This window comes from Crassostrea angulata, chromosome 8, assembly GCF_025612915.1.
Source record: "Crassostrea angulata isolate pt1a10 chromosome 8, ASM2561291v2, whole genome shotgun sequence".
In the NCBI taxonomy this organism is placed as follows: Eukaryota; Metazoa; Mollusca; class Bivalvia; order Ostreida; family Ostreidae; genus Magallana; species Magallana angulata.
This window is the reverse complement of record NC_069118.1, coordinates 18,491,347-18,563,435: the sequence shown is the minus strand read 5'-3', so window position 1 is coordinate 18,563,435 and position 72,089 is coordinate 18,491,347. Positions and strand designations below refer to the sequence as shown.

Here is a 72,089-nt window from a genome sequence, read left to right as displayed (position 1 = left end):
CCTACAAGTATCATTTATGTTACCAAAATACATACATGAAAACGTAAACTCTATGACATGTACCAATATTTGTTCAGCGTAAAGTAGGTCGTTAAAACGATTTGGTCCAAAACATTTCATACTAAAGTCTAACAGGTTCATCAATAAGGTTTAATTACACAAAAGTGTAATGATACATATTAAGCAAAATGAGTTTACAAGATAACGTTAAAAACAGGATTAGAACTGTTGTGTTAAGGGCACTATTAAAGTAAGTTAGTTTGAAGAGCTCTCAAAATTCGCTTGGTTGAGATTGGGGATCGGGGGATGGGATAAGGGGGGGGGGGGGGCAAAGAAGGCCTACACTTTTTTAAATCAAGACATAGTGAGTGGAATATTTCGTCACGTAATGCTGATGTTATTATTTGACCAATAGAATTAAATACGGGAATTCTAGCGACTCTCATTGTTAATGAGAATGCAAAAGATGCACTGTCCACTTTTTAAAGGACGCGGCATGAGTAATACTTTCAAATATCTTTAAATAAATTAAACTAATATGCATACGAGATGAAATAACTTCTAAACATATGATGTAAATGGAAAATGATACATGTATATAAAAGCTCGTTTACACATTGTGAAACAACGAAAACCATCTACCTAATCATTCAGCGTAAATTCAAATGGATTTACTTTTCTTATCACAGTAACATAGGCGTTATTCGTCTTTTGGAAAGGCGATAAAAAGCCCCTATTTGTGTTTCAACGCATTTTTTACCGTTTTAATGTTTATTTTCCAATTACATGTACATAGATAATATTTTTAGACTTTTGTGATTTATATCAAAAAGGAGTGAAGGAATACTGTTTCACTGTTTAGAGTGTCCAGCTGGTTATTATGGCGACAACTGCTCGAATGTTTGTCCTTCTTCACACTATGGCCATATGTGTGGCAACAAATGCGAATGCTTACCCTGCCATTATATCTACGGTTGTGTTTCAACTACCCTTATACATGTGGCAGGTACGTGTAAATATGAATGAATGTTTTCCTCCAAAAATGTAGAAACAAAAGTTAAGAAATACTAGTATGGTAAGATTAAAACCAAACCTCTAACAACGTACGATATTGGTCAAAGATTATGTTTCCGTTTTTAATGCTTACAATGCTTTAGTAAGGCATTTTGAATTTTAACCAACATTTGGATGTCATTTGCCCTGTTATAAGCGAGATAGAGAGCTATCATTTAAACAAAACTTTTATTTGCGTTTAGAATGTTGAAGTAAAGATTTCATTTTTAGACCTAAAATAAATATGATTAATCAAGGAACTATTAACAGAGTGTATTTATGCTTAAATTAGAAGAATTAGAAGAGAGCAAAATCAGCTTAAAAAGGAGTTTTTAGCGGTTTATTGAACCAATATAAATAAAACCAGGAAACAATCCTTGTTTACATCAAAAGGATCTCTGTAGCTTGCTTATAACTCTAAGACTGATATTAGATTTTTAATTGATCTCTAAAATATATATATATATATATATATATATATATATATATATATATATATATATATATATATATATATATATATATATATATATATATATATATATATATATATAGATATATAGATATATATATATATATATATATAAATATATATATATATATATACCTAGCGCTTACGTTTTGCGATTAGTTTTTTTTTTAATATATATTACCGGACACTATGGCTTTTTATATATATAAATATATATATATATATATATATATATATATATATATATATATATATATATATATATATATATATATATATATATATATATATATATTACAGTAACATCAACCTTTTCTAATGAAAGCAAGGATGAAACAAAAGACACAAATAAAATAACAGGTACATATTAACGTAAACAACAAATATACGTATTTGGGCAAAGTATTGTTGGGCTTTATAATTATAGAAACAGAACTATTTTTCTGACCAACGAAAGTAAATATTAATGTTTTTGTGACAAATCTTCTTATTTTTTACTGTACAGAAACTGCCACCTATGAACATGAAAACGAAGATAAAGCGGAAAGCTCAAAGCAAACACCAAAAAATGTGAAAATATCTTATACGATCTTAGTTATTTCCGTTGGATCTTTTTTATGTGTCATGTTGATATTAGTAATTATTCGAGAAATGTATCTTTGCTGCCCTCAACCTGTTGGAAGACGGACAACTCGTGATGACGTTTATGCAGATATTGCTGAAATGCAAAATCAAAGAACCTTAACAGAATGAAATAATCTGTCATAAACTTCCAGATATAATTATATGCCAATAATTTGTTAAACACGTTATTTCTTGTTTTATATTATTTCAAAAACCATAATTAGTATAAGTGTATTCATTTATATATGAATAAATAATTTTGTATCTATTTCTCTATAGAGTTTTTGAATTATTCGCTGTATCGTCATAATGATCTACCTATATTAAAACCAAAGGGTGTCAAGCAGTCGAAAAACTGCAACTATATCAAGGGGGAAAACCCCGAATTATTTATGTTATGGTTTATACATGGCGGGTTAAAGGAGATGCTGGCTGATAAATCTTTTTAAATCTTTGCAGGGGGGTAGGAGTAAGTTCTTAATAATTCTGTATGTAAATTTAAGAAATATCTTTGTTGGGTGAAAGAGAAGGAGGAAGAAGGCAGTTCATCCATGTCTACCCATCCCCTCCCAATGATGTTGCGTGCCTGTACTTTTGATATTAAAGGGGATGTATTTTTACAATTTACACAATTTTGCGTGAATAATGAGCATTGATGCTCCTGTTAGGTCCATGTTTTGTCTCTTTTTTTGTCATAAACTTATCTCTTAAAATCTATAAGTTGACTTTAGCTAGATTTCCTGTAGTACTGTTATATTGATTATACTGTGTGATTTAGAAACAATTTTTTAATTGTTGAAATGTTGACTATAATGTTTTGATCAAATTGAAAACAGTGATGTCGTATAAGCTTCATTGATGATACATGTAAAACCTTACTATAAATATTATGTTTTATTCACTTAGTGCATATAGTCTACCATTGTGTCACATCAAGTAGTTCACTTGGCGCAATAATTTGAATTTGCATTAATAAATAGCCCACAGATTAGAGAAAAGTTTAGTAATTTACTTATTATACAAAGCCTGTAGATGTTTCCTCTTTTTAATTGGTACCAGTTGCTTTGTTTAAGTATTACAGTTAATAATTTTAATTTTATGTAGTTCCACCTAAAAAAATGATACTATTTCATGACGTATTAAGTAGATAACTCATCAATTTAAGATAGAAGTTAAAAACATACTTTTATAATTGATGAAATTGTAAAATTATATTTTTTTTAATCTTTAATAATTATTCCTCCCAAGAATCGTCAGGAGAAAAGGGCATTTTGAGTTGTCATTGATAAGCTTCTAAAGCTTTATAAGAAATTACTTTGTTTTGTTAGATAGCGTTATTTAATTTGTAGCATTGCCAGTTATCTCAGATCTTATAGATATGTTTGATGCTACACACCAAGTTGATAAATGTTATGAAGAGTTAAATCATCGCAAGTGAAGTGAATTGCCTTAAGAATCAAAACTAGTATTCCCCAACCTACTAAAAAAATTCAGATAGATTTCCTGACAACCTAAATTACTAACAACTGAGCTTATAGCCATTTAAATTACTGATGATAAAATTCCTGACGAAGTAATTTTTGACAACCTTTAATCAGCATTATGTTTCAGTTTATTTACAAATGTATTCATAAATTTCTTCAAAACCTATAGTACAGTAGCTCTTCATGTTAGAAGAATTATTTCCCTTTATTTACCCCTTATTTTTGCTATTGTGATATAAAGCTTTACAGTAGGCTATCTCTTAACACTTACGATAGGTCTAATGATATGATATTAATAAATTGATAAAACAAATATTTTATTTTTTATTATATATTTCTAGAGTATTAACAAACCGGAATGAAGACAATGAGGGCAGTATATTACAATTACAATAAATTAAAAGTATTTCAAATATTAAAAGAAGTGACACCTATATATATATATATATATATATATATATATATATATATATATATATATATATATATATATATATATATATATATATATATATATATATACAGGTGAATCTCGATAACTCGAACTTCGGGGGACCATGATTAAACTTCGAGAGATCAAGAGTTCGAGAGATCGAAAGTTTAAAAAAAATCCGGAAATTTTTGTTCCGGTCATATTGGTTCTAAAATTAGTAGCCGGAAATTTATAAAAGGAAAGTCTGATATGTAGTATTTTCTGCTACATTACTTCAATTTAAACAATACAGAACTTACTTGTGTAGTTATTAAGTGTATTTTATTCACGTTAAAAAATTTTTAAGCATATTATGTTTTCTTAATCATTACGTTAGAATATTTTAAATAAAGAGCATTTACCGTAACATTAACAAGTTTTTGAAATTAATAGATCACTTACAAATTACTTATCTACCCTTTGAAGGAAGCAATGGGTAGTGTCACTTACGTAATCAACCAATTAACACTACCACACTAGCCCCCAGGAGTTCACTCAACCGTCCAGGTAAGGTCCACGCGGAGCTATAATTATACGCTTGATCGGCTGCGTGTGTACACAGCAATCACTTCGAGTTATCAGGAGTGAAAAACAATGAAATATGTATAACGGGACCAAGGTTTTACTTCGAGAGATAAAGAACTTCGAGAGATCGGAGTTCAAGAGATCAAGAGTAAATTTGCTTAGTTATATAGAGAAAAAATTGGGACCGTGAGTTCATTTCGAGAAATCAAGAACTTCGAGAGATCGAAGTTCGAGCCCTCGAGTGTCACCTGTATGTATTATTTCATGCAATAAAATACTGTATGGCTCGGGGTGTTTTTTGTTTCGGCGAATTTTGAAATTCACCAAATTTAAAATCACCGAATTTAACTTTTTTCTATTTAAATTTTATTGCGAAACATTTAGTTTTTGGAGATTATTTTTATCTATATTTATATATGAATATATATAAGGCATTCAGAAGTTGGGGTTATATTCGTTTTTGACTATTTACTATTGGAATAGCGAATAAAATTCTGTGGTCGGTTTGCTATTCAAATTAATGTCACCATGCTATTAAACGTTAATTCAAAAATTCATATAAACTTCCTTTTTAATTCAAAGAAACAGTTTAATAGTAAAAATGATTACTTGTTGACCTGACCTGAACAATGGCATGATTAGCTAGCCTGGCAAGAATGTAAGACAGTCATATTCTGTTGCATTGGTGATATCTTTCAAGCGGCTGGCTAACACCGTGTATCACATTTTTAGGTCTTCATATTTGGTGGGGATAGGGACCCGGAAAAGCCCAGTCCACCCTCAAAAGGAATTGGGTTTACACGACCATTAACAGGCTAAGCTAGCCTGGCAAAAATAGGAAATTTCGTATAATACAATTATAATGGAATGCCAACAAACTGCAAGAGAAAAGATGTAATGAGGTCTTTTCGTGGATTGGCCATTGTAATTCTATTGCTTGGGATTCTATACCTAAGTAATTACACAAAAGGGTTGTTTTAGTTGCGTTTTCTTTGCATTATGTGATGTTTTATTTCAATTTTATGTCTATGTAAGTCTATATAATTTATTTAACTTGCTAATTTAATTAGGTAATAACAATATCATTGGAAAAGGGTGTCAGGACCTTTACAGCCAGCACATTACGGTGTTTGATCATTTATTTACGAAGTTGGAAACCATTGCAAAGGTAATGGACTATTTTTAAATTACCTGGTATAAGAACAGAAAATACACTTTTTAATCGTTTTGTAGATAAATAACCATTACTTTTAAAGCAGACAATCTCAATGAAACATTGACTTTTCAACTATTCAAATAACTATTCACATTAAATCAAATTATGGTTAGAGCTATTTGAAAAAAATGTGTTCTCTTTTTAAAATCCTTGAGAGACAATCTGAAATTTCAAGTGTATGACAAAACTGATAAGATCACTAAAAGTAGCTGTTTATTGTTTATTATATTAATGATATACATTTTTACATTTTGTTTTATTTTGATGAAATGGTTATTTTCTTAAATTGTTTACCTTTTATATGTTTAATGGTTTTCTGTAATTGAAGAGATAATTTAGAGGAAGTCAAACATATGTTAAAATAAAATATACATTACTCATTTCAATGTTATCATAATCTTATAGCATATACCCCTGTTTGAACCTATATCAATACATAAACAATGTAATTCAAATGTATTTTGTTTCTTAAAATAATATGTTCTTCCTTCATATAAACATATTTTTATACATTGTAAAAAAAACGTTTTCTTGAAGAAGTATGCTATGTAGGTTATTATTTTATGAGCTATTTACGGGGCAGATGTCATTTTGTCATTACTTTTCAATGCCCACTTTTAGATTTTACAGGCGACTGAGACATCAAGAAAAAGCACTGGCTCAACAAATTAGGGGCAAGTCTAATAGGGTTTATAATTTTCCCCTCATAGTTAAAATGCTTAATAAAAAAAAAGAGTGTATTCCTTAAAAAAAAAAAAAGACTCCGCGCGAATTTCCACAGAATTCGTTTTTTATTATTTAAGTCAAGTCTTTGGTTGACCTTCTAAAAATTGGATGGACGACTTCCTCGTTGCTCGCAATGAAATCGTACCACGATTTTATTAGTTTACTTATTAAGTGAAAACGTATGTGCCGATTATGGGAAAGAAATTCGGAAAGTGACACTTTGTACAGTGGATTATTGTATGTTTTATCTTAATAAGCTTAAAAACCATTTGATAAAATATTTAAATAGACTTTTTAAAAAAAAAATGCAAATACTATAACTATCTAAGAACGACATTGACGAAGTCCTTAAATGATGTCATAAATATCATTGTGAACCCAACATTGTGAAAATGTATCCATTTTACATTTACAAAATTTTCTCAATGCCTTAACATACTTATGTTGATATAACATAAACAAATTAACTATCATAAATCAAAAATTGCAGGAGAAAACATGTGCTTGATTTTTTGGGGGTCGATTTACCATTGTTATTCTATTGATGAGGATTCTATACCTAAGTACATGCAATTACAACAAAAGGTTTCATTTGCAGTATGTTATGTTTTATGTATGTTCATATAAGTTAAACGAAATTTTCTGATTAAACTAGATACTGTAAATTCATAATTAAACGGGAGGAAATAATATCCGACTAAAATCGCGAGAAGCACATCTCGCGGATTTCATAATCTCGCTTTAATTTTTCAGACAGATGTAAACTATTTGGATTATGATAAAAAATTCGGCGCTCGCGAATTTATATTCTCACGATTTGATGCAAAACCTTTGAATCGCGGAATTAAATACTCGCGTAAAATAAGGAATCTACTGTAATAACAATATTGTTTGAAATGAATTTCAGGACCCTTCAGACAGCATTTCACAGTGTTTGATCATTTTTTTTTTAATTGAAAGAATCGATTGCAAAAGTATGGCATTATATTAAAATTTAAAAATTTAATATAAAGATAGAAACGAACCCACAAAAATTTTATTGTTTTAAATATACTAATCAATCGAAAACAAACAGATTCAATGAAACATGCTTAACTATTTCCAAAAAAACCCCAGTTTATACTAGAAAATTTTGTTCACCTTTCAATCATAATAAATGATAATGTAAAAGACAAAAGGCAGGCAAACAGAAACAAATCAACCACTTCTGAAAGATTTATGGTTTTTTCAATAGGATCTGTATTTTGCTTTTTGATATCTGACAGACAATGGTTTCTTCCGATTTTCATGATCATGACAATGAGTACAGGGTGGGTGCGACCGGTTTTCAGAGGATGCATATTCCTCCAAGGCACCTAATCTTAAGATATGCACGCATCCTCAGTAAGTGTAGATTCAAGTTTGTTCAAATCATGATTCCTGGGGGTACGGTGATGCCACCACCGAGGGTATATCAAGAAAAACCTTAAAAAAATCTTCTTCTCAAAAACCAATTGGCAATAAAAGCTGAAACTTGTGTGGAAGCATCCTCAGGTTGTGTAGATTTAAGGTTGTTCCAATCATGATTCTTGGAGATTGGTTGGCTACCATGGGGTCAAATTTTTACACAGGAATGTACAGAAAAAGTGAAGCAGAAGAGCTGTGACCATGTACTTCATTAGAAGCATCCTCAGGTGGTTTAATATATATAGAAAAAAATCAAATAAAGATGAGATTATAACGAAGGGGGTGGTCAAATAGTTTAACAAAGAAAAAAAAAATTTGATCATTCTCATGCAAAAATATATTGTATATAGTTTAATCAAGCATATAACTATTTGTTGATTTTCAGTTGTTTAGACTATGGTCATAGATAACTCTTGGGTCACACAAGGGGTTCAAAGTTTGATGAAGATTTATATTTATATGAACATTTGTGAAGATTTTTTTTGAGAAGAACATATAAGCATTCTAAAAGCGCGATATGTGTCTGATTCATTTTGCTAACTTTGTAGAGCTTGAAAAAATGTTTTATCAACAAATTCAAGTCTACTAAGGCCTATTCAAAGTTTTTATATTCTCGTTTGTGTTTGCGATTACACCACACAGCAATGGCTATACCGACGATACCACAGACAGCAGTTGTCACACCAACAGTCAAACCTGCAATTGTGATCTTTGACATTCCCGACTGATCATTTAGTTTGACGTTGGATGTAAACTTCTTCAATAAATTTTTCATTTCTGTTGGTGCCGAGTTCAGAGTTGTCCATGTTGACTCTTCTGGTGATTTACCTTCAATTTTAGGATCAACAAGTTGAACCCAATTTTCAGAGTTATGAGAAATAATGAAATGAGCCGCCTCTTTAATACTTTCTGCTGGGACGACGGAAAATGGCGGGATCTGAACGGTTGGGAATTTTGATTCCGAAAATTGATCAGTCCGCACACAATACTGAATTTCACAATCTACGTCGATAGTAGCCAAATGATTGCTAAATCCTTTAGGACATGTTTTATTGACTGTTCCATTTACGAAGGGATTTCCATTTCTGCAACTGTAGAACCCACCAAAAGGCACTGCAAACGTTTTGCCATGTTCGTAGTCATCACTTATGCAAACCCTAACGTTCGATGTTATCATCACTGGATTGAAATACTGTGGACATGATTTTGTTTGTGTGACAAAGTTAGTTGTTCTGTCCGAATACAGTCCGCCAAATAGGAATCCAATATCTTCACGTACTAGAGAGTCTGGTTTTGCTCGACACCAGAACGACTTATATGTTGCTGAGGCGTAGTAGGATTGATCGTGACAGCAGTGAAAGAATGCCCAGCATCTGCGACATTGGTGCTGATGCTGAGATTTGTGTGTTATGCCTTCGTGGAGGGGAACTTTTTCAAATCCCTCTGGACACGCAAATGCCTGGGTTTGAGGATTGTTGGTTGCAAGACTGTCACACATGTTTTCATTGTCAATAAGAGTTCCATGGAAGTTGCACTCTTGATAAACTCCTCCGAAGCTTAGATTAGTAAATGGTTCGTGACATGAGCCGTCGTCCAGATTTGAAATTTTGCTAAAGTTAGGTGCATTAGGGTTTGTACATCCTGGATATGTATTATGTTTGAAGTAGGATAAAATTGCTTTTCGAACACTCTGAACAAGTTCTTCAACCAAGCTCTCAGATAGCTCAGGGAATGTTGTCGTTGAGATCACGTAGTCGAGAGGAAACCCATTCCTGTCAACAGCAACCAAATCATTCCCGATGGTAGTTGTCCATTCGCTCAGCGTGAAATTTTCCGGATTCATGGGTGGTCCACCATAAGTCCTTATATCGGAATTTTTGACATTCTTCATGTACTTTTCAAGTTCCACTTTTGTGTTTGAAAACTTATTCTTTATACTCTCACTTACTATACCTGGAAGGGAAATGCTTGCTGAAAACCCAATATTTTCTCGGTTTGTTGTAGTATCTTCAAGGAAAGAGGAATCTACTTGATCCACTTTGACAATGGAAGCCCCAGCGTCAACACTAGTTAGAACATGCGTACCAAAATCGCGGACTAGTAGTTCGCTCTCGTATTTCGTAGAAAATTTCCGGTTTTGGTGTATACGACCGGCGATTTTGAGCAGACGGTTGCGGAAAGACTGATCAAGCTGTATATCTGGAAGAACTTTGGCTGTGTATCTAACAAATTTAACCTGTACTTTGGTAGTAAACGACTTATCTTCCAACTGGTGTTTCCTAATGTGTTCATGTTCAGAAGAAAAACTTGCAGCAATTTTTACTCCCATTTTGTGTCCCGATGCACCAATGTTAATTGAATTCGCCGTGTCTGATTCATATTGAGACCAGTGGTCATACAACTTGGAAAAAACGTTCATTTGACTTGTCTTGACAGGAATAGTAACAATCGCGTCTGGAAGAAGATAACGCCTGTCTTCTGTTGTCTTGCATTTTGAATAATTGAAATTCACAACAACGCCACGGTTTTCGTTGACGAGGTTATCCCAACCAAATCCTGGAAGAACTTCGAACATTAAAGGCTTTTCTCCCTTTCCATCATAACATGTCCTCGGGTCTCCATTGATAAAGTTTGGTTTCTCCGCATTTACGAATGCAGTCGTCAAACCAAACAAGTACAGTACCAGTACTAGTGTGAACATATCCCTTTGTTTGTGTTACCAAGACTGGGTAGACTGGCTTTTGGGAACACATATCAATATAACCTTACTTGGGAGTAAAATATTCTCATCAGTCAATAAATTGAACTTCCATGAGTGATATCAAAAGAGAGATGCCAGTCTATCTTAGCAGCAATAACGTTTTATTGGGTCTGGACACGATTTTGGCGAAGATGTATTTTTTTTTTGTTCGTTTTTGATATTTACTATGCTTTAACGATTGTTTTACGGTATATTGAAGATAAATGTTTAACATGGCAACAGCTTTGTTTACATATTAAGAAATATGAGTTTTGTATCTTGCTAATAACTCTACAACTGACGTTCAAATTTTGGATAGTCATTAGAAATGCCTTGCTTTGACCAAAATCGTGATCATGCCCCCTTCTAATTTTTACCTTCAAATATATTTTTAAAAGACACTGGATATTTATCATTAAAATTCATTTGAAACGCAACTTATGGAATAAATGAAAAAAAACATTAACGCTATATCGTTGCGAGGAACGAGAGGTTTTCCACCTTAATGCACCTTAAAACAAGTGATCGTTGTATTTCTCTTTAAAATTTCGTCTTACCCACTCTAAGTATTTCAAAAGACATATCAATATTGGAATAAAGGAGTTATTATTATAATTTTTTACGATATTAAAACGTATATTTAAAAAACTTTTTAAAATGTTAAATACACTGCGGCTATGGAATGCCACCTTTGAAAATTGTGAACAAGCAAAACATTAAAACTTTAGTATTTCGCGATCGGAAGTGACAACCATGAAATTGACCAATAATTTTTCACTAAATTTATCATTAGTCAGTTTTGAAAGTGTTATTGAATTCTGTTGAAGAAGGGTTTGAAAGAAAATTTTCGAAAAGAAATAATATTAGAGGCAAAAAAAGGATAGGACCCCTTTTAAACTTGAATTATTAATGTTTGAAAATATCTTCAAAAAGAATAGATGAATAACATTAATCTTAACTTACATAATTTAGAAAGTGTGTAAACGTGGATTTGTTTTTAGATAAAACATTTTTTCAACAGAAATAATTTGGTTTTACATACAACAGTCCTCAAATGATATAGTTTTAAAAACTTTACTCTTTATTTTGTAAAAAAAATAAATAAATTTAGAGTGGCAGGTCTTTTTTCTGGAACACTTTCTATTTATCTCAATTCATTAAGAAGGCTGTGTGATCAATGAATAAACCATCAGGTCTAACTTAAAGGGGCATGGTCACGATTTTGGTCGAATTCAGTTTTACTGTTTTTATTATTTATAATGCTTTACGAATGTATTTTTAATGATCATGTGAAATTTGAGAGTCAGACGTAGAGTTATGAGCAAGATACAAGGTTCACAATTTTTTGTCATGTAAACAAGGTTCGTGCCCTGTATTTGTTTTCGTATGCTCAATATACTACCAGCAAAAATCTTTTGCAAGCTTATTTGTCAATCTTCTTGATCGTTTTAATCATAATTAAACAGTTCCTAGCGTTTAACACATTCATTGTATGTCTAAAACTGGAATTTTCATTTCAATATTCAAAAATTCAAAAGTTATGTTTACATAGTAAAGAATTCTAAGCTCTGTAAATCGCTTATAACTCAACGTATGATACTTAAATTTTGGCTGCATAATTAAAATGCCTTACTGAAGCATTGTATACATTAAAATCGGCAATTAATTTATTTTACCAAAATCGTGACCATGCCCCTTTAAAATTCTTAATATTATGATATGTTTGACCAGAAGTTGTCATTTTTTCTTAAGAAAAATTCAAACATATAAGCTTTGAAATTCAAAGATTTTCCTATTTCTTTGTCCCAAGCTTTTTTTCTGAAGGAGGTTAATATAGTTCAAAAATACCTAAAATCATCCAGCACTCTTAAAATTACAGGCTCAAAATATTTACAAAAGTATAAGAAACAGAAAAGAGTTAATTCAATTTGCTTATCACATTTTGTCGCTGCAATAGCAATATGTTAGAATAAATCGCACAAAGGGACCAAATAAATTGCTAATTATTTGATAGATCTTTATATTCCGTTTATGCTTTTATACATTGTAGTGATATATATGAATCATATAATCATATATTTGAAATTAAGATATCAAAAGTTTTTTGAACTCCCACTATTTTGGTAAAAAATACGACCATCAAAAACTCATGCTACAAGTACGAGAATACAGATATTCGGCCAATAACATACGTTTGCCTAAAAAGTCTGGCAGAAAATATTTACCAACAAATCTGCTTACGTATTGTACATATTTTGGCAAAAAATCATCAGTGACATGTACACATACAAATGCATATTGATTTGTTTCATCTCTCTATTGTTCTTAAACTTGAAGTTTTTGTTTTCTTAATGCAAGAAATTAAATGAATGTTATTAAAGTTCTCTTCTTCTTAATTTAGTCAATGAGAAACAACTGCATGGCAACCTAGTTTTAAATAAGACATGGTCTGTTACATGTAGGTATGAAAGTGCATTGTGATAAGCTTCGTAAAACATTAAGTTCATGGCCAACATTGGTCTTGGTTCCTTTAATATGAGGTAATGATTTATAGCTGTGTTTAACTTTTCTTGTAAGGTATGTAAAGAGAAATGACAGTCATATTTAACAATTGGAGAGTTGTTTGAGTTGAAATCTGATAGAACCTTACATAGGCAAACATGGATAATCACTATAATCTAACCCGGCAAGGTAAGAATTTCTTTGCAGCTTTCAATAGGATAAATAATGAATTACAACTGTATCAATTGGCAATGCTAGTGTTAAATCTAAAGCGTATAAGCGTGCTTCCGTGCCATGCCATTCTTTGACAGCGCCATGCCCCTTTTCTGAACACCATAGCTTTTTTCTCCAGCGTATCCATAATCTTACTCAAACGAACTTCCATTTTGAAATTGAACAGCAAGCATACGGACACTCTATCAAGCAAAGGTGCACTTCCTACATAACATTAAACGGAATCTTAAGCAGTCAAAACAGATGACATATTGGATTTTTAACAAATTGCCTACAACTAAGAGTACACAAGTATTCCTTTTAAAGGAATAATCGGTGTGTAATATCATTGGTCACCTCTGTTAATACGAAAGCATTACGCTACATATACATGCAATAAATTATATAATTATAGCATTGTTTTGTTGATTTCCGAAATAGCAAGGCATGAGTAAGCTTAATTTTTAGCAGGCAAATTATACTTCCGATAAATGTTATTACACATATGTGAAGAAAGACATGATTTCAATTATTATGTATGTAACTATGTAAATACTTTATTTTCAATGCAAACGGATAAAAAAAGCAACGTTTTAAGTAATCTCCGTGTAATTAAAGATTTAAATGAGGTTGTCATTGCATAGTAAATACAGAACTACAAGGAGCAATGCGTGTGCAAATAGTTAAATTTGCCGGATGCCTCATATGGACACAATTGTAATCGGTCAAAACCGATCATTAAATATGCCAACTGCAGCGAAATCCGGTGATTACAAAAAGCAGACAGAGCAGTGTAAACAGCTGCTCCAGTTTTCACCAGGATAATATAATCAATAAGATAAACGTTCTTATCCAACAGTGATTGTGTACTCAATCAACATTTGCAAAAGGTGGCTAAATTAAACACCGTGTTAAAAGGACTTGGGTACCATTTGAGCTCAAAATTTATCATATTTTATTCTGCCATTTTTAATGTTTCGAATAGTTAATATGTGCATGTTTTGTCAACATTTGAAAGTAAAATATTGAGTGATCAAGAAACCGTTTGAAATATTTGTTTTGTAAACAAACTCGAACCTTGTTATTGTTTACAAATGTGGTTAACTGGTTTAAAGTTTCAAATAAATGTTACTTTTTTCAGTTGATAATATTATTTATATACACATTGAATCAGTTTAATTTGTTTTCCAAGAGTCATTTTGTCTAAATAGCTATTCCACACTTTACAGTATTTGTTAACAAATATAACACTTGATCTTTGTTTACGTTACAATGAATTCTTTACTCTGTATCTCTCATTTAACTTGACTTCTAACAGTCAAATTTTGGTCAATCGTTCAAAGTGCGCGAGTAAACCATTTAATACATTTAAAGATAACGACTTGTTAAATCCTAATCAAGTTATTAGCTAACGCAGTGGTTCAAATTTGTTGATCAAAAGCAATTAAATGCTTTGGTTAGCTAACACTGCGTTAACTGAGTTAACTACTTGTTATTTCTATTCTATTTCCTACAGTACTAATCAGACCCAACCTAACACCAAAGTAAACCCCAACTACTCTGGGTATACTTTTTGAAAATGTGGGTCCAGTCGGGGTTTACTATGGGTTTACTTGGAAATTGCTTTTGAGGTCAACAGTACGCACTGAAGTGTGAAGCAGACTTGCCCTTTATCTTACCACCCGACTGCTTGTAATTCCAGCCCCTTGTATATTCCGAATACACATTTAGCGTCTGTTTTCAGGGGAATACTTCTGACCGGTTTTTTTTCTATGTCTACCCTGGGTGAATTTTGGGTTTACTCTTGGTCCAATTTAGTAAACCCTCACACAGGATGAATGACCATCTTTAAGTCCTCCTTAAAGATAGCTTAAAGGTGTTTAAAGGTAGCTTAAAGACGATCTTTAAGCCACCTTTAAGCTACCTTTAAGCTATATGTATTGCTTAAAGGTGGCTTAAAGAAAGCGTAAAGATGGCTTAAAGGCAGCTTAAAGACTATCTTTAAGTCACCTTTAAGCCACCTTTAAGGACAACTTATAGGTCCTTAATGTCCAAACTTCTTTAAGCCACCTTTAAGCCACCTTTAAGCTACCTTTAAGCCACCTTTAAGCCATTAAAAAAAATTTAATTCAATGTTGTGCTTAATTTCCAACAAAATGTATTAACTTTATGAAAGAAAAGGTATTAAAACGGTTTTTGTTCTAGAAAGAAAAATGAAAAAAAAAACACACAAAAAAAAACCGGCCACGGCGAGATTCGAACCCGGGACCCTTTGTTTACTAGCATCACCACACATCCTCTGCGCCACGGCAACTTACATGTATATGAGTGTTTTTATATCCTATATATCAGTGGATATTGAATCACTGTATTGAATGTGTTTACTTGAAAAGATTATGACAAACCATTCAGTTTGTAACAATCAATTATATCTAATTTATAAATTACATGCATGCATGTAATTAGAATGAAATACGGAACTTGGTCTTCAGTGAACAAAAATATATTATACCTAAATGGAAACCGTTAGGTTCACTATAGTAGGCTTTCTGACATGTAGTTAATAAATTTAAACCGAGTAGATATACGTTCATCTTATTTATAGCTATAAAAATGTAAGAAGAAAATGAAATCATTTCTTTTATTAAATGCATTGATACTATTAGGGTATTTGTTCAATTTCCCGCAATTTCCAGGTTTTCATGATCGCGGCGCCGTTCCAATATGTTTAAATATTTACATGTAATTGTATGTACATGATTTATAAACTATCAATTCTATAACAAACAAAATTACCAATTACCGGTGACGTATTTACTGCATGTGGCAATTGCAAATGACTTGTACATACAATTGTATGATGTGCCAGGCCGGGTATATTTGACATATTTACCCTTATACATATATTTAAATAATCAACCCCTATTTATGATCACCGGTACATTAATTAATTAGCCTCAAGATTTTACTCTTACATACATGTATCGTTAATATGTAGACGTAACATCTTTGAAACCCAGAGCTAGGAAATAATACTTTGAAAATGAATTACAAATGTAAATTAACTTTTATTCACTAAACTTATCGTATACTCGTACATACTTAAATTCAATGCCTTTAGAAACCCTGACGTGCACCTGGGCACACGACACACCTGTTGTGTATATCTTGTATATTCTGTGTTAGTTCCAGGGGTTTTCTTAAGTTGGACAAACAATAGACTTTAATTAGATATACACAAACATGCACCTGGGCACACGACACAACTGTTGTGTATATCTTGTATATTCTGTGTTAGTTCCAGGGGTTTTCTTAAGTTGGACAAACAATAGACTCTAATTAGATATACACAAACGAACAAAACTATGTCTAGACAAACAAAGCAGTAATATCCTGCCCGATATAACAAAGGCAGTTGAGAGTCTTTTCATCTTTAACATGTATCTAGCAGATCTAGAGTTAGAAATAATGAAAATTGAAAAAAAAAAATACAAACCTTAAACCGATTAACAAATTAAATCATGCATTTTTGGTTCATTATCTTTATTTTGTTTAATAACCGGATGAACTGAGAGAGAGAGAGAGAGAGAGAGAGAGAGAGAGAGAGAGAGAGAGAGAGAGAGATTTTTCACCGATTAATTTATAATAGAAAACAAACATACTTTAATTAGTTTTATGCACATATTAAGATACAGAGACTGCGCTCATCCCTACAATAATTTTGAAACCCCCCAAAAATTATAAAGAATTTTATATCGGCAATCTGTGTCCATCGGAGCGGTGCTGATGATAGCGATCTGTGTTTAATGGAGCGACGATTAAAACCGCCTGGAACAACCCCCCCCCCTTCCTTGGAAATTATATTATCACTCGGATGACCCCCTCCCATCTCTATAAAAGAGCTTTTGCATTTAATATATGTGTTTATTGTTCAGCTTGATCAATATCGACTTAAAGGCCACTTTAAGACAGTGTAAAGGCAGTGTAAAGAGAGCGTAAATGCCACTTAAAGATGCTTAAAGGTGGCTTAAAGGTAGCTTAAAGAAGTTTGGACATTAAGGACCTATAAGCACTTGCTTAAAGGTGACTTAAAGGCGGCTTAAAGGTCGTATAGCCTTTAAGCTCCTTCAAGTCACCTTTAAGCCACCTTTAAGGACTTGCTTAAAGGTGGTTTTTCGTCCTGTGTCAGTAAACCCAGAGTAAACCCAGAAAGTAAACACGGGGCTTTAGTTGGGGTTTACTTTCCGTTAGGTTGGGTCTGATCGGTACTGAATATATAAAGAAAAAGAAAAATCTTACTTTGGGATGTCAAAAACTTTGAATTCAGTGAAATATTATTAATATAATAAAATGTTGAACATCTATATCAATTCCAGGGTTGCATCTTATAAAGTGTGCAAATTTCAAAATCTGTTCATTTTTGTTATCTATATAACACCGTTAAAGTATTATGTAATAGCCTTAAAAAATATAAAACCCTTTCAATATGTTTAAATTAATAAGGTAAATGTATGATAAATCACAGACCAAAGACTCAAAAAATGGTTGTAATTAATCTATAGCGTTTAACTTACACTTACTAACATTTTATAAAGAGGACATTTCGTCATAGAGTAAAAAAGCAGAGGCAATTCTGAGAAAAAAGTATACTCCATATTGCCATTTTTATCGAGTTTTAAAAAATATATGGTCATATAATTGAAGCTACCATTTCCATTTTACTCTATTTAATATAGATTCATCTGGTTTGTCAACAAAATATAATTACTTAATCTTTTAGAGGTTCATTTTTTTCAGTTTCCTCTAATAAGAAATCCTATTCATACGGCATGAATCTACATGCTATTATCATCATACATATCATCACATAACTTTAAATACCCTTGTATATATACCTTCTAATTTATTGATTTTCATATAAAGCAGTGGTTTGAAATCTTTCACCTAATACTATGAATCTTTTGGCCGTTCTCATATATATTTAAAAACAAGTACCGCCGACACTACAAATTGACCTATTTTAATAAACTGGATTAATCGTAGCATTGTAGTGACCAATATAATTCCATCCTGCATGTGATTTCATGAAAACGTAAGCTTAACAGTCATATTTTATGAATATTTGATTCTGGTTTCTATCCCCTTTAAAACAATGATAAAGAACATAAGTTCTACATGTACCACTGTGATGCCTGCCTCAAACTAATTTGAAAATAAATTAAAACACACTTGGGAGCAGGAGACGAATTGGACGTACACGAAAAATGATCAGAGTTTACATGTTTTTCCATAAATACGATACAAACATATGCTGTGTCTTGTTTTTTTTAAGGTTATTATATCAGATGTTATTTTAATGTAAAATGTATATTTACAGATCCTACATGTGATGACAATAGAGACAATTCGAAGTATTGTGTGATTTTTCAACCATGGAAATACATCTTAAATTTCACTTTTGGATAGGAAGGAGCTAAAAACTTGGATTGTTTGTGTACTCGATCAGCTGAGCGTCAAGATAATCGGATTTGTACCGTTTTATGGTTTAAGTCCAACATTCAGAAAGACATTGAACTGTATATGGCTTGCATTTATTAACAAAGAAGAAAACCATAATTAGTGTAAAGTTTAAGGATTAATTGTATCCATTCAGTGTTCTTTCAGTTGTAGAAGAAGAGTATGATAAAGATTTGGAATAAAAAAGGGGTGAATTAGCATCCGAGTCCCGGAATATGTGTTAATAGATTATAAGAAATCCCAGCAAATAGCGAGATTTCTGAAAAATTCAAGAACGAAAGATTTCATGTTTCTTTCAAAGGCATCTTTTCGTAAGTTCCGTGGTCGATACAACGACCTTGTCAGCAAATACAATCTTCCACTGGGTCGCATGCTGACTGACGTTTTCATACTAATTGTTAGACCATGATAAATCACCTAATTGTCAACGGACTTTTCCGGAATATTTCCGGATTACGACAAAGAGCAGATGGCGGGTGTGACCGGTCAGCAGAGGATGCTCACTCCTCCTAGGCACCTTATCCTACCTCCAATATAACGGAGGTCCGTATTGGCTCAATGTTTGTATTTTGACCATCACAATTAAGCCAAATCATCAACGTTTCGTTTTTTCCCTATTATGACATTTTCCCGATTTTGACATTTACCTTAATTATGACACGCCAAATTATGACAAGGAGCACACGGCGTATGCGACCGGTCAGCAGAGGATGCTTAATCCTCCTAGGCACCTGATCCTACCTCAAACTTTACCCTGTTGCTCTGCTTTGAATTTGAATTTCGTTTTATGGATTTTTGAGATGGTTGACGGTTTGTTATTTTAATTTTTTCATTTTCCATTTGTATAATAAATTATATATTTCATTATACTATAGATTTGCACTATTCATGAATATGTTGATGGTATTTTTTCTACTAAAAATAAACTATTGAGATTGATAACACTTTACAGAACAGAAATTCCCATTTTTCTCATTCAAGTCCTGCTGAAAAACGAATGATGATTTCAATTCTGTTTACATTGTTTAATAGAAATTAGTTTGCTTTTACACTAAGAATATAGTTAAATATAATGTATATCTATGCATTATTTATCACAATTAGAAACAATTCTAATTTTTAATGTGTATAAAATTATTGATTTTTTTTTTTTATATTGAATGTGTTTGTTGAATTTTGTGTTGTAAAACTTAAGGAATAATGGATCATTCTTTGAGTATTATGAGGTGATAATTTTGGTCGGGGCGTGATCAAATCCAATGAAGCCCGAAGGGCTTTATGATAGATTTGATCACGCCCGACCGAAATTATCACCTCATAATATTCAAAGAATGATTCCTCATTACTTATATATATATATATATATATATATATATATATATATATATATATATATATATATATATATATATATATATATATATATATATATATATATATATATATATATATATATATATATATATATATATATATATATATATATATATATATATATATATATAATTTTAAGCCATCGTACGACTGAATATTTAAATATGAATAAGAAACCCCGCTGGCGCCTTAATTTGGCGTCATTTGAAGTTATAGTACAAAATCGATACGTAGTGCTATCACAGGCAAAGACATTGGAAATGGAAATATTGATAGAAAAATTAAAAACATCACCTTATACATTCGATAATCTTTTGGTACCGGCCTAGGGTCAATTCTCAGCAAGTACTATTTCCCGCTTGTGTTTTAATTTTTTTTAATTAAAAATTATAACAATAATGCTAGAAACCTTTATTTATCCAGGATATAACAATTAGCATATACATGTAGGTAGTTTTCATCGTGGTCCTGCAATAAAACATGTTTACAATCATACAAATAACAATATCAAAAATAAGCATCTACGTTATAAACACACACATATAAGAAGTACAAGCACATTACTAATTCTAGCATATGGTAATATACAATCATGGAACTGTTACAAGATATTAAAACATGAATAGCAGAGGATATTAATAGCTAAATATTAGTTCTGTTAAAATACTCCATAAGATACACAGATCTAAAATTACCCACTGAAGCAGAGTATACTATTAAATGGTTATTGAATGATGATTAAATGACTTACAACGTATGTGTAATAAGATATGGTCCTTGGTGAAAAATGGTCATATGCCAGTCCAGTAATTTGAATTTTCATCATATTGAAAACACTAATTTCAATTAATTTTTTAACATTTTAAGACCACATTCGCCATCTTTTACAAAGACAGATGAAACTACTGAAGAGGATACAATTTCATTTGAACCATACTGTACGCTGTCGCATGTACGCAACAGGAACCTTATGCGTTTGTACCATTATCGAAAAACGATGATAAGTTGAAAATTAAAATGCACTGTAAATATGATAGTTGTCAGTCTGGCGAGTTTAAATGGCCAAGAAATGTTACAATGCACGAAATAATTCAAGGATAAAGGTTAATTTATTGTAAAATGCTATACGATATTTAATCAGTAACAAAATTCATTGGGAGCATTCATCTCAAAGTGTATCTGTTTTAGTCCTTACAGCATGATTTTTTTTGGCAACATACCAATTTTTCTGTTAAATTTGATTTTTTACATTTAAGTTTTCGGATTTATACAAAAATTATATGAAATTTTTCTAGCAAGCTTTGTCATTTAAATTGCATTTGATACATTTAAATTTGCTCTGTTGAAAATGTTAAATAGTTTAAGCACATACGTCGAGTATTACAAGTTTGTATAATCAAAATAATGCTACAATTGTTTTGCCCTTTAAACAGGAAAAGCATCTTAACGACACTTAGCTATGGAAAATTAATTAATGTGGTGTGCTCCTAACTGTTAATACTGTATCGGTCTATCGTAAAAGCAGGAAAACTACATATAGCATGAGCAAGGCATTTGTAAGTACTTGATTAACTGGAGATAGGATATTAAGGGTGAAGGTTTTTTTAAATCCAGTTACTCATAATTCAGAAATGTTTGATGTGATATATTGAAATATCATATCACGTAACATTTCATACTTGTAACTCATTTGTGGACAGTTGTGCATTATACATATTGAAAATCAATACTTAGCATCGGAAATGATGTTACATTGTAGGCATTGTCTACAACAAACAATACTGCAACAGTGACATGAAATCACAGTTTGGTCATTTTTATTTTGTCATATTCATATTGTTTATTTCGGGTGATAAAGTGAACATGTCTTGCACCTCTACAATTTTTAACATAAAGGTACCCGTAAATAAGACCTCACCCTTCTCGATACTTTGTTCAATTTGCATACTCTTAACCATTACGTCAAATCTAATAGAGCCATATACATATATGTAGATCTATGATACATGTAACGAAAAGGAAATGTAAAATTAAAAACAGCACTAGTTATTTACCGTCAACTTGAAGGCATTTTTTAAATATAGTACTCCATATTAACGCCAGCGAGTAACGAAAACTGTATGCACATATTTTTAAAAAGTAATGGTTCCTACTTTTAGATATTTATTTACAGTTTAAACTTCCAGTATTGTTTGTATATCAGATTTATCTCACATTCTCTTCGTTATCATTAGGGATTAGTTCAGGATAATGGAAGAACCCCTAAAGCAGCCTTCACGGTTCATTTTGATGTTTGCTAAAGCCGTTGCAGTTGACAACCTTCAACGTTTGTGACGTCAATATTTAATTAATTATTTAACCTCTGATCTCCCACTCCGGTCATACGTTTTAATGTGTCGTTGTTTATAATTTTTATAATATTTTTACACGTTTACTTATTTCCATGATGCTATTTATATAGGAATTATTTCCTCATTTCAATAGATCATGATGTTAAATGGGCGTCATTACATTTTTTTAAAAAATGTTTCCAAAATTTGCTTGTGGATTTACAGTCGTAATACCATTGCTGTTGACACTCCAATCAAATAATATCACCATAAGGTATGCTTTAATTACTTGTTTTATAGCGTATGTTATCTTGGCATTATTTTCCTTTTTGCTTTACAAACAATTTGCATATAATTATTGATTTTATCGAATGAACAGCTAGGGGAAAAGATAATTTTATATTAGAAAGAATCTAAACGATTGTTATTATATGTTCATTATTCAATATTGAAATTACAGATTTGTAAATAATTAAAAAAAAAAATGGGATGTATTTGATCTTGAACTCTTTTAAAAGAAAACGTCATTTTTAACGTTAACCACCAAATTAAATTTGTAATATTTCTATTGCAAATGAATTCATTTTTGTGCAAAAATGCTATATACGTATGTTTATGTCGTGGCATTTTGGTGTAGGTTCTTCACATTTTTTCTACTAGTTATATAAGGAGTGGAACAAATAATGATTTTTTTGTCAACTGTTTAAGGATCAAATTACGTGTATACATGTATAAGCACCATCGTTGTCTTGACGTCCAGGGAAAAGAGTGAAATATATTTTGAAACTTTTCATTTTTTTTTTATTATAGATCGATAGATAGATAGATAGATAGATAGATAGATAGATAGATAGATAGATAGATAGATAGATAGGTAGATAGATAGATAGATAGATAGATAGATAGATAGATAGATAGATAGATAGATAGATAGATAGATAGATAGATAGATAGATGGAATGAGAGAGAGAAACTTTGCCTGTTCCATGTGTTCAAACTAAATTTACATTAAGACATGGTTTTCAGAGCTTTAGCAGACAAAACTCAAACGTGTGGGGATGGTCGTTACAATGATGGAGGTGTTTGCAAAGGTACTGCACTTTTAAGTTATAGAAAGTTGAAAATATATTAACAGTTTGTTAAAATGTGGATAGTCTAAACTAGTCCCATGACATCACATCTAAAGATCCATTCTATAACATTTATGATTATTTCATACATTTAAAATGCATCTTACATTTATTTGGTTACAATTGAAAAACATTGTCTTTATCAATAAGCAAACTTTTTCAAGAATTCATATCTTTACTTTGTGTGTGATAAATCAAGAGTTGTTGTTATCCAACGTGTAGATGTTATGTAATAATTATTGAGCTATTTCCAACCTTATCAATTTACATGCATGCATAGTGTTAATGGTTTATAGAGTTTTACACAATGCATATTTAGAACGATGAAGAACAGGAACTATTGCAAAGTCTTTATATAGCGTATAATCTAGCTTTTGACTTTTTTAGAATGCAGTTTAATTTTTAACCTGTTTTCAAGCAATTGTACAAAACCCCATGTGTATCATTTTCCAGTTCAAAAAAACTGTGGAAACATTTGAATTCGAAAGTGTCAATTTTCGTTGATTGCATAAAATTTACATTTTTGTGGGGACGAAATTTCGTCCATTCTCTTATACCTTTAAATGTAAGTATACTTTAAAAGTTTAATTCATAAATTCGTAGAGGATGTTTACTTGTAAATGGGAGATACCCATGAGTTCCACCAGAATTAAGCCACCTCGAAATCTAATGATTTTACGGTATAAGGCGTAATAACTAGTTTCATTGGGCGTTGTTACGCAAAGCAAGGCGATATAATGCAAAAAAGAGTGAAAAAAAAGTCTTTCTGAAATAAGTGCACTAGAAAGATATTATAATGTGTGTCAGATATTGAAACTAAAACTTATCAACTCTTTTGATATAATTATGAGATTTATTTAAGAACGTAACTTTTGTTAAAACAATGAAAAGTCCCAACCCCTAGTCATTATTAAATAAATGATCTAAGTTGTGACATAAATATAAACCAGGTTTTTGCAGAAACAGACGACATGCATATAGTTCCTTGGTTAAAAGTTATACATGGTTATTTAAGGTAAGAGATCGGACCAATGTTCCTTTAGAATAAATTTACATCATTACAATGTTTGGTAAGATGCGTTTTAGTCTGTACTTCGAAAACTCGAGATAGGGTTCTTGTAAAAGTACTGTCTTCATTGTATTTTTAAAGATACAAAAACATAACTTCGTTAGAAAGCATTACCATGTCTTAGGCGTTATATATAATGCCTACAAAAATTGGTATGCTTCTGTTTGCTAATTTATGCCTTTCAATAAACGTAATTACCCCTTTTTAGATTAAAACGCACTTTGAATTATTATGTGTAATCTTAAATCTTTGTATGATTCAGATTAAAACGTTATGTTGCAATGTTTAGAATGCCCGGCTGGGTTTTTTGGTACCAACTGCTCAGCTGAATGTCCTGCATTATATTACGGCATTGGGTGTCTCCAGAATTGCGATTGTTCTCCTTGTCATCATGTCTACGGCTGTGTTTCTTCTACTCTTATAACAGGTAAGATACTAAGTACTCTAAGTAGGATGAAATTATAATTATTAAATCATTACATGTAGTTTGTATCCTTTGATAAGGAAAATACTTGGTAACTGTCTTGAAATATAAGCGATATTTGGACAAAAGTAGGAGACATTTTCGACCTGGGCCCAATATCGCTTATATTTCAAGACAGTTATCATGTAATTTGTTTATCCTGCAACATATCACATTTCACGCCTCAAACGACCGCTGACAAGACTTAGTACTTTTAAATACTTGAAGGTCATTGATAAATCCGATGTAATGTATTCAGAAGAATTGCTTTTCAAGAAAACTTGTTTTTCAATATCGTGAAAATCCTCAGATTTTAAATGGTACAAATAATTTAGATATTTTTGTAGCCGTATGGATACCTACGACAGAGTTCAATATTGCTTTCGAGTTTGGTGGCGTTACTTCTTTTTTTAAATATTGCATAACTTGATTCATATGGAGTTATAATTCATACGTGCGTGCACGGGTTGACATTGTTTATAATTTCGGACATTTACAAAATAGATACATCGACACACCATATTGTTGACATTTACATAACCAAGATTTAAGCCTGCAATAATGCTATTAATTTCATTACACTTTCCTTAAAATGCCTCCCATATACCCGAAATGTAGCCAAAAATTGCAAAATCGCTCTGAAACGATTTTGGAGAAAATAAATGAAGCTGCCTTGAAAATAACAGTCAAATTATTCATAACAAACCATTTTAAGGCTGTGAATACCTTTCATTTAAAAATGTAATTCATATTAGGGAATAATTCAACACTTTTTCGCCAACGTTTTTACTCACTTCAAATTTACACATAATGTTGACATTCGGAACTCTCGGGATTTTTCATATTAAATGCACTGAGCTAGAGGTATCTCCCGTATTTTCTTTGATGAACAGAAAAAAACAAAATTTTAATGAAAATTTACACGTATTTGTATTATCGTTTCTGATTTTCTTCATGCAAATGTGAGATTGCGGAAACATAAACTCCCGTGGATTAGAGTGAATGTAATGCGCATGAGCAAAATTTTAAAATTGAAAACAAAATCCAGATGATTTCCGGATTTTTTAAAGGAATTTTCGTTGATTATTAATTCGCGAAGCTTGATTGGGAAAAAATAAAAACATATTGGTAATCCTCAAATACAAATGATGTTTAAGATATATAAACAAAAGACAGTTTTCTTCTGATTTCTCGGTATTAAAGCCCAACAAAATTCGAGTCTATTATATTAATATAGTAGTAAAGATTGGAAAAATTGTGCGTAATTTTTTCAATATAGCTAAGAAGCTACTTGCCATTCGAAATTATACATCTTTGATTTTAACATAAATAATAATAAAAAAAAATCAACCTTCGCTGCATTTGAAACCATGACACCATGGCTTAAACAAACCAAGAAAGTTTACGTCAAAATGGATTTGAACGTCGGATAAATGCAGGAATATAGCTTTGGTTTATTTTATTCGGTCAATGTAATAGGTATTTGCAAGATAAACAAATATAGAATTTTCTTTCTACGCATAAACATTTTGAAACTTTTTGCTAACACTTAAAATAAGTTTGACACACTTAAAATTATATATAATATAATTATAGCAAAAAAAGGTCAAGTTTGTGATTATGTGTTAAAGATAACAATTTATATATCTATGAAAAATTAAGAAAACATTCTATTGTGCAGTTAAAAGTCTAGATATTTTGAAATATATTTCAAAATTTTAAGATTTGTGATATCAAATGTCAGTCTGATCGCTATTTAAGGTAGTCCATTCATAACTATCATGTTTCATTTCTAATATATTAAAAATTGATCACCTAAATCTTAGTGTGATTTAAAGGGGATTATTAAATGATAAAGATTCACCTTTGAAATTAACAAATAAATTAAATATTAAAAAAAACTATCATATGTTGAAATTAACATTGATGAGTATGGGAAAAAATGCAATTTTAAATATATATTTCTAGTACAAGTAATTTGCTCACATTTATTGTGGTAAAAAGTTGCAAAAGCTTTCGTTCTCTTCGAAAATGCTAAAAATAAATTCATAATTTACAATACATATTTTCCGAAAATGTTTTTTTTAAAATTTTTATAAAGTGCAGACAACGTTTTTAAAAAAATTAAGTGCAAAAAGTTCATATAATTGACTACATACATACTACCGAGTTTGGTTTATGTCAGCCCCATAGTAACTTTAAAAATACGGTTTTAATGAAGTATAGATCAGTCAAAATTGTTAAATTTGCCTTAGTTATGGATGGACTACCTTAAAGGGTTGTATTATAACCAATATGTATGTATCACGTAGAGTGGGCACTGATTCCCATTTACTTATCATTTGTCCCTAAACTGGTTGAACTACAGTTCTACTTATAAAGTAAACAAGAGATAAAATGTTTTTAATCTATCTTACATGTAGAAACAACGAGCCATGGATATGTGAACAAAGACGAAATAAAGGACACAACTGAAAAACCAGGTTCAAGTAAATATAAAAATAGTAATTTGATAAACGTACTTTAACTCAATTATTTTCTAAGCTGGCTTTTCATCAGCAGAATTAGATCCCTTTCATATGGAGTAAACAAATATCATAACGTTCTAAACAATAATCACAACGTACGAGTTTTTTTTCTCTTTTTTACAGAATCAATCAGCTGTAAAAACGAAAACAAAGATAATATAAAATGCAAAGACCAAATGCAAAAACCAGAACACAAAACAAATTTTGATAGAAATGTAGTCATTTTTGCTGGATCTGCATTAAGTTTTATTTTAATATTAGCAATTTTACGAGAGATATGTCTAGTCTGCCGATTTCCTAGGCCTACTGGCCTACTGAGTACCTCTTCTGACGTTTATACCGATATTGCTGAAGTGGAAAATAGAGTAACAGAATAAAATAAAACTGTATATGCCACAAAACAATTCAAAATTTTTTATTATAATACATGAAATTATTATTTTTTATATTTTAAGATTAATTTTAGATGATTTATGTATTAGTAAGTTGAAGAACGGTAAGGTTTTTGAAGTAAATTTGCTCTTTAGTGCAAAAGTATGTACACTTTTTTACCGGTGTTATATAGTGCCTTTTCCCCCTAGCCATCTCCCCCCCCCCCCCGGAAAATGGCTATATAGCAGTTCTTCCCCCCCCGGAAAAATGGCTATATAGCAGTTTTTCCACCAGGGAAAACTGACTATACAGTGGGCTTTCCCCCTTTTTATAGCCAGATTACCCCCACGGAAAACCTACTTTATAGTGGATTTTCCCCCTTTTTTACATTCCGGCCATGTATATGGTGGACCATTCGTGGCAATAATTTGCAATAATTGATATGATATTAATTTATCATAAAAAAGGATAATTATAGCAATTATTAATACATATAATAAAATAGTATTTCATGGTTTTTTAACCCCAAATATGAACTAAGGCACGCGCCTCCATAACATTCATGTGTCATCATCGTTTATTTCACCTGTTTTTACAACTTTTTGGAACACCTTTTACACGGATTTCGGAATACCTCGAATCTTTTTCATCTAATCGATGCCTATCTACAGTTTCGACTTCGACGGTAACAACACGTGAGAACACATTTGAGTAAAAATACGCTGGTTCGGAACTTCAATTTTCCAATGTACTACCATCTCTGTATAAGCTTCTCCGAGGGAACTAACTGTACAATCTTGACTTAATTTTGTAGAGGAAGGGAATAAAAAGTGGAAATGTATTTCTCCCTTCGTCCAAAAGACTATCGATTTTAAATTAATACCTTTCGAATTGACGATCTTAAAAACAATTATATATTTCTTCTTCTAAATATCAAACGGGAAACAGGGTGCAATGATATGATGAGAACTTAAATGTTTTAGTTTTATTTTGATTGATGGGGTTCTAAATCATGGATAAAGGGGTATTTTAATTGATTATATATTAAAAGCATTTTATGATGTAAACATTTTGTTTAAAAAATGGAAATATCTTCACAACCAGAACAATGTCGGTATCTTTGCTGGTTACTTTGGAAAATGTGAAATTGAGCCTGAACTAACCTTATGTATATATTTACACTCAGTATTTGCTAATTTTCTACTTTGAAGTTTGCAATGTGATTTATAAATATACAATTTTGAAAACGATGCCATATAAATCAAGATATACGATTCACTTACCTAAAAATCGTATATTACTATTTTTTTCATATTTTTGCAATAAAGATTTACTTGTGTACCATATTATTTCTTCGAACAATGAAACAAGAGTGATTAAAAAAAAACCCAAACCCCCAAAAAACTAACACATCTATTGTGATGAGCTGACCTATTTTTTTAATATAAGCTTGGTCTAATCAACTAACAAATTAAAAAAGTCGTATACATGTATGCGCTTAGGTTGGTTATTTATTTTTGATTTTCGGTTGCTCCTTTTATGAATAAAAGTTTATTGATTTATTTATCTAGTTATTTATTATATCATTAGTCATCTCATGAATTGATTAAATGTTTTGAAGAATAATGAATTTACCTGCGTACCTTTTTAAAAAAAATGTGTTCGTAAACTTTGGACTATATATGATATTGCGTTTTAGATGGCCCCCTAAAATGAACATCGTCGTTTTACTCATATTGTTTTCTTTCTTTATACAGATATATATGTGATGTTTATACATAATGTTCATTTTGATTCAAGTGCTCACATTTAAGAAATATGACATCGTAAAGACAACCGTTTCCCGCCATTTTTGCAATTTTAGCATAAAACAACTTGTTTTCAAGCAGTTTTTTTTTCAGAAAACATAGAGCGCATGCTTGAACAAACAAAATATTTTAATCAGAGATATATATAGCCAAGACTAATAAGTAACAAAAAAATATCTTTGTTCAAGCATGCGCTCTATATTTCCCATACGTAAACGGATAAGAAAAATGTCAATTTTTGACCGATTTTGATTGAATTGTAGTAATAGCGTTACTTCTGACGTCATATACTGCAAGTGAGTGCAAATAAATCAAATAAATAGGTAAAAAATATATTTTAAATCAACTCTTCTAAAATAACATAACATTTTACTGTACCCGAAACACTTTAAAAAATTGCGAATTATGGGGGTCAAATTTAAATCATATTATATATAGTTCTTAAAAAAGAAAAGCAGAATCGTAATTTTCAATCATTTTGATAAGGAAATACATGAGCGATTGTGTATTTTTAAATGATGTTTTTACTTTTAAATGACCGTAAAAATATGTTCATGTGGTCATCTTTAGTTTTTGAGATATGGGGCCCTAAAAAATACATTTTCTTTATAATTGGATTTCAAACATCGGGCTCGAAAACAACAAAGGTCCCTACCCTGCATAGGGGCTAAAATTTTCAGTGTCACCTACTAGTGGTATAACACTATCACTGTGAAAATATGGTTAAGTGGTCATCTCTAGAATATGAGATTCGGTTCCCAACTTATCGAACACTATTCAATCATTATAATGGGGTTTTAAACATCGGGCCTTAAAACATCAATGGCCCCTACCCTGAGGGCTGAAATTTTCAGAGTCATCTACAAGTGGTAAACCACTGCCACTATGAAAATATGGTGATATGGTCATCTCTAGTTTATGAGACATTGGACCCCTTAAGAATATGCACTATAATCATTATAATAGGATTTTAAAAATCGGGCTCTGAAACATTGGAAACAAAATCTCTTTAAAACAGAGGTTTAGCCTGGATGAAATTTTCAAAAACAGACAGACAGTCTGATAGATTTATCAAAAAATTCTTAAAACATTCTCGCTTAGTACAATTTCAGAACACAGAATTATGCATACAAGTGTATAACTTGTAAAACCAAGTATTTTTTTTCAATTAATTACCTAAATTTAGTTTTATGTGTAATTCCATTACACACATGTTCAATTTTCAGCATAGTCTATAAAAATAATAAATCGGCAAAACGAAACTTAGCCTTTATAGATGAATGCAGTTGTACATGTATGCAACCTGGGAGTGTAGAAACATTAACTTTAATCCTTACTGGATTTCCATCAATATTTTTTATAAAATCTGAACCAAAAACGTGAGGGAGAAACCCTACTATTGGGGAAAAGCTACTATATAGTAGCTTTTCCCCCCAGGGAGAAAGGCTACTATATAGTAGGTTTTCCGGGGGGGGGGGGGGAGAAGCTACTATGGGGGAAAAACTGCTATACAACACCGTTTGCCAGAGAGCGGACGGTCATATGGTATTAATAAAATGAAGCTGTGCATTCCTGCTAATCAATCATGAACGTCTAGTTCAACAAGACTCAGTGCAACGTTGCTCAGAGAATATGCGGTTAAATGAGACAAATGTGGAAGTTAAAATTAAATGTGAAATGAATAGTTTTGTTTCCTTTAAAAGTAAACAGAACTGTAATGTCAACAAGAACTGCAAAACTCGATATTTTTCATTTTGAATATTGTTTGTTTAGAAAATATATTGATTTGCAGGTGTTATTTTTACGCTTTTGTCATTTTTGCTTGTTTCTAATAAAGGTTAGTTTATTATTTTTTGTTGATACTCTTGCTATGTCAAATATATTTAAATATTTTTCACGCACACGAATACCTAAATATATAAACACTTAATAAACTTGCTCAAAAAATTCGAAATGATGTTTAAAATATTAGAGTTATCTTCAATTGATAAGTAACTATAGAATTTTAATAAGGTCTCTCAAAAAATCGTAAAAGCTTTTGAAACTGTGATGGTAATAAAAGAAAAGATTCAACCCTCCGTTGTGTTTTGATAAAATTGTGTAAGACGTCATCGAGGAAAAACAAAAAAAAAACAAATGTAAAAGAGGTTTAAGTAACAGCGAAGAATACGTACAATTTGCTGATGGTAAGTACTAGACTACAACCGGGACCTTGTTTGCCAGTTGTTGATAGTATTAATAAAAATTAGCACGCTCTCCAATTTGATATTATTACGTTATTTCGAGAAAAAAAGAACATTAAGGTTTCTCCACCCTTTATATTTTTATGGTTAAATTCGTGAAATATTTTTTTAATTTGAAGATTAATGTGTAAACATTCGAATTGAACTTAAATATTTTGTTCACGCTGTACTGTAGGAGCTAACACCGGTACACTTATCAGGGCAATTATAGCGACGACTGCTCTCCAATCAAACATTACAACTTTTTACTGATTTCTCTATCATAAACCAACTTTTTAAAGAAATTTATCGCAATCTTTTATTTAATGCATTTTAAGGCCATTGAAACTTGCCAGTATGAAATCTACCACATTTACAGTGCATTTTGATAATTTCTCAACTATGAATTAGTACAGTTTAGCAACATCAAACGCCTATAACTTTTGAAATAATGGTTCAAACTCGCTGCTTTTCGGTGCATTTGTAACTCATTAATTCTCCTATAGAAATATGCAAAGAAATGTTTACCTTGTTAGGTTAAACATTATGAATTGTAGTCCATGTCAACTTTTCCTGTGTACGGTCATATCAGTTTTTCATTGAATTCAGCAACTTCAACTCAGATTACTCTCTATAAATTGTTAAACATTAGTGTCATTTCACTTTACATAGCTTAAAAGATTTTAAACACAAGTTAAATCAAGAAATATTGGCAAAATCATGCATCACATAAAACTAATATTACAACCGATAAAGGTAAATTATTCCGGAATGCTCACAATTACGTCATTTGACACTCGAAAGACCTTTAAGCTAACAATAGATGATTGAGATACACTGAACGCATTTTTCGGGAAAATTTCCGGCCCAAACGGTTATTGCGGTCTTCACTGAGGAAATTTTGAAAATAAAAAATAGGTTCGCAACTTTTTTTCTGAAAATTAAACATCAAAACTCGTGAAAAGCAGCACAACAAAAACATTTCAGCATAAAAAGAAATATTGCAACTGGTATGGATTCTAAGTAAAGGTCATACATTTAAACAAATTCATGAAATTTCATCCAGAGAACTCAACTTCTTTGAAATAATAAGTCAAGTTCTTTATACATTTTCATCGTGACTTACTTTTGTTTACTTTAATATGAATTTAGTATACACAGGTTCACATAGTTAAGTTTCCAATCCAAGCATGCCCCATTTGTTTATAAAAACAGGCCCAAGCAACAAAGATGACTTGTGTAAAAAGCTGCCAATAGGAAATATACTTAATGATTTTTTTTCAGCAACGTGACTGAAGCAGATAAGTACCGAATCAATCATTAATTATCTTGGAACAGAATACTAAATGAATTATGGCAATCTATCTCTTTATATAGCATTACATATACTTATTCATGGATCATCTTTATTTTCAGCTGGTATTATTTACAGGCCGCTCACAAACATGACGACATTTAAAGAATCCCGCAAATTGACAAGAGGCAGGAATCGAACCGACAGAAAATGTTTTTATCTTGGCAAACTGTAGGCACTAATAATTACCATTATGAAAAACCATAAAAGTGTTACACACATGGATACCAGTAAATTTGGATGCATTAAATTACTGATCAACTTAGATGTTGTCGGGTTTTCTATAGCCTTCGAATGTTTGTAATCATTTATGATAATTACGTTTTATTTTTGAAGATCCTTATGTCACTTTGTAATATTATAACTACTTGTACTTCTCTTTATTAATACATATACTGTGATGTAAGAGGGGCTTGCAATTCATAAAAAAATATGAACACTAGAACTACCATGTTTGCAATTGCTTGGATAAATTCTTTTTGTTAAACTTTTAACCCTTGTTAATTCATTACAGAATTGCAGATAACGTACGGGAGTGGAAAGCCTACACGTTTCCCCACACTCTCCCGTGAGTGGGATGCAACCTAAATATTAAGCAAAAATTGGTGAAAGCAGGAACTTAGGAGAAGATATAGAGATTTACACAATCTTTCATGCATACAACATATGTGATGCCATTGAGTATCTGTACGAACAAACATGTTACCTTCCTTTTCCTGGGACGTTTTTTTTACCGACATTTATACAAGATATACCATCGCCTAAAACCTGTAAAATTAGACAATCTACAAAAACTGATTCTTTGATCTTAAATACCATTGAATTATAAGTCAAAAGTTTGGTTATATTATTTAGAAAAATAATGATTGTCTTCATTCCAATCTTCATATCTTTGATAGAGACATGGCAATAAAAGGTTAACTTCATTTTTTTCTTAAAATATAATAGTTAAAATAATATAATGACAAATGAATATACTTATAGAAAAAATATTCAAACCCCGAATATAGAAAAAATGATTATTGGTTTTTTTTAATATGAATCATAACAATAATTTTTAATACACTGCACATCAATAAATTGATATAATTGAAATGATTTTTTGAAATTTCATGTTTTGTCTTTGTATTTGATATGATATAATTCTTAATCATAGGCTAACATCCATTTCATTTACCATCAAATCAAAGCAAGATTACTGAATACATTTTTGCTACAGTCTCTTAATATTGAAACAAACAGTTTTATATTGCAATAAAAAAGATAACTAGTACCAATGAATTTTAATCATTCATCGATTAACATGACATTATATCTATTAATACACTAAGACACAATGACAATCAACAGAGATTTATCCAAACCTGTTTTATTCTCTTTTTTGTTTGCGATTTCGTCGCACGGCGATGGCTATACCAATGATCACGCAGACAGCAGTCGTCAAACCAACGGACAAACCTGCAATGGCGCCTTTTGACATTCCTGACTCATCGTTAAGTTTGACCACATGATTATCGGTGAATGCCTTCATTAAAGTTTCCATTTCTTTTGGTGCCGAGTTTAGTGTTGTCCATGTTAACTCTTCAGGTGTTTTACCTTTCATTTCAGGATCAACAAGTTGAACCCAGTTCTCTGAGTTATGGGAGATAATGAAATGAGCCGGCTCTCTTATACTTTCTGCTGGGACGTCAGAAAATGGTGGTATATGAACGGTTGGGAATTTTAAACCAGAGAGTAGACCAGTCCGCATGCAATACTGAATTTCACAATCCTTTTCTATTGTTGCTAAGTGGTTACTGAATCCTTAGGACACACTGTGCTCAATTTGCCATCAACCAGAGGATTGCCATGTTGGCAACTGTAGAATCCGCCCAAAGGCACCGTAAACTTTGCACCAAGTTCGTAGTCATCATTTATGCAAATTCTGACATTGGAAGCAATCAGTCCCCCAAACAGATATCCACTATCCTTATGCACTTCAGAGTTTGGCTTTGCTCCACACCAGTACGATGTGTACGTTGCTGAAGCATAAAATGGTTGATCATGAAAATATTTGAAGAAGATCCAGCATCTGTGACATCGATGCTGTTGCTGAGCTTTATGCGTTGTTCCTTTGTAATGAAGAACATTTTCAAATCCGTCTGGGCACGAAAAATCCTGTGTTTGCGGATTCTTGGTCGCAAGTTTGTCACACAAGTTTTCATCATTGACAAGTTTACCTTGGAAGAGGCACTCTTGATAAACTCCCCAAAAGCTCAGATTAGTGAGTGGCCCATGGCATGAACCGTCGTCCAAATTTGAGATTTTACTAAAGTTAGGTGCATCAGGGTTCGTACATCCTGGATACGTGTTGTGTTTAAAATAGGACGAGATCGCCTGTCGAACACTCTGAACCACCTCTTCTACCAGACTCTCAGATAGATCAGGTAATGCTGTCGTGGATATAACGTAGTCAAGTGGAAACCCATTCCTGTCAACAGCAACCAAATCATTCCCAATAGTAGTTGTCCATTTGCTGAGCGTGAAATTTTCCGGATTCATTGGTGGTCCACCATAGGTTCTAATGTCCGAATTCTTGACACTTTTCATTTATTTCTCAAGTTCCGTTTTTGTGTTTGAATATTGATCTTTGATGCTTGCACTAGCTGTACCAGGAAGGGAAATGCTTGCTGAAAACCCAATTTTTACTCTGTCTGTTGTAGTATCTTTAAGTAAGGAAGAGTCGACTTGATCCACTTTGACAATGGAAGCCCCGGCGTCGACACTGGTTAGAACGTGTGTACCGAAATTACGGACCAGCAGTTCGCTCTCGTACTTGGTAGACAACTTCCGGTTCTGTTGAATATGTCCTGCGATTCTTAGCAGACAATTACGAACAGAGTGGTCAAGATGTACATCTGGAAGAAGTTGAACTTTGGCTGTATATCGGACAAACCTCACCTGAACTTTGGTCGTGAACGACTTATCTTCCAACTGATGTTTTTTTATGTGTTCATATTCGGAAGAAAAGCTTGCATAAATGTTAACTCCCTCTATGCTTCCCGAAGCACCAATGTTGATCGAATTTGCTGTATCTGATTCATATTGAGACCAGTGGTCATAGAGCTTGGAAAAAACGTTCATTTGACTCGTCTTGATAGGAATGGTGACGACCCCGTCGGGAAGAAGATACCGCCTGTCCTCTGTTGTCTTGCATTTTGAAAAATTGAAATTCACAACAACACCTCGATTTTCGTTGACGAGATTATCCCAACCAAACCCAGGCAGAACTTCAAACATAAAAGGCTTTTCTCCTTTTTCATCGTAACATATTCTTGGGTCTCCATGTGTAAAGTTTGACACCTCTGAATTTATGAGTGAAATCGCCAAACAGAGCAAGCACAGAACTAACATGTCTGGTCGATTGTTTCAGCAAGTCTGGGTAGATAGGGTTTGGGGAACGTTTATAGTGATAACAAAAATATTAAAAGAGGAAGTAAAATTTCTTATCAGTCAAAATTTCAGTAGTCATACATGTATTTAAAAAACATTTCAGTGCGTCTTATTATTGATCTAACCACACGATTCTCGAACGGTTTAAAGTTAAATCTAAAATGAACTGTAGAATGCTTTTGAATATTTTTTGTGCGCAATTCGCATTAATTTTTGTTTTATTTGATTATTTAATAAATTTATAATCTCATTTACTTTACAGAACGTAAGTTTGAGACACAAAATAAATTTATTGATAAAGATAACTGTTACATGCATACCATACAATAATTGTCGACTGATTTTAATTACTATCTTTTATTTTTTTTATTTTTTTTTTAAGCCGGGCTCTGCTGAAAGCAGAGTCCTAGCTGTAGGCAGGCAAACCGCCAATGTTACTATAAATAGCAAAAGTAAACAAAAAACCAAACAGCGTCAAAGTAAAAGCTTCCGCTATACCAAATAGTTACACAAAGAGCCACGTTTTGTCAAAAGTGTTGGCATTTTGTTTCTTTTTTTTTTAATTTCGAAAGAATTGTCTATATTTTTTAGTTTTCTTATTAATAACGTGTTTTATAAACAAGACTATGCATTTTGGACACAATGCGCATGAATTTTTATGAACTACTTTGCTGCGCGTTGAAGAAATGGGAATTGAATATATAACGCTTGTTGCAAAATTCAAGGCAGCAACTGTTGAACTTTTTTCTACTAGACAGACATATTTTTGTTTATAGCCGCTTACAAAATTTGGTAGCTCTCTGACGCTTTGCCGACAGTAAAAGCATGAGAGAGAGAGAGAGAAAGAGAGAGAGAGAGAGATTTCAGTCTTTACTACACAATATGCATAAAGACACACCAAAAGAGCCCGGCTTTCAGTACTTCAGAACTTTGATTTATTTTTGCATTTTTGTAAAAGGGAATGGGTATCTCAAACATTAGTAACTTTATCAAAGCAAATTTGAAACCTCATTTTAGTCATGTGAATTCCTCATCGATTTATCATACAAGTCAAATGACATTAATGAGGATATTTGAATCCTTTTTTTAAATTTTTTTTTTTCATGTACATTTTTACCCACCCCCCCCCCCCCCAAAAAAAAAGATAAATGTCCCAAATATATTCAACATCAAAACTTTTAACAAATGTGCTTATTTAGATTTTTCTTCTCATTAGTTAAATCATCGGGAAGTTTGTAAAAGGGAATTTTACAGAAATTACTACGATAACCCACAAGGTCAGGTTTTTAAAGTTAACTGTCAACCCTCAATATTGGGTTGAAATAATGTGTTATCTGTTTTATCGATAAAAGTATTTGCTTTAGAGACATATATCATTATGAAAATCATTCTTTGGATGACAAAATTCATGGATACCAGGAAATTAAAGTACTTAAGTGGAAAATAAAAGAGAGAAAAAAGTTAAACAAAAGATTAAGAACGTCGATTACAGTTAAACGTGGAAGAAATGCAATATGGCAGGTTTGGTCATTGGCTCAAATTCAAAATTCATGGGGGATTAAAAACCACTGTAGAAATGTGTATGTTTTTGATTGATGACCGCAGATGATGATATGCATTCTTGACCACCACCTTTCATGTATACATGTACCCGTACAGTAATTTTCCGTTTTTTTAGTGACAGGGTTAAAATTTTAATGACGTATTTAGGCATTTATTTGATTTTAGCTACTTTTTAACAATTTAGCAGAGAAAGAATGTCTATCTAGACACAAAGTGTTCGTTTTCTATTTGAACTGTATATAAAATTTTGATAAACGACCATCTTTAGATCTTATGTGGGTTTTTTTTTACACTGGGTTATTTTTGTTTGTTGGGCACCACCAAGAAACTTTAAATCTTCAAAAAGGAAACATTAAGAAATAATTACAGTTCGAAAGGTTTTTATCAAAAACATCTTAATTATTTAAGAATAGCAATCAAAGTACAATCAATTATAGGACAAATCTCTATGGCCACAATTTAAGGAGGAGAATGGTCTCAGGAGTAATAAACATGTTTTATTTCATTAACAACGGTCTTTGTCATTCTTTCAAAGCAAAGGACTGAAATCGTCATGCCCTGTTTATCGATTGGTCGAAACCTTTAGTAGCCTAAAAAGTATCCCAGACTGATGCAATAATCATGATGTTGTCAGACTTTAAATTTCCATAGAGGTCGATTTGGCTGGGGTTTTTTTTATATAACGTACTGATGTACATTAACATTTACAGTAATTCGGTTAATTTTACATACTTTTTACAATCAATTTTAGTGTAATTTATTAAAAGAAAGATGAAAATTTAAACAAGATGGATATTCATGCGGGTTATGAAGGCGGCGATCATTGCAGAAAAAATTGCATAACCCACGTTAGTGGGTTACACTACAGCACACAAGAAGTTTGATAAGTACAATTTTAGTAGATATACTGCTCTTTGTATAGAACGCATAATCATTACACAATATTTATCAATTTATTGATCTTTGATTTCTGATTAAATAGACTTTTTTTAAAATTCAGATGTAGTTATTATAACGTGTAGCTGATGAACGATCCACTGATTGTAAAACTCTATGCTTTGAAAATGTTTTATGCTTTAATTATTATTATATCTTGACAGAAAGAGAACTAAGCAGGTCATCAATTAAACATTTTTTTTTTAATTTGATAATACCAGCACTTATTAATAAAGAGAATCAAAGCATTGTTAATTTAGTCATTACTAGACTTTGACCCGTGCGTGCACGGGTTGACATTGTCTGTCGAACATTTACGAAATGCAATGTAGATCTTCACACATCGGCACATTCACATACTTTAGAAATAAATTGAATGTGAATATAATTCTGGTCCTTGTGCTTCTATTTTTTGTTGTTTTTTCTCCTCTTTTGAAAAATTGTTGCGTAACAGCGTAGCATAGACTGGGTTAAATTAATAATTATGATAACAAACCTTTTTGAGATTGTAAATACCTTTCACTTAAAATTTTAATCCATACAATGGAAGAATTAAACACTTTTTCGCCAACGGTTTATTAACACACCATGTTGACATTCGGAGCTCTCGGGATTTTTTATATAAAATGCACTGAGTTAGAGTTATCTCCAGTATTTTCTTTGCTACCGAGACAATACACGGAACGCATTCTAGCTATCGTTAAACCGGGTCCGTAGAACATTCATCATTTTAACGTTAGAACATTCTATCTACACTCTCTTTAAATATTTGATGTGAAGTTTTTGCATGGATCAAATAGTTCTTTGCCTTTAATCTATGTTTCCAAAATTTCACACATTTGCATGGATAAACTCAGAAACGATAATACAAATATTTGAACAATTTGTATTGGAAATTTTGTGTATATATTTTTTCACATATATTTATGATTTGTTATGAAAGAAATTATAAAAAAACAAAAACAAACAAATAACATTTGTCTTATCTGATTTGAATACCTTGATGAGCCTCCCGTAAAAAAAATCTAGCACTTATTTTTATTTTTAAAGAAAACTTTTTCAGATGGCGAAAAGTGAAACACACGTTGAACTAAAAGAGTCAGGTGTTTGTATTTCATAATTAATTTCATTCCATATCATTTATAGTTTAAGTTATTTCAAAATATTGTGACCGCGTAGCTTTTACGGTCCTAGGGAATTCTTCTGGGTCTGCATCCGTCGTGTGTAGTACGGACGGGGTGAGGGAATGTTGGCGTCAAGGGTATATGATATAAGGTTGTGGCGCGTTGTAGGCCGTAAGGTAAAAACGAAGGGTAGGTTTGCCGTATTCCGGAAGGTCCACCAGTATACAGTTCCAGAGAAATAAACAGGCAATTGATGCAGGATTCCACATTTATTGGTCGAGACTCAACGATGGCAACATTATAACAATTAAACAGACAGACATGTTATAAAAAAGTCGGATATGGCCAGTAGTGGCCTCCGGACTTAAGACTCTGGGTGAGTCGGACGTGTCCGAGGCTGGCCGTCGTATTCCAGACTGCCGATTGACAATTGTACATTACTATATAATGGAATTTGAACAATGACTATAAATTGACAGGTGATGACATTAGTAAGCTGAGTGAAAGGTTCACAGATATAAAATATTTAAATAAACTCAATGGGTCTTTGATGTCCAAGACATGAAAAAACTGATAATTGCACTATGTTGTTTTATGAGATTAACAGTCCTTGAGACATGACACCCTGTCTCTTTGAAATCACATATTATAGAGTCCGAAAGGTGTCAATCACTAAATAAATAAGTAACTTTGTAAGAAATAAACTGTGAGAAAACATTACCAAATAAATGTTGAATTTAAAAGTAAAGTCCAAAATAAATTACAATTGAACAGTGAATTTTGCACGGTGATAATATAATCAAATCTGTATTTGCCGATGCAAACTCATACTTTCACATCTGCCCTCTAGATCGATCGACTTCATTAAGGGTATTAGTATACATATGATATTATCTGTATTTCTATTTACTTAATATTTGTGAAGTATTGAAACTGGTCGGATGTTTGCATTATATAGCATTGCAGTGTTGGCCATATCGTTTTTCTAGTATGCTATGATAGCACTTTCTAGACATTGTCATTATTACGTTTAGTAAAAATAAAAATAAAAACAAAAGCCACCAATGTTTTAAAACCATGTTTATTACATAATTATTACACTTTCTCACACAAATTTGTTCTCGATATATTTACGTTTATTTTATATAATTTCTTCTGGTTCACCAATTTATAACAAAATGTTTTAAAGGTCTATTGTGGATGTTATTTGATAACTAGCGGCCTGATTCTGTACCATTCCAAATCAGGGCCAGCCGAAGGACATTGATTCCTTTATTCTGTAAATAAAAGCGATGAAAATTACATTATTTTTTTTAAAGGTAATGAACATTATTTGACCAGTACTGTTATACATTATTTACAACAATAAACGAATGTTTAAGTATTTATATTTGGGTAAAAACATACCTGGAGTTTCAATCATAGCATAGCAAAGTCAGGGGGATGGTAACCGGATTCTGAGCCGTCGTCGACGAGGAGTTTCAGGAGGTGGGGGGTCCACAGAGCTGCCCGGGTTCCGTGGGTTGATGATGAGTGGGGCGGGCGGCGGTGGGGGTGGTGGCTGCGACGGCGGCTATCTTTAGGGTCCAGCATCAGCTATTTTAAAAAAGAAGTGTTAGTAAAGCGCTGTGTGTTATTTATGATTAGTAAAATGGAATTTAAATATATCGAATACAATTACCCATAAATCTAGAGGACAAGTATCCATATGCCCATTTGACAGAGTAAAATACTAAATGACAAGTAACAATCATTTCTCTGTTTGCTTTGCTCAGAATTTTTTGGGTCTATGTTGTTATGACGTCACAACTGGCACAATGTCATGACGTCACGTGTTCATATCGGGAATATATAGGCGGAATTATTTTTTCCTTATTACAAAAAACAAAAGCAACGTTTAATGATTGTACACATGGCGTTATAATCATCCAAATCATCATCCTGAAATTTATAAAGAAGGACACTTTTGTAGTCAATATTGTCTTTATCACAAAAAAATGTTTTCAATACAGTAACTATATCATTTTTGTACATTTTATTTCTAATGAAAATGAAACTTCTGAAATTGATAATCAATTAAACTCCGTAGCTCATGGGAATTACACCAGAAACATGTTTGCTGTTTTTACTTGTAAAAAGTCTGTTTTGTCTTGTATCTGTTCAGTAGCAAACCGCTGCGGATTCATTGTTTGAGTAACAAAGGTTTATTGGCATATACAAAGATACGAATCGGGTCCAATTTCTTGAAATAATAGAAAATTCCCTAAAATTCAAAAACTAACCTGTCAAAATAATGAAATATGGAAATCGGTCAATATTTAAACTATGTAAAAACCTCTCATATTTATAGATAAAATTAAAGAAATAGTCAGGGATACCTGACTCCAGCTGTTAATTACGTACATGTATGGTGCACCATTATTGTGTTTGTATTTAGGGTTGCTGGACCATATTCAAGGTGTTGGGAATGGACCTGTGCTGTTATTGCCTCTGCACGTCGCCTCCAGATCCATATTTTATAGAGGTATTTAATTAAACGTCTCATCTATTGCACAGCAGGGTAAGGAAATGTTTTATAGCAAAGAAATCAAAGTACAATCATGAGCTCTGATAAGCTCGGTTCTTCATCACCATCACCATTGAAACTTTAAGCTATCCCACCCCCCCCAAAAAAAGGTGATTTGTTTTGATTGTTAAAGGGAGATACCTTAATCCTAGTCAATCACCCCCTCCCCACCAAATGCTCATGGCCTGCAATGCCTATCGACATTGTATGTGTAAAGGTAAAGGTAGAAGTTTATAATCTTGCTCGCAAAGTACATCGCCTCGCACGACTTCTAAATATAACCCCTTGGGGACAGTGAGACATGTACAATCCGTAGCACCGTCAACTCCATGGGGAGCATACAAGAAGAGCTCCCTAATTACGGCACTGTTTGGTTTTTATTCATATAGCCAGCTCGTCTGTCTGAGTCTCTGAGAAGCTAACCTGTCGGATCACTGTGTCCCAGGCCAGCTGATTTCTTATGTTTGAAGGTCAAAACAGTTGACTCTGAATCAGAATTATAATGGACCATTTACTCTGGTTTTATTTATAATCGTTGGTATCCATTTTGGTGGATTCAACGAAAACACAGTTTTAAGGAGAAAAAATTCGTTGCCAATGATCCGATTGATACAAAATGTTAATAAATATTGCACTTCAATAAACATTTGATTCCGTCGATCAACTTAATAACTAAATCCACAAACATTGGAATTCAACAATTATTGATGAAACCACAGTACATTCTTCTGACATCTTGTTGGCAAACCAAGGCTTTAGTCTTCCCCCAAGGGTGGTAGAAGTTATTGCTCTTCTATTTTACGTACACACCATCAGGATATTTACAAGCAGAATTGTAGAATAGCACCTACCTCATAAGCCAATGACACTACCGTACATAAATGGTCAAGACATATTATCGTCGGAAACCCACGGTCGATTGCGTGTCTTTCCTATCTTCATCATCCGTGGGTCCCTATAAACTGTGATGCTGGTATTGATGCACGCAAGTTGATTGGTTGGTCATATTGCACCCTGATTAAATTGGTCCAATCAACAAGTCAATTTAAAAGCTCGTTCGTTCAATTGGCGATCACAGAACGATTTTTTCTGATAGCAATGTTACAGTAATGCAACCTTTTAAACAGAAGTGTTCCATCACTGTTACGACTAATTTGATTGGATGATATTTATAAATATTTGGTCATTAGAACGAGCGTCGAAGATTGAAGGGACCTATTGGTAATTGAGCAAGGAGCGACGCGTATGAATTAACCGTGGGTTTCAGACAATGAATGCATTTTACTAAAGTTCACTAAGTCAGCAATGGACAGGGGCTGACCAATTCTGCTCCTTGTGAGTACTTGAGTTCCATGCTAGAGCAGGCATCCTGTAACACATAGAATGCATCTTCTTCGCAGGGGTGTTAAGGAATCATATGACAATTTAGCGTCTTATTTTGACTGTTATATTCAAAATCATGAAATTAAATATCTATTTTTAATATGATCAAAAACTTATTATTATCCTTTCAAACAATTGCAGTGCAATAAAATCGGGTAGTACATTACTGTCATATTGGTGCATTATCACGTGACAACTATAAATACCTTACGTATATTCCTTAACATAAAAAGAACAACACTACCTCGCCGTTTCCAAAATAAAATAAACATACAAAGTGAAGGCAAAACATCTCAGTTTAGTCAAAACCGCTGTTAGAATTCTATGTTCTCCTTAATTAAATAGTTATTCATCCGGCTCTCGTAAAACCTTCCCAACTTGAATAAAGTTTGCCCGGAAAATGGTATGTTGCATCAAAACAACACACAACCTGCGATTCTAGCAGCACTTTTCAATTTAAGCATTGATCAAACTAACGATACATATAAAATGTCAATACATACGGGGTAGTGTTGTTCTAAGTCGGATTTTTATATCGTAAACAACGACAGGGGAAAGTCCTGGTTTGATAAAACTAATATCTCTCCCGGTATTCTTATGTTCTATTCTCAATAAATCACACATCAAAACTTTATGAGAGTTCTTAGATAAGTTATATTTTAAATATGTTTACAATGCGTTCCGATCAAATTCACAAGACATTCAACATGACGTCAACACTGTGTAAATCTACGTAATATAAACTAATTTCTGAAAAAAAATTGAAAAAAAATCTTCAGTATTTTTTATTTTTTTTCTTGTTTGGTCTACGTTTCGTTGCTTAGATATTTGAATATGTACATAATAACTAAGATTTGTGATTTCACGGAAATACATGTAACTCAGATTCCATATGCTTCCTTAACACCCCCGCGTTCTGACCATCCTGAGCAAACAAGTTACTTTTTATTGTGCTCATCCTAAAGAACATTGAGTTACTTTTATTTGTGCTCATCATCCTGCGACACATTTCCATGTGCTCACATTAGAGCACATATGGTACAGATTCCTGTGTTTGTTTTATGCTCGTCCTAAAGCAAATGTGGTACATATCCCTGTGGTTATCTTGGAACACACGGGGTACATCTCATTGTACTCAGCCTGTATTACTTTCGATACATCTCTTTGAGCTTTTTTGCTTACCCTGTTAATGTGCAGGAGTTGTAGGAACTCCTATAGGACTGGGCCAGCACAAAAAGGTTAAGATCGAGCCACTCTTGGATTTGTTTTCCTTGTTCAGCAATGACCTCTGTTAGTTGGACTGGTTCCTGGTCCAGTTTCCTTTATCCAAAGTTGATTCATTTAATGGAATTAGTTGAATTGGTTCTCCTGTTAGCACCAGATGTGAGCCTAGTCAATTCGATCAGAACTGATAGATTTCATTCTTGTCTAGTTTCTTAATTTATTGTGCTTAAGGGTTTCCAAGCTTATTAGGTACATAATGGACTCCAAACAAATATCATCCTCATTAATGTTGTTTTGATAAGTTTAATATTTGAGCTTATGATAATTTTTTTTTAATTTAGTTGACAAGGAAATGATAATACACGTACATTTTTATGCTTTGGTATGATTTCGTTTATAAAAGTTCTTTTTTTTTGCCTAAATGACTGATGTAGGCCATCTATGGTAAAATGTTAGATTATTTGAATAACAGTTGTTTACATGCTTTTTCAATTTTTTAAATTTCAGATGTCGGAAGGATAAAAAAACAATCATAAAATCAACGGTGCATGTGTGATATATAATATAACGTGAAAACAATAATTTTTTTTGCTGCATTTCTTATGTTGATGAAAAAATCGATTTATTCAATAGTGATTTATTTTATCATACCGGGGAAATTTGTTGAGAACAAAGCTATACATCAAACTGCCATGGTGAATTCAGCTCCAATGAAAAGTTTGAGATTGAGATGGAATGAAGATCAACATTAATTTTTAAGCAGCAACTGAAACCAACACTAAGCCAGTGAACATTTGCAGATTGAAATTATTTGAATCAACAGATTTCCGGCTGGACTCCGTGTAAAAAAAATTGACTACAAATGAAACGATGTTTATTGTAACACTATTCATTGCAATGTCACACATGCATCTGGTAAATAATAATTGAAAATTCAACTGTTGATAAAACTTTTAAGGATAACAATCAATGTCTTCAGTATCGCCTCTATTAAACAACCGATGTCTTCATCAGTAAAGCCTCCAAACCTCTTCCACCTTCAAGAACAGAATTTTGTAATACTCTTTGTATGTGATGTCCTTTCAAGTGGATACAAGGGTGTTTGAATGTTGAATAATGGCTTAATTAACCCTTAATTATGAGAGCTCCCAGCATATAATTGTTATAATACATGTATATGATATCAAGACCACTCCATGATGAGAGAGAAGGAGATCTACTGAACAAAACTGCATGAAATCCAAAACTCTGGACTGGATGAATACCCTAACAATTGCAGTAGCTGTCACTATGACGTGTACTAAACACATGCATAAGTCACATACATCTTAATGAATTCATCTCAGGAGACCTGATGTCTTTATGGACCTAAATCAAAAAATGTTCAACCTTCCAGCCAGCACCAATCAAGGCCCGGAACCATTTTTTGAGACCATCCCATAAAAAGTCCTTCTCCACAACTTAAATTTGATGAGCCTCTGACAAGCTGTACGCTAGAATGGACTCTATTTCTCAAGGAATTCAAATTGTTTTTATTTTAATGTTTGCATGAAAATCAAGATGATCGCATCTGATAGAGCTATTCGAAAAGAACGATTTGACTGCTTTGCCATTTAAGTTGTTTCTTGTTGATAAATTAGTTACTTACATGTAAATCGTTAACTAACAATGGTTATAAGTTGCTAATTTAGGCAGCACTTTGACCGTAAGTGGAGCAGGAGACAAAGCAAGCACATCAGGCTGGATTCAGTGCTCAAACACCGAACACAAAGAGATTACCTTTCCAATTATAGTATAGGGTGTTGGCTATTGATAGAAATAGGACGCGTGTTAATTAGTTTTCATCAATTCACATCAATTAAAAAATGAATTGTTTGGGTATATTGCATTGATATTGCCACTATTTTTTCTCCAGGCACTCGACAGCATGCTGATGCAAACCATTTGTTTCTGGTTTTTTTGCTCATACACATGATGAAATGCCACTTAGATAAAAAAAAATGGTTGACGTCCATAATAATACCCAAAGGTACATAATACTACCACCCAGTCGTAATGTGGAGGTGGCTCCCTTACTCAGAAAAACGTCACTGCCACAATTAGGGTCACTATAATAGAATTGCTGAAAAGCTAAGGAAATGAAATTATTGATGATGAAATATAATTGTCAAGTGTGTGAAAATACTCTTAAATACTTCTGTAGATATTTTTTTTCATAATTCTCTTTCTTGATTATTAAAAGGAATGACAGCAAAAGAATCCACTGGATGGAGTTATAGCACTAAGTGGAGATGCTGAGGTATTCATCATTATTAAGATAACTTCATTCACTGATACACCCAATTTATAAAGCAAATTAAATATACGTTAATATAAAACTAAGATAACCTTAAATACTATTTTCAATGAAAGAAGTGCTGAAAACATATCTTTTCTATACCATAATACTGTGGGGTTATCATTATGGATACAATTTGATTCACTGTTACGCAAGATATAAAGCAAATTAAAATTACATATAACAAAATTATAGAAACTTTGATACTATTTCAATGATAGAAGTGCAGGAAACATGTTATATCTATTCAATTTATACAATTTATACTTCTTATTATTGTTTGCAGCACGCGGGTAGGTTAAGGCAACTCCGAGTTTACTGACAGTCAAAATTATGATCAATTTAAAAACTGTATTTTTATGAAAACTGTGCGGAATATGAATACCAAGTGAATGTGTTCACCAAGATTTTATTTTCCTACTTCGGAATCGACTCGATCTTTGAAGCTGCCGTACCATGGTATACGTGACAGTTAAAATTAGTGTAACACTACCCCGAAGTTCATTTGTATGTTTGCTACAATAATTCGATCGGCGATTACTTCATGTTTATTAGTATTACTGCTAGAATCCTATTGTTAAATGCATAAAATAAATATTGTAAATATTTATCGGAAACCCTCTGATCAACTTCTGTAATTTCATTGAAAATACTACGTATTTTTCATTTAAAGCATCAAAGCACAGGATTCTAGCAGCACTTTTCAAGTAGTTTAGGTCATATACCGTTGATATTTACCAAAGTCATCTTTCCGGGGTAGTGTTACACTTTTGTCTTTTTTGTACACACTGACAGAGGACAGGCTGGTCAAGCCATATATATGTCGATCTGCTTACCTTATAAAACTCGCTGATTAGGCAAAATATCCATGCCTGTATTATCCTGATTATATCCTAACTGACACTCATCTAAATCTAAGGTATCTGTATTAAATAAGTCTTATTTTCGGCATTGTTTACACTGCATTCCGATGATTTGTCTCCCGACATGATCTTCTCTATTAAACATGCTTGTGACGTCATCAATGATAATTATACGTATTAGAGAGAAATCGAAGATATATTCAGTTAGAAGAGTTTCTAGTGATATTTTATGCCTGTACTTTTTATAATTCAAACCAGAGATAAAGTTAAAATCGACAAGTTTCTGAGTAAAATATGACATCATGCTGCTTATTGTGACGTCATATCGACCAGAGGAATTTTATCGATGAGAGTTGCCTTATCTTATCATACCCGCGCAGTGACTTTGGTCGGTCTGTCAAGATCAACATTGATGGGCGCCAAACGGAGTTCTGTGAGAGCGGGGACTGCATTGAATGAAGCAATACCACTGCAGCGTGTTCAAGCCTGACCGTGTATCTTACGATCATCTTTGTCAGTCAATTGCTCATACATATACATGAGGATGTCAGAACATTATTGCTTAAGATAGTGATTGGAAAAGGACATGGGCTATCAAATGAAATCACTCATTTCCTTATAAATTTTTGATACTTTTTGTACATTTGTACCAGTTCATCATAAAGTTTGGAAAGAAATATCATATTATAGTTATGTATGATATCTTCTTGGTCACGATTTTGGTCAGAAATTATTTCTCCGATTTTAATGTTTACAATGCTTCAGTACGGCATTTTTAATATGCAACCAACATTTGAGTGTCATTTGTTGAGTTATAAGCAAGTTACAGAGCTTACAGTTCTTTGCTATGTAAACAAAGCCTTTTTTTACATTATGAATGTTGAAGTGAAAATTACAGTTTTAGACCAAAAATAAAAAGTTAAACGTTAGGAACTGGTTTTTTTTTATGCCTAAAATGAATAAGAAGATAAACAGATCAGTTTGAAAACGATTTTACTGGTATATTTAACGTATGTAAACATAAACAGGGCACGAGCCTTGTTTACATGACAAAGAGTTGTAAGCCCTGTATCTTGCTTATAACTCTACGATTGACTCTCAAAATTCATTTGATCATTAGAAATGCATTCCTGAAGCATTGGAAATAATAAACACAGTAAAATAACATTTGACCAAACTCGTGACCATGCCCCTTTAAAATGCGTTCACGCACTAAGGTACATGCATTATATACAAAAAAAATTGCTTTGAACCTGAGAATACCTGGAATAAAACAATATACCGTGGTTTCATTGGAATTCTTATCCATCAGTATTAAGTTAAACTCATAGTGAGAAGAAAAGTTAAGCCAATTTAAAGACAGTTTGCCTTATTAATGCAATATCAGATATTGTATGTCATTGACCATTTGATTTCATATCTAATACAAACAACCGGTGTTATATAGTGCATTTTCCCCCTAAGCATAATTCGCTTCGGAGAAATGGCTGTATAGCAGTTCTTCCTTCGCAAAATGTCTATAAAGCAGTTTTCACAGGATGAATCTCTGCCATTCAGTCAACTGAATGGTAACTGAATGGTTTGGAAGGGTGACTGAACGGAATAGCTATGCCATTCAGCCACCTTTTAGTTACCTTTCAGTCACATTTTAGTTGACTGAATGGCAGAGATTTATCCTGTGTTTTCCAACACGGAAAGCTGACTATATAGTGGGTTTTCCTATGTTATATAGCCAGATTACCCCACGGAAAACCTACTATATAGTAGATTTACCCCCTATTTTACATTCCGGTCGTGTTTATGGCGGACCGGTCGTGGCTATAATTTGCATTATCTTAAATGGTATTGATTACTCATAATACAGGGTAATAAATGCAATCATAAATACAAAGTATAACATACATGCTTTTCATCTTTGACATGAGCAAGACCATGCGTTGTGGCAACGCACTTTAAAAAAAAAGTCAAGCCGCTTAAAAAATTTCAAAGTGCGTTATGAAGGTACATAAACATTTCTAGTATCGACACACTTAACGCACTTTGAAAAAAATATGTATAGATCACAAATTCTGGAATTAAATTCCCAATTTGGTGATAGTTAAGTATGATGATTTGTTAACACCAATGAATCTAATTTACCGTCTTTCCTACCCCTCTTTTTTTCCTTCCAAAACATATATGATATTCAGCAACTTAGAGTAAATGTATAAATTCGGGAAAAGAAATACGCTTTCTTGTAAATTAAGTACAGTGATATTGAAAAAAACCCGATATGTTCAAACAATTTCTCCAATGGTTTGTTCAAGAATCTATAAGTGTTTCAACATAGACACTCTTTTCAAATTTTAATCAAATAAATCACTTTATTATAAAAAAAAAAATACATATATATTGACAAACATTAAATCATTATAAACTCAAAAACAAGCATTGGCTATGATGTGATTTTTTTTCTCTCTGACAAGATACTCTAAAAGATCATATTGTTTTTGGTAACCATAACTACACAGCTAATTGTGCCACATACGTTTCACATATGTTTGAACTTAACACACGTACAACATACGTTAAACATACGTTACACACATGTGAAGTCAAACCGTACGTTAAACATATGTTGAGAAACGCATGGTTAACATACGTGTGGTAACATACGTTCAACATCACATATGTTTAACATACGTTAAATTTTACACATGTTAAACATATGTGAATCACATGTTTTACGTATGTAGATCTCAACCACATGTTACACAAATGTTAATAAACACATGGTTAACATTAGTTCTAAAAACCATGTTACACGTGCGTTAATAATATATATGTTTTACATATGTGTGAACTGAAGGCATGCATTTGAATAACTTTACATTAAAATTATCTGCATGCGTGGATCTAATGGGGGGGGGGGTCGGAGGGACCCCCCCCCCGGGAAAATGAAAGTTAATGAAATTTACACAGTAAAATTATCGCAAATATGCCTCGGACCCCCCCCCCCGGGCAAACACAATTATCCTTCAGACCCCCTCCCCCCCCCCCCCCCCGGAAAAAAATTTTCTGTATCCGCGCATGATCTGCATGTACATGTCTGATGTTGCTTTATCGCTCATGTCTCTGAAATGAATGCATGTGAACATGTGTGAAGAAAAGCCTTGCTACTGTGCGTGTTTATTGGTTTAAACTATGCATAAATAAAGTTGTTTCATTAACAGAAGCCACGTGTCTTCTTAAAATTAATTCGATAACGAATCCGGAATTAATACGAAATCGGTTTTAGTTTTGTCGATGACAAAATATACGTCACATTTTTACGTCACGGAGGCAGAAGATCGAACTGCAGGATGGATTTAGCAGAGGTAATGATTGTCAAGCATTCGTTTTTATTTACTTGCATTTGAAAATTATATCGTACAATTACCGATGTCAAAAGAGTAAACATGTAGCACGGAGCTGTAACTGTGTTCTCCGGGAAAATTCGGGTTGAATTAATGGCGATAAAAATGATGTTTCCCCAGAGAGCTACAACTAAGCAGCTATTTGGTTTAGTTAATATAGAAGAACCAATACTTATAAAAACCAATGAAATATATGTCGATCTTGGATAAGACGCATTTGAAAACTGAAATATTTGAAAGTAGAGTAAAACTAGAGCAAAACCTATGCAAAGTAACGAGTAGGTCTTCCATTGCAACTAAGTGAACTGATTATTGAATTGCCTCTATTAAGTTGTATTCTTATTGCATGGTAATCGAAATTTTTTTATAGGCATGCATTGGCTGCTTGACATATCCCTGGAAGAGAACACCAACTAGCTAACACAGTCAATGACAGATGTCTCTTTGAATTGATAAAATCATAATGTAAGTACACATACCATTGCATTTCACAATTTAAACATTTTTTAAGGGTCATCAACACCGCTGGGAATTTTTTTTCCGTACAAATCCAACCTAATTAATAACTCAAAGGTATGGATTTCTATGACATAGTTCATTAAAAGTAGAAGTCACTGGGTGTTCAGGATCATTAATGATAATCTGTTGCATGACACCTACATCTACATTTGTATTTCTTAATAAGGAAAAGTGTAAAATTTTGATATATCTAATTATCTAATGCATGTATTATATTTTGTAGCAAATGGATATAATACAGAAGTTTAAAAGATCTGTTTTGATGTAGCCTGAAGATTTTGTAATGAATGATCCAGGATCCAAAAGTTCTTCGCGGAGTTCAAAGACAGTTGCAATGTGGTTGCTAATTTAGTGACAGATTAAGGTAATTCAATTTAGATAAGGATTAATACAGGCATGTATCCAGTTACCCCCTATTTATTTATTTTTTGTTGCAGCAAAGATTTTTCTTAAATTTTCATATAAAAAGTGAATTATCAAGGAGTTGCCCCCCCCCCCCCCCCAATGCATGCACACACACTTTTCTGGGGACTATGTGAAACTATGTGTAAGTGTACTTTAGAATATCATTTCACCCAAATGATTCAAGCTTATTTGCATAAAGAAATATTTACCTGTATACGTTGTTTTCCGCTTACATGTATAAATTATATTTTTATCGTGTATTTAAAAACTCTAATGATTGTATGTACTTAAGTTTGTATTAATATTTTAGAAAGAAGTTCAAACAAGCATTGTCATGGGAAAACATGAAAAGGGAAGAAGTTGGAGGTGGACAAAAATCAGGATGAATATACTAGAGGTAAAAATTATTTTGTCAAATTAATACTTGTGATTGACCTTCTATTTTGCCCCCCCCCCTCTCTCTCTCTCTCTCTCTCTGAGAGCTTGCAAATAAAAGAAAAAATTATTAACAATTATAAACTTTCTTCATGTTGTATTTGCAATAAAATCTAAATGGATCCTGTTATTCTTTAACAATATTGTTGAATAAAAAAGCAACTGAGGCATTTGCAAATTTTACTTTATCATAAAATGAAATTTAATGTAAAATTCTTTGGTTTTTTTTCAGAAACTATTAAAGCACAGAAGAATGACAACAATATAAATCTAAATGTAATCATTCAAGGAATTAAATTCATTTTTAATCTCGAAACTGTCTTTTTTCTGTAACTCTAGTTTTAGATAAACAAGAAGCTGGAAATGCAAAATGAATGATTCCAAAGATCCACTGAAGTAACTGAGTAATCAATTGAAGTGATTCAAGCAGCAAGATGAAGTATATCAAGAATGAACTGAAAAATTAAAAATATTCAAGTAATTCAATTTTAAGCAATTTACATGTGATACGTATCATAACGTATGTAATTCATGTAAAAAACGTACGTTGGATCCACATACGTAAAACGTATGGAATGTATCACGTATGTCTAACACACGTGTAACATACGTTTCACATATGTTCATTAACGTACGTTAAACACACGTGGTACTTAAATCATGTTAAACGTACGTGAGGTCACATACGTATCACACATGTTTAACGTATGTGAAACGTATGTGGCACATTTTGCTGTGTAACTTATCCTTTTTTCACATCATGTTTGTTTATAAGTACATGCAATTGAAGACAGTTGAAAGATGTTATACATTATCTCCATTATCAACAAGTAAATTAAATCAAGATTTTCGTTTCATATCTGGCACAGCATATTGTACCAGATAATTACACTTTAGAAAGTTTGCTGCACAAAAAAAGGAAAATGCAGTTTCTAAGCGACGCAGGTTATGTCATATTAGTATTATTCAAATCTCCCGAGTTGTTTTTTTTTTAGGTAAATTGTCAAGCTACGTAAACTTATGAGAAAAGGAAAAAATAATTTAATCGAGAAACTGTTTATGAAGTTAGCTGAGAATGCAGTGGGTTCTTTATCAAATATATCCAATTGAGCAACACAAGGTTAAAACAATTATTTATTGTATCTCAGATTATATATTATTTCTTTGAACAAAAAAATTAATTGCATTGACTTGGTCCCAAAATTAACGCACTTTGAATTTTTTTTCAAAGTGCCTAATTTTTTAAAAGTGCTTTGTTACAACGCGCCATCATTACATTTTATTTCCACCTTTGTTGCACATTTTTTATCACTTTTGCAACTAATTATTCGGATTTCGGAATACTTAAGATTTTTTCCCCGTTCGTTCTTTTTCTTTTTATCGATCCATATCTGCAATTTGGACTTTGACGTTATGACGTCATGGACATTTGTTTTATAGAAGACGTCATAATACATTTGAGCGTCAAAATATGCGGGTTTGGATATACGAAAACTAGAATAAAGCTGAATAAAGTTTATCACATGAAAATATAAACAAAAAATATGTATTTATCAAAATTATGATCAAAACAACATGTACAGTACAGGGCAAAATCTGTATCACACTTAAATCAAACATCGACCAATATCAGCCAAAAAGCTATACGGCTGATAATTAGGTGCACCCCGGCCCAGAGGTCGAATTTTGCAAAAAAAAGAACGACAAAAATTTTGGAAGCTGATTTCTTTCATAGAGGTCTATATTTACATCATCAAGTGTAAGTTCTGGATTAGATTAGTAAGTTTGTTTTTTAAGCCATGGTTCGATTTCATCTGTGGGCATACTTTGTTTTAAATTAGCAGCATATTATAAACACCGTTTAATTATTTTTTTATGTAGAATTGTGCATTTTGTAAATTTAAATTCGATCTTCTTCCTTAATTGCACATTTGCTCTTTGAATTAAAGATGGAAAATAGTATATACTTTACTACATGAAAAGCAATCAACCGAAAATACCTTAGTGTAAGCACGCTTTGTTTGATGACAAAAATCATTCACTCGGTATTACTCGAGACAGGTGCCACAATTAAAAAAACCATGCCAAGCAATAACTGTTGCGTTTGCCTTCCCAGAACATCAATAGGAAATGGTACAATTGTGTGGGAAGTACTGCAAAGTAGATGCAGTTTGTTCTTTGCAAAGAACCTGTGCATTGGTGTCATTTGGTGATATTATTTGCGAAAATTACAGGAGGAAGATTAATAGATTAAACAAAAATGGATATGGGTCAGTTAGAGTTTTCCGTCACCTTGCTATCCTGGCATCAGGTACGTCCCCTTATACAAAGGATGCAGCTGTTTGAACGGAAAAGAGTTCAGTTGAATGTATCTGACAGTGAATGATGATAGCGTTCGAACGTCTCATAAAAATTCTTCTACATCTACAAACTTCCATCTACTTCTCTTCCAGTTATTTCTGTTAGAAAAAATAGGCAAAGTGCATTATTTTTCGCAAAGAGTCAAGGGTTGTGATCTTTGAAATCGCGTCACGCAAGACCTGCGATAGCTGCTAATATGTCCTTGGTTAAAAATAAACGCTTATAAAGCATGTATCGTATTATAGAAAGTTATCCAAAAAAAATCTAAAGATAACAAAGTAATAAAATGCGTCCATTACTCATACTGCTCGGACAACGACTGTGAAACCTCTTTTTTTCTCAATTAGTATTCATTATGAGAACAAGATACTAAGAGTTTACTGTGTATGGTATAAAACCAAGAAGTGGAACAGAAATCAATATGCTTTATGTAAGGACACAAACCAAACCTGCCCGATTTTATACATGTGAACCATTTAAAACTTTTAAAAAATAAATTATACGAAAATTAGTGTTAGAATTAAGATATTTAGAAATTTTGAAATAAGTACAACAATTTCCTTAAATGATGTTATGAACATTACACGACCACTTAACATTGGTTTATGAGTCCTTTTCACACATTCACAGGATTTCCTAAAAAAATCAGCAATATGTTTGAGAAAGCATAAATATATTGAAGATGTTTAAACAAACTGTTGGAGAAATCATGTACTCTAAATATGATTTTGGTTTCGATTGCAAAGGTATTAGACTATTCTAAGATTAAGAAGTAGTTTATAGAGAAAGAGATAGAAATCATTTTGTAGCTAGATAATCATCAACCTGGTAGGACACCATCTCAATTAAAATGTATTTGTAGTTCTCGACGATGATAAGTTATATTAATATCAATATGGTATTTTCAACTTTACCAATAAATATGCATGCACGTATTTATGGTTTAAATCCTTAGAAACTATGTCATGCAAACTTTTTGTTTTATTTTATCCACTATCAAAGGATATAATATGATAATTGTTTATCAATGTATGCTACACATTATAAACAATTACAATGCAATATGTAGAATGTCCAGTCGGTTACTAGAGTGACAGCTGCTCAGATGTATGTCCTGCACCACTTTATGGCCTTCTTTGTGCCCAAAAATGTGACTGTTTGCCTTGTCATCACGTCTATGGCTGTTCTTCTACTCTCCTTATAGAAGGTAAGATACTGTCAGTACATATTAAAGAATGTAAATCATTTGATTGCGGTTTTGTACTTGTTCATCAATACTGTTTTCTTAATAATTAATATTATTCTTTAATGTTAAATACTGAAATTTGATTTGTTTAGACGCAGTTCATAATCCTTCCTATTATCCTCAGCGTTAGCATCACGCTTTGCCATAGAATTCACGCCACTCCTATATTAAATCAGCAAAGTTTCCTTTAAAATCAAGACATTCGGTAAAATAAAATAAATAGCGCCTGATTAGGAGGGTAAGAGTTGAAATTGGCACCCTTCGCGTCGGTTGACAGTGGTTTTCTCGGGGTGTCAATTTCAACTCTTTCCCTCCTAAACAGGCACTATCTATATAATATCAACCAATAACATGGTTTGCTTATAATTACCAATCTCCTGATGAATCTTTCATATCTTATGATTTACAAATTGATGCTTTGTGTATTTGCTCTTATAGTATTACTTTGGTGTATATCGTCAGAAATAGTGCTATACCCCCATCCCCCTAAAAAAAATAATAAATAAACGCTTATTATTTTCGCCAGAGACAGCAAGCGATAACTTTACAACTCAGGATAAAATAGAAGACAAAAAGGAAGCATCAGGAAACAAATTAACCACTTCTGGTAATGATACTCTCATTACATGTAAAAGAATGTAACCATTCGATTGAGGCTACTTTTGTACTATTGAATATTATAAACAAATAACATGGTTTGCTTAATTTCCAATCTCCTGATGAATATTTATTATGTTTAATATAAAAAAATAAGTGCAGTATAAGTACAAGTATAAATATAAGTACAGTATAAGTACTGTATGCATTATAATAAAATATAATTTATTATCTTGTTCTTACCATTCAATGGTGTCTCACCTAAAATAATATTAATAACATTAAAACCGACTCTATCAGAGGTTGTTTTGTATATATGCAAGCTGAAATTTCTCCCCAGAGGGAATATTTGTTTACATATAACTAACACACGCAGTATAGTTCAGTGTCACAAAATCATCAACAGTCATCGGTTTTAATTTTGATTTTTTAAAAGTTGGTAACATACAGGGAGTATCCTAATAAAGATTCAGTACTGTAACCATTGTAATGATGAATCAACAGTAATTTTAAAACAAACTTTAAACACATCTTGTATACATACATTATTATTTCCATGTTGAGACAGCTCTTTATTTCAATTGTATATTGAAGTGGGTTCTTGTTGACACAATTATAAATCACTTTTGTACATTGCTCATTTAACAAAATATTTTCAAAATAAAAGGTAAATATGGACCACTTCTACTTTCAACAACATTTTTGTTCAATGACATACATTTCAAAAAACTGGAAACTGCAGAAAAAATACTATTGTACTGCATAAAACATATCCTTGAAATATTGAAATCATGCTAAAAAAAAAATTAATTGCATTGATAAAAAGTTACCATCATTTAATAAAAAATTACCAACATGTTTAACACCATTTTGATACCATTGTTTGTAGAGGACAATGTTGTTATTAATCCTTATTTTACAAATAACCCATACTGAAACAATGAAAAAGTTGTTTTTTGCGTACATTTTTTTCCCAGTATTCTTCATGAGATACTGTCATGAGGTAAAAACATCATACCAAAATCATTTTTTAGGTATAAAAATATCTGAGATAAATGTATCACCAAAATCAAATATTTATTTACAATGATTCTATCATTTATTGTTAAGAATACATGTATACCTAACCATGGCTTGTTGTTTTGTGTTTATCTTTTAATCCAAGAGCATTTTAAAGACTTCATAAAAAACCTCTACATTAACCATTTTAAGCCCCCAGATAAGTAATCTTCAAATACAACAACTTTTTAAACTTTATTACATTTTGATTTCCGTATAAATCCAAATGAATCTTAGAAAAGTTATTTTTTCACATTTTGGTCAAGGAAGAGAAATAAATAAATGAATAAGTTTTGGCAAAATGAGAGTTTTAACAATGGTAATTCGGTCAATCGACGTGAATATCAGTCTACTAGTATTCGATTGTTGTATCAGTGATTTAGTTTTTGGTAGAATAATATTATAATTTGATTCAGCATTTTTTTAAATTATACTACAAAACAAAAATTGTCGAACCGTAGTCTAGTTTTCATCTAGTATGTTGGAAAACATGTTTTGAGAATTTTTTAGAGCCGTCTAGTGTTAGCAAAGTATCGTCCGATATTTGTGAAATATCATGTTTTTTTACTAAAAAAAAAAAGAGTTAACGTTTGTATTTTGAAATATATCTGATGATCATTGTGATCAGACCACACCATGTTTCCAATTTGACCAATCGGTAGTCAATTCTAACCAATACATATCAAACATGATCAGTTTGATGGTGCCATTAATTGTTTTATTTAATATATACAGCCCAGCGTTTCTCTTTTCCTGTCGTCGGTCATGAACAGGGAATGATTTCTCAGAAGATGATAACTGAATACCTGTTTGAGTAATTTTTGCTTCATTTTAATTGGAACCACCCATAAGGGGTGTTCGTAGATCTTGTATAGCGTATCGTAGAAGAGCAGTTTTACGAGTTAAATTTTAATCAGATTAGAAAGCACCGGATTTACTTTTACGTTGTCCTTGTATGTGTTTAAAATTTACTATTTAAGTGTCCCAGGGAGTTATATTTTTGTGACTTTAAAATCGTTTTGATTTCATTTATAGTGTTTTGTTAGTAAATGTCAAAAATGTCATTGTCAAACAAACGTGTCCAATTCTTTGTATAGTTGATTTAAAGTTGATTTACAGACTAATGGCCCGAATTATCCGAAGAAAATTATATCAATAATTCCGTATTACACCGATAGTTATTAGACTTCTTCATACAGTCGTTTTACCGGTAACGAATCAGTATGCGGTTTCGTCGTGCATGCAATTATTATTTTCGGAATTCGAAATATTTTTTTTATTTTTTGTTTAAATCATCATTCTTTTTCCTTCTAAACTGTAGTATCAAACTTTCGAAAATATAAAGGATGAATATTAATTACGGAGATAGTAATTTCAATACCCCCTCAATTTTCCTAGTTTCAAATACGTTTTCCAGTATCGAATCAAGCGCCCTTTATCACTTCTGGCCGAATACTGTATATTCCTTATTTTACGCGAGTACTTAATTCCGCGATTCCACTGTTTTGTATCAAATCGCGAGAATATAAAATCGCGATCCCCAATTTTTTGTTATTATTTCCTATAGCTCAATCTGTTTGAAAAATAAAAGCGAGGTTTTAAAATCCGCGAGGGTTGCTTCTCGCAATTTTACGCGGAAATTAATTCCTCGCGTTTAATTAGTTATCTACAGTATTTTGGGACGGATTAATTATAAAAAGCACTAGAGGTTCATGTAATTAGACTTTAAATAAAGAAGGAAAAATTATTGTGGGTATATGTTATTTAAATAAATAAAATGATCGTTATTTTCTTTTATCGTACCGTTTTCCCGTCAAATTGAAACAGGACTTGAACAGTTTTCATTTTGCGTTACTTTATGAAATTGAAATTTCACGAAAACACTTTATGATAGTAACTGATGATAAGTAATTGCGATTTGCCTTTGTTTTACCCGTATATCTGTCAATATATCCATCCAAATAATTATTCTGTCTCAATGAACCGACATTAGTGAAACTACACGTACGTAGTTCTATTTGTCGAATTTCATTCAAATCTCTAATTATATTTAATATTATGCATAATATCAGTAAATGGATTATAGTTACTAATTATCCACTAAAAGGGATCAATAACAAACTTAATTTCATATCTAGGTTTTCACACTTTCGATTTTCCAGCTTTGCACTTTCGGCAGATCATATCTGGGTCACCTTTTTAATTTGTAAATAATCTTGCAAATGTCAATCAACTTCACTCACGGATAGAATATTTATTTCTGTATTAAAATTACCTAGCTTGGATTTTTTAAAATCTTAATTCCGTTTTTCACCAATATTTTATCTAAAAATTATTCGATACAGGCAAATATTCGCTACCGGTAAAACGACTGTACTTCAACCGCTTGCTTAAAAGAAAAGATTGAAAATAAGTTTAATGATCTCTTACAGACTTAAAATTAACAACAAACTTTTCTTAATGAGAAGTCACAATAATTCAACAATGAGATAGCTTGTAGAAAATGGCGCGAGTGCAACTTGAATTCTACATGAGCCTAAAATTATTGCAGTTTCACATCAATCACTATAACAAAATTAATGTTGTTTAAATTTTCTGGCAATATTGACTACATTGTAGCCTCCTCGTGAAGATATTGTTGACCTATCTTAAGCTTTCCATCAACTATTATTAACTTGTGAATATTTTTAATATAAGTAATTAAGAATTACTAAAATGAGATTGTTACTTTGTAAAGTTATATACTAGTATCATTGATTAAATAGTGCGGATTTCACGGATACCAAATACATGTAGCTCTTCACAATTCGAGCTTCGAAACCAAGCGTGAAACGTATTCATTGTTATACGGGCATATAAGAATACATATCATATTAACATTATCCAAAAATTGACACTCAAAGAAAATTATCACATACGAATTTGGAATATTCAACAGTGTCAAATAATTCTTAGATTTACGTCTTACTCTCAACTTCTCTAGAGCTGTATCCAAGGTGTGTATATTCATTCAAATTGTGGCCATCAGGTTTTCTTGCTTTGCGAGAGCAAATGCAGTATATGCATACACCGATGATTATACATACTATGGCTGTCAGGATCACAGACAATGCTGCAACGATACCATTCGACATTACGGACTCATCGTTCAATTTTGTCACGTGACTTAGCGGTTTTTCATTCGATAACATTTCCGTTATATTAGGTGCCGAACTAAGTGGTTTCCATTTCGATTCAATTGGTGATTTTTTACCGATGCTTGAATCAATGATTTGAACCCTAGTTTTAAGATCATGAGAAACTATGTAGTTTGTTTTTGCTTCAAAGCTTTCTGCGGGGACTTTAGAAAATGGTGGCAGCATAACGGTTGGATATTTCAAATGTGTAAGCTGTCCAGATTGCACACAATACTGAATTTCACAATCGTCAACTATTGAAGCTAAATGGTTATTAAAACCCTTTGGACATGACTTTTTACCGCTATTTAAAGGATTACCACTTTGACAACTGTAGAACCCGCCAAAGGGTACGGCAAATTTAGTGCCTAGTTCGTAATCATCACTGACACAAACCTTTATGTCGGATGCAATCCTCAGTGGATAATAATACTGCGAGCATGATTTTGTTTGCGAAACAAAATTATTAGTTGTATCAGAATACAATCCTCCAAACAGAAATCCATTATTCTCTTGCCCTTTAAAATTTGGCTTTGGTTGGCACCAGTACGAAGTGTACTTTGCTGCAGCAGTAAATGATATATCCTTCCATGTTTCGGCTCTGAACCAATGTTCTTCACACTCGTGTTTAATTTGGATTTTTTTGGTGATCCCCGTATGAAGAAATATTTTTTCGAATCCTTCTGGGCATGAAAATCCCTTAGTCTGTGGATTCTTCGACATAAGTTCGTCACATAAGTTTTCATTGTCGATAGGGGGTGTTTCCTGGACACATTCCTGATAGACTCCACCAAAGCTAAAATTAGCAAATGGTTCGTGACAAGAGCCGTCGTCAAAGTTTGCTTGTTTGCTAAAGTTTGGTGCACCCGGGTTTGTACATCCAGGGTATGTATTATGTTCAAAGTAGGACACAATGGCTTTTCGAACACTTTGAACTATACCTTCTACGATACTTGCAGGTAAATCAGGAAGTGTTGTCGGCGATATGATGTAGTCAAGTGGAAAACCATTTCTATCTACCGCTACCAAATCATTCCCAATTGTAGATATCCATTTGCCTAATGTGAGACTTTCTAAATCAATAGGCTGTCCACCGTAGGTTTTTATTTCGGAATTTTTTATGCTCTTAATGTATTTCTTTATATCCGCACTTGAGGAGGGCCTATGAAGGTTCAGACTTGTATTAAAGATTGGAAATGAAGCGCTTGCCGCCAACTTTATTAGAATCTTGTTAGTATTGTTAAGAAGAGAAGATTCGACTTGATCCACTTTGACAATGGAAGCTCCGGCATCGACACTAGTTAGAACGTGTGTACCGAAATCACGAACAAGCAGTTCACTCTCGTACTTACACGACAATTTTCGTTTATGTTGAATGTGATCGGCGATTTTAAGCAAACGATTGTGGAATGATTGATCAAGTTGTACATCTGGAAGAACTTTGGCAGTATATCTGACACACCTAGCCTGAACTTTTGTAGTGATCGTTTTATCCTCCAACTGATGTCTTTTAACATCATGACTCTCGTAGGAAAAACTCCCAGCAATGCTTAAAATTCTTGCCGGACCCCCAGTGTTGATGGAAAATGCCGTGTCTGACTCGTACTGAGACCAATGGTCAAATACCTGGGAGAAAATATTTATTTGACTTGTCTTGACAGGAATGGTAACGACCCCGTCCGGTAAAAGATATCGTCCGTCTTCGGTTGTCTTGCATTTTGAATAATTGAAGTTCACTACAATTCCTCGGTTTTCGTTCATAAGGTTATCCCAACCAAATCCAGGCAGTACTTCCATCATTAAAGGTTTATCTTCTTTATTAACAAAGCATGCTCTAGGCTCTCCAGTTTTAAAGGTCCAGACTTCGGTGTGCAAGAATATAATAATGAAATATAAAAATTGTAGAAACATTTCCGCTATCATCTTAAGGACAAAATATTCATCTATTTGGTTCCAAATAAGGATAATCTATAAAACAAAGAAAATATTGATTTATGAGAACCGTCTTGAATACATCCACACTAGGTAAGTATTTGAATTTAATCAAGGTACTGAAAGCGGGATTCATGCATTTTGTTCAACAATTTAGAAGTAGTTTATTTTAAAAGTACAATGAGAGAGAGAGAGAGAGAGAGAGAGAGAGAGAGAGAGAGAGAGAGAGAGAGAGAGAGAGAGAGAGACTGTGATCTATAAACCGGTAATTTATATATCAATATTGTTTTACAATAATACAAATGCATAATGATATGAAAACACTCTGTAATGAACAATTGTGAACACTTAATACTAAAAATGGAATCAGGTAATAAAAGAATTATTTAATGCCTGAGCAGTAAATAGACCAGAACAGTTTTCCCTTTGTGCAGGGAACAGCTCAGTGTGTTTAATTGCCCTCGGTCGTTGGTCTTAGGTAATAGAACCTCTAAGCTGTTCCTCGCACCTCGAGAAAATATTCTGATCTATTGACTGTCTAGCATTAAATAACTGTACGATAGAAATAGCACAAGATTTTTTTTTGCATACAGGTAAATATGGATCGAGTTTGGTATATAGAAATTGCAGTCACATACGCGGAAAATGCTAATTACCTGATATTCTTTCAATAACAAATCATCTACACTGTCAACTAATTTAACTGGTTTGAAGACATGAAATAACTTTTCTGTAACATATAATTTTAATTCTAAAAACAAATTTTTGGGAGAATATATTTATGCTCGTTGCAAAGCGTATAGAATAAGGATGATATATAGCTTTAAAGTGACATGGTCACGATTATAGTCAAAACTAGACTCTTGTTGCAAAAGCAACAAATAGGTCTTCCGTTTTGATATACATGTAAGACATTGCTTCTCTCACATAGAAAATCAGTGGATATGATAATTATTGTGAATGATATATCCAGACGTTACTTGCATGTAAAACAACGAGAATGAAAAAGAAATCAATTTTTGAAGTACTTTCTGTGACGACCGGGAGTAATGCCAAACTATGCATAAATGTTAACCATTTGTACAATCATAAGTAAATCTTTCCTGAAAGTTTGGTTGCTCAAGTCTCTGCTAAATTTAATATCTCTTTGAAACAATATTTTTTGTCTCGGGACCGGAAATGGACGAAAGTGGTTAATAAAAACAAAAGCTGATATTTCTTGTACATTTGCTTAGCGTACATCATTGTTTATCAGGCTAGATGAAACACCCAAGAAAATCAATTAAACTTGTTAAAAACATGATTTGTTTGGACCCTTCCGGTAAGAACCAGAAGTGACAGTTGACAAAATTAAACCCGTTAAACACATCCCCAATCAAATTTCTATCAATCATGAAAGCTTCGTTTTTCAATTACTTACAGTGACAAAAATATCGCGGACATTAAATTTGTAATAAGGAAAGCTACACAGAAATATTTGAGATATCTCACCGGAAGTAAAATTCATTTGTAATTTAACCTTATATTGATGACAGATGTAAGATTGTATACTGATATTTTCATTTTATGTAAAATGAATAAAATACGAAAAAAACACAAATTTTTGAACTGCTTCCGGTGACGACCGGAAGTTACGCCGAACAAAACAAAATAGTGTATACACATGTACATACATAGGTCTACGATACCACAAAGTTTGATTGTTCAAGTTGTCACCGTTTTTGAGATCTCTAGGAAACGAGGTTTTTTGTCTCGGGACAGGAAACGGACAAACGGAAGTGTTCAATGAAAATAAAAGTTAGTATTTCTTAACCATTACACAACAGAACTTTATTGGTTATCAATTTATCCTATACTGTCAAACTAAAACAGTTTAAATCTTAAACAACTTGAATTGTTTGAACTCTTCCGGTGTGGACCGGAAGTGACGGTTGACAAAATGAAAACGGTTAAACACATCTTCTATCAAATGTCTATCATCCATGTAAGTTTTGTGTCTTGGTCACTTACAGTTTATGAGATCTCGCTGTCATAATATTTGTTTTAAAAAGACTACCTGAGATATTTGAGATATCTCACCGGAAGTAATTTTTTTTTGTTTATTAATCATCGGATAGATGACATATGAAAGCGTGTATACTTATATTTCAATTCCGTGTTAAACAAATAAAATGCGTAAAAACATAATTTTTGAAGTGCTTCCGATGACAACCGGAAATTAAGACGAACAACACAAAATAGTTTAAACCCATCTACAGCTATAGGTCTATTATCCCTCACAGTTTGGAGGTTCAAGTCTTTATCGTTTCTGAGATCTCATTGTCCATAGCTTTTTGTCGCGGGACAGGAAACGGACGACAAGAAGTGAATTTCGAAAAAATTAAAAAAAGCGCCTAGAGATATTATCGTTTTCTATCAGTCCTAAAAATTTTAAGAAAATCTATCCAGCCATTTCTGAGAAATCTGGTTAAACGTTAAAAAAACTTGATTTGTTTGAACTCTTCCTGTGTGGACCGGAAGTGACGGTCGACAAAATGAAAACGGTTAAACACATCTTCTATCAAATGTCTATCATCCATGTAAGTTTCGTGTCTTGATCACTTACAGTGTCTGAGATCTCGCGGTTCAAACATTTGTTTGTGAAAAGGCTACCTGAGAAATTTGAGATATCTCACCGGAAGTAGAATTTTTATGTTTAGTTAATAGCGGAAAGATGACCTATGTTAGCATTTATACTTATATTTCAATTCTCCGTAAAATATATTAAATGCGTAAAAGCATAATTTTTGAAGTGCTTCCGGTGACGACTGGAAGTTACGACGAACAAAACAAAATAGTTTAAACACATCTACAACTATAGGTCTATTATCCCTCAAAGTTTGGATGTTCAAGTCTTTTTCGTTTCTGAGATCTCATTGACCATAGCTTTTTGTCGCGGGACAGGAAACGGACGACAGGAAGTGAATTTTGAAAAAATGAAAAAAACGCCTAGAGATATTATCGTTCTTTATCAGTCCTAAAAATTTCAAGAAAATCCCTCCATCCATCTCTGAGAAATCTTGTGGACAAAAAAAGGAAAAAAAAAATAATAATAACTAGACACTTGTTGCAAAAGCAACAAAAAGGTCTTCCGTTTTGATATACATGTATCAATTTAACTGTAAGACATTGCTTCTCTGACATAGAAAAAGAAGTGGATATGATAATTATTGTGAATGATATATCCAGACGTTACTTACATGTAAAACAACGAGAATGAAAAAGAAATCAATTTTTGAAGTACTTTCTGTGACGACCGGAAGCAACGCCGATCTAAACAAAAATGTTAACCATTTGTACAATCATAAGTTAATCCTTCCTCAGAGTTTGGTTGTTCACGTCTCTGCCAAATCTAAGATCTCTTTGAAACAATAGTTTTTGTCTCGGGACCGGAAACAGACAAACGGAAGTGATTAATAAAAACAAAAGCTGGTATTTCTCGTACATTTGCTTAGCGTACATCACTGTTTATCAGGCTAGATGAAACACCCAATAAAATCAGTTAAACTTGTTAAAAACATGATTTGTTTGAACCCTTCCGGTAAGAACCAGTTCTTAAAGTTGACAGAATTAAACCCATTAAACACTTCCCCAATCAAATTTCTATTAATCAAGAGAGCTTCGTGTCTGAATCACTTACAGTGACAAAAATCTCGCGGACATCAAATTTGTGAAGATGAAAGTTACACAGATATATTTGAGATTCTCACCGGAAGTAAAATTTATTTGCTAATTTAACATTATATAGATGACATATGTAAGATTATATACTGATATTTTCTTTTTATGTAAAATGAATAATATTTGAAAAAAACCCAAATTTTTGAAGTGCTTCCGGTGACGACCGGAAGTTACGCCGAACAATACAATATAGTGTAAACACATGTACATACATACTTCTATCATCCCACAAAGTTTGATTATTCAAGTCGTCACCGTTTTTAAGATCTCTAGGAATCAAGGTTTTTTGTTTCGGGACAGGAAACGGACAAACGGAAGTGTTTGATGAAAATGAAAGTTAGTATTTCTTAACCATTACACAACAGGACTTTATTGGCTATCAATTTGTCTTACATTGTCAAACAAAAACAGTTAAACTCTTAACCAACTTGAATTGTTTGAACTCTTCGGGTGTGGACCGGAAGTGACGGTTGACAAAATGAGAGCGGTTAAACACATCTTCTATCAAATGTCTACCAGCCATGTAAGTTTGTGTCTTGGTCACTTACAGTTTATGAGATCTCGCTGTAATAATAGTTGTTTTAAAAAGAGTACCTGAGATATTTGAGATATCTCACCGGAAGTAATTTTTTTTTGTTTATTAATCATCGGATAGATGACATATGAAAGCACTTATACTTATATTTCAATTTTGTGTTAAAGAAATAAAATGCGTAAAATCATAATTTTTGAAGAGCTTCCGGTGACGACCGGAAGTTACGACGAACAAAACAAAATAGTTTAAACACATCTACAACAATAGGTCTATCATCCCTCAAAGTTTGGAGGTTCAAGTCTTTATCGTTTCTGAGATCTCATTGTCCATAGCTTTTTGTCGCGGGACAGGAAACGGACGACAGGAAGTGAATTTTGAAAAAATGAGAAAAAAAACGCCTGGAGATATTATCGTTCTTTATCAGTCCTAAAAATTTTAAGGAAATCCATCCATGCATCTCTGAGAAATCGGGTTAAACTTTTAAAAAAACTTGATTTGTTTGAACTCTTCCTGTGTGGACCGGAAGTGACGGTCGACAAAATGAAAACGGTTAAACACATCTTCTTTTAAATGTCTATCATCCCTGTAAGTTTCGTGTCTTGATCACTTACAGTTTCTGAGATCTCGGGGTTCAAACATTTATTTTAAAAAAAGGCTTCATGAGATATTTGAGATATCTCACCGGAAGTAGAATTTTTATGTTTATTAATCATCGGATAGATGACATATGTAAGCATGTATACTTATACTTCAATTCTCCGAGAAATATATTAAATGCGTAAAAGCATAATTTTTGAAGACCTTCCAGTGACGACTGGAAGTTAGGACGAACAAAACAAAATAGTTTAAACACATCTACAACTATAGGTCTATCATCCCTCAAAGTTTGGAGGTTCAAGTCTTTATCGTTTCTGAGATCTCATTGTCCATAGCTTTTTGTCGCGGGACAGGAAACGGACGACAGGAAGTGAATTTTGAAAAAATGAAAAAAACGCCTAGAGATATTATCATTTTCCATCAGTCCTGATAATTTCAACAGAATCTATCTAGCCATCTCTGAGAAATCTTGTGGACAAAAAACGGAAAAAAAAAAAATAATAATAACTAGAGCAAAGCTCGTTGCAAAGCAACGAGTGGGTCTTCCGTTAATGTCGGAAGTAAAGCTGGAAGTTCCTGTAAAAAGCAGAGCTCTTAAACCAATAACAAGAGTAATTTAAAAAAAAGATGAAAAAATCGAATTATTCCTGGTACGACTTAACAAAATCCGAATGATTTTAAGTACGAATTAACAAAAACCTTTTTGATTTTAAGAGCGACTTAACAAAAAAAATCCGAATGTGTTTAAGTACGACTTAACAATTTTTTTTGGTACGAGTTAACTTTACGATAAACATTATGCTATTTTTTAAACCAAGGATGCGGAATCAAAATTTCCGGAAAAATCAATTTTTAAACCCCGATATCTCTGTAATGCATAGTCCGATTTTTAAAAGATTTTCAGTGTTAGATTCAGCTTAATAAGCTCTACAAAACACATATTCATTTTTGATTAAATCAGGAAATTCATTTTTTCGAAAATTTTGTTTCACTTCCGGTTTCGACCGGAAGTGACAGATTTTCATTTCGAGCCTTATTACAGAGGTAAATCGACCAAATCATAACCATTAAAAATTTCAAGCCTCTATCTCAAAGCGTTTTTGAGAAAAGTCCGGGACAAAATGACTTTTTGAAATTTTTAAAAATGACGTCACGTCAAAACGGAGGTGACGTTCTCTTTAAAACTTTAACATTTTTTAGGGACGCCAACTTGCAAAAATCATTGAAAATTTCATTAAAATCGGTTAAAAACTTTTTGAGTTATGAGGCAAAAAAGGAGTCAGAAGAAAAGAAAAAGAATAATAACTAGAGCAAAGCTCGTTGCAAAGCAACGAGTGGGTCTTCCGGTGGTGTCGAAAGTAAAGATAGAAGTTCCTGTAAGAAGCAGAGTACAAACCAACTACAAAGAAAATAAAAATGATATTTTTAAAAAATCGACTTATTCTTAGTACGACTTAACAATGTTTGAATGATTTCAAGAACGAATTAACAAATACCTTTACAATTTCTAGAACGACTTAATAAAAAAAAAGTCCCGAATGTCTTCAAGTACGAATTAACAATTTCCGAATTATTTTAGGTACGAGTTAATTCAACTTCAAACATAACACTATTTTCTTAACCAAGAATGTGGAATCACAATTTCCGGAAAACTCAATTTTGAAATCCCAATATTTTTGTAATGCATCGTCCGATTTAAAACGGATTTCAGTTTTAAATTAAGCTAAATAAAAGCTCCTTTGTTGCTTTATGATTTAACTCAAATTATTGGCCAGAAGAGAGTTCTTATAAAAAGACCTTATAGCCCTTCTGGCCCTTAATTTGAGGGGTTAGCCTCTTTTTCTTGATATCAAATAAAAGGTCTCGCTAATATAAGCACATTTTGTTCTACAAATGTTCACGAATGGTTAACCGTTATCGATATATCTAAACAACTGTATTTTAGGGGCCGACCCTTTAACTCTTTACCGGGGCCACTAACAACAAAATTTATGGTACCATATCGTTCAGAACATTATTTTGTACAACTTTTGTTCTACATTGCTTTTAAAAAAATATTTCTCCTTTTTCAGATATTAATGATCAAAGTTTTGAATTCTGGCCCCTTGAAACCCGTAATTACGTAATATATGACTTAGGTATGATACTGTATAGATAAACAGTTGTACAATGAACATTTTTGCTTCTATAATTAATAACAAATTATTGTTCAGTAAAGAGTTCTTGTAAGAAGATTTAAGACCCCTCTTGACCCCTTATTGGAGGGGCCAGCCCCTTTGTCTTGATATCAAATGAAAGGTCTTGCAAATATAAACATATTTTGTTCAACAAGTGTTCACGAAATGTTAACCGTTCTAAGGATATCTTTACAAATGTGTTTTAGGGGCCGGTCCTTTATCTCCTAAATGGGGTCATGAACAGCAAAATTTAAGGTGGCATATTGTACAGAACATTATTTTACGCAACTTTTGTTCTACAATGCTTTTCAAAATATTTCTCCTTTTTCATATATTAATGATCGAAATTTAGAATTTCTGGCCCCTTGAAACCCCTAATTACGTAACATATGACTTAAGTATGGTACTGCATAGATAAACAGCCCAACAATGAACATTTTTGCTTCTATAATTAATAACAAATTATTATTCAGTAAAGAGTTATTGTAAGAAGACTTTACAGCCCACTTGGCCCCTAATTGGAGGGGCCAGCCCCTTTTTCTTGATATTAAACGAAAGCCCGTGTCATTTGAAACATCTTTTGCATTACATGTTTTAACAAAATATTTATACATCAAAAGATATCACAGAAAATGTGCAAAAATTTCGTGAAAAAATTTGGTGCCAATTTTCAGGTTCAGGCGAGCTTTGAGGCCTAAAGCATTTTTCATCATTGGAAGCATGGGGGTACATCTACATACATTCATCTACAATCCCTGAAAATTTCAAGCTTCTATCTTGATTAGTTTCGGAGGAGATGCGTGGACAAAATGACCCTTAAATTTTTACAAAATCCTCAATATCTGAAACCGGAAGTGACGTCATCA

General features: G+C 32.4%; 4 protein-coding genes, 1 long non-coding RNA gene and 1 pseudogene across 9 annotated transcripts in view; 3 read left to right on the top strand and 3 right to left on the bottom strand.

Moving 5' to 3' along the window:
• The window catches only part of LOC128158518 (uncharacterized), a 7,335-nt gene extending 4,977 nt beyond the window's left edge, over positions 1–2,358 (top strand). For 2 of the 3 annotated variants that reach the window (XR_008240008.1, XR_008240007.1), the window contains one exon: positions 863–890. Coding sequence is in view for 1 of the 3 variants with exons in the window: in XM_052821388.1 (XP_052677348.1) it covers positions 863–1,006; positions 1,826–1,885; positions 2,031–2,278 (452 nt within the window). In the remaining 2 variants the exon portion in view is untranslated. Of the gene's footprint in view, positions 1–862; positions 1,007–1,825; positions 1,886–2,030 lie in introns of those variants that run through there. The other variant, XM_052821388.1, reaches the window with a different exon arrangement.
• Positions 2,359–7,675: 5,317 nt separating this feature from the next.
• LOC128160201 (macrophage-expressed gene 1 protein-like) lies at positions 7,676–10,719 on the bottom strand. Its single transcript, XM_052823487.1, has one exon. The coding sequence runs from the start codon at positions 10,717–10,719 to the stop codon at positions 8,611–8,613; it is 2,109 nt and encodes a 702-aa protein (XP_052679447.1). The 3' UTR covers positions 7,676–8,610.
• A 12,169-nt stretch (positions 10,720–22,888) lies between these two features.
• LOC128160192 (uncharacterized) lies at positions 22,889–28,410 on the top strand. 2 transcript variants are annotated; one of them, XM_052823474.1, is made up of 5 exons: positions 22,889–22,968; positions 23,721–23,785; positions 25,183–25,320; positions 27,780–27,839; positions 28,008–28,410. In XM_052823474.1, the coding sequence occupies exons 1-5, from the start codon at positions 22,889–22,891 to the stop codon at positions 28,259–28,261; spliced, it is 597 nt and encodes a 198-aa protein (XP_052679434.1). In that variant the 3' UTR covers positions 28,262–28,410. The 2 variants fall into 2 exon arrangements, with proteins under 2 accessions (XP_052679434.1, XP_052679435.1); XM_052823475.1 differs by lacking the exon at positions 22,889–22,968 and having other exon boundaries at positions 23,692–23,785; positions 27,780–27,845.
• Positions 28,411–34,645: 6,235 nt separating this feature from the next.
• Positions 34,646–37,249, bottom strand: LOC128160191 (macrophage-expressed gene 1 protein-like; annotated as a pseudogene).
• Positions 37,250–52,142: 14,893 nt separating this feature from the next.
• Positions 52,143–54,557, top strand: LOC128160193 (uncharacterized). 2 transcript variants are annotated; one of them, XR_008240253.1, is made up of 5 exons: positions 52,143–52,425; positions 52,835–52,929; positions 53,207–53,347; positions 53,699–53,785; positions 54,163–54,557. It is a non-coding gene; the product is annotated as an uncharacterized LOC128160193 (long non-coding RNA). The 2 variants fall into 2 exon arrangements; XR_008240252.1 differs by having other exon boundaries at positions 54,056–54,557.
• Positions 54,558–62,043: 7,486 nt separating this feature from the next.
• LOC128160740 (macrophage-expressed gene 1 protein-like) lies at positions 62,044–64,185 on the bottom strand. The gene has a single exon (XM_052824082.1). The coding sequence runs from the start codon at positions 64,183–64,185 to the stop codon at positions 62,044–62,046; it is 2,142 nt and encodes a 713-aa protein (XP_052680042.1).
• Between the last annotated feature and the right edge of the window lie 7,904 nt (positions 64,186–72,089).

Bases quoted from the DNA above. Each gene is read 5' to 3' on its own strand.
- LOC128160201 (XM_052823487.1), bottom strand. From the start codon at position 10,719: ATGTTCACACTAGTACTGGTACTGTACTTGTTTGGTTTGACGACTGCA.
- LOC128160192 (XM_052823474.1), top strand. From the start codon at position 22,889: ATGTTTCCAAAATTTGCTTGTGGATTTACAGTCGTAATACCATTGCTG. The intron at 22,969-23,720 runs GTATGCTTTAAT...CATGGTTTTCAG, and splicing joins TCAAATAATATCACCATAAG to AGCTTTAGCAGACAAAACTC. The intron at 27,840-28,007 runs GTTCAAGTAAAT...TCTTTTTTACAG, and splicing joins GGACACAACTGAAAAACCAG to AATCAATCAGCTGTAAAAAC.
- LOC128160740 (XM_052824082.1), bottom strand. From the start codon at position 64,185: ATGATAGCGGAAATGTTTCTACAATTTTTATATTTCATTATTATATTC.